General features: G+C 41.8%; 1 protein-coding gene across 1 annotated transcript; it reads right to left on the bottom strand.

Annotated features, from left to right (window-relative positions):
* Window positions 1-35,605: 35,605 nt before the first annotated feature.
* On the bottom strand, window positions 35,606-65,740 carry GOLPH3 (golgi phosphoprotein 3). The gene is made up of 4 exons (XM_014875565.2): window positions 65,354-65,740; window positions 45,408-45,539; window positions 40,871-40,985; window positions 35,606-37,448 (listed from the first exon to the last, which is right to left on the bottom strand). The coding sequence occupies exons 1-4, from the start codon at window positions 65,567-65,569 to the stop codon at window positions 37,024-37,026; spliced, it is 888 nt and encodes a 295-aa protein (XP_014731051.1). The 5' UTR covers window positions 65,570-65,740; the 3' UTR covers window positions 35,606-37,023.
* Between the last annotated feature and the right edge of the window lie 6,349 nt (window positions 65,741-72,089).

Genomic DNA, 72,089 nt, shown 5'->3' with positions numbered 1-72,089 from the left:
GTAGCAGTTTTGCCAGCACTCTAAATGCAAGTGCCTTACTGTGGTACACAGATATGTGCAACCTCCACACAGCCACAACTGCACCGAAGATCTTAGGCACAATTGATAATATCTGGAACACATTAAAAAATTAGAATGTATAGTTCCCTCAGTAGCTGTACTACTTTTCTCAGAGTCTTTACTAATTAGCATACATTGAGGAGCTACCAACAATCACAGGCCCAAGGTCATGTTTAGCTTCCTTTCTAAACAAGGCACAGAAAAATACCTTCAGCATTGGCAACGCTGCAGTCTCTCATGTCATTGAACTTAAACTTCAAAGTCCCTTTGCCATAAGTCCCGCATTTTCTTTCTCTTTTTTTATTTTATTTTTTTAAATTTTAAATCACATAAATTAATCAAATATGGCATATTCATGGATTGGCCCACCACCTCTCTTTTTCCAACCTCAGTCATTAAAATCCTGCCTGACTTTGGGAGCAAAACTGGAGTAAATTCATCCCTGTGTACTTTATAATGCAAATTATCGCACTGAAAAATGCACATCAAGGAAGGCAGCCAACAAACAGCTCATTTTTGAGAAAGGGGTGGGAATGGAGGACAGGGAGGCAGACAGGGCAAGAAATTGCTCAGGTTTGCAGATCCCAAAGGCAAGCATTAAAACCTATTTTGAGGCACTCCCAACATTTCCACTGCCATCCTTTCTGCACTTTAAAAGCCATCTCCACTGTGCCACAAATTTTTATATCTTTTAGCAAATCACTTAAGATAGTTTTGTCTGCTCATTGCCATAAAGAGTTAAAAATTACGTGGTCTGTATTGTCTTAGGATGAGAAAAGGGACAGACAAGGCAAATGTTTTATTTATGCTTTAAAACTGGATATGGAAAGATTATAAATGGATTAATTTTAATTAGTGTCCTCATTTATTAAAAAAAAAGAGTGTGCCTTAAAATTAATGCATTGTTACCCTGAGTATTAACAAATATGTCAACTCTTTGCTTCTTTTAAAGCTCCTTTGTTGCTTTGAGTTTTTTTATTATATATCAAAAAGCAGCCTCTGATGAGGTTAATTTTCAAAAACCATGATGGAATGCAGCATGGCACATTTTTCTTCATTTTTAACCAAGTAGGCCCAATAAACATTATTCTCTGGGGTGAGTGCCTGCACTGAGGCCTTTGTGTCCCATCTCACAGCATGGTGGAGGCAGGTCCTCCCCCCAAACTCATCCTGAAAAGTCTCTTTGCTGTTTGGGAAGTTAAAACTGGGTACCCATCCCAGAGCAGAAGCATTTGAGCAATGGCTTTGACATTTGTGTCTCCCTGAACTGTTTCTCTAGTGGCTGCAGAAATTGGATTCCTCGCAGACAGAGCACAGGTGTGGTACCTGGGAAGATTTTTAAATTAGATGCCTTAGGACTTGTGCTGCATTTCATTAGGGCACCAAGCAAGATGGAGTCATAGCAAGGCCAAAAATAAAGATTTTGTTTTTCTGGGGTTCAATAATCCAAACCCTGCCTACCTGAGCTTCTCCTTCAGATGCCAGGACCAAAGACAGCAGAAATGCCAACCACCAGCCTTTGTCCCCACCTCCTCCACGCTGACTCTGACAAGAACAGAGAGGTGTCTGTCTTAGGGGTTCACTTGCAGACAAACCAGGTAAGGAAGTCTCAAGCCATTTGCTATCTCCAGGATACTAAGGCTCAACCACCTGATACACACAAGCTCACTTGCAATATTCACTTGTAGTATTTTTGACATTTTAGGACCGTCTCTGAAGGCAGCCCTCTCCTAAGCAGAGTCCCACGAGTAGGCTGTCTCATCTGAGCTGCTTCTTCCTGCACAAGCTCCACAAGGTTCAGCCTTCCCCCTCACCCACACCACCAGCACCCACCACTGAGGTTCTCTTCAAATCCCTTTGGTCACTGCAGCCTCTTCCCTCCATGCAGTTGATCTGACTTGCCTCCTCTACAGCCAGCACATCAACTGAATTAATTAATTTTTAAATTAATATCACTCTATTCCTGCTTTTTTTAAACTTCTTCAGCTCCTTGCTGCAAGTATCACATGTGCTTTGACTCTGCACATGCAGTCACATTTTTCACTCAAGCTGCTGAAATTACTTCCTGTGCTGGAAAGAGCTGGAGAGGAGCTCCCATCAAACATTCCTACAGCTCCAATGCCTCCATGGCCACCATGTGTTGACTGTTCTGGCAGTCCAAGAAGGCACGAAATGAAACCCCTGGCTGTTCTGGAGGGAGTGCTGCTGCTGTAATAGCCCAAGCACAACCCACCTGATCATTTTAGGGTATCACAGCTGTGAACGATTGGCTTGTGAAGGATGAAGTCTGGCACCTTCCTGTGCTCCAGCCAAACAAAAGGGAGAAGGAAGAGAGAGAAGTGACACTTTCCCCTCCACTTGATGAAAGCAAAATCTGATGGAGGCAGGGAGGGGGGAAGAAACAGTCTGGGCACTAAGCCCCTTATTAATTAATGCATGTTTTGAAAAAATAAATGCAACAGTGCACTCATTTCAGCTGGTTTCTAGGAGCTTTTGTGACCTTAATAATTCATGTTTATGCAAGCTGCTTATAATATTAAGCAGTTGGGTTTTGTAGATTTTGTCCATTGCATTTAACTGAGATGAATACATCTAGCTGTGAAACGAGGTTGGCCATAATACTCACAGGGAAGCTTTAAAAAAAATTAGTGGTTTTGGAAGGGCTAACAAAATTCACAGCTTTATCTGAAATAATTTTCCATCTATCAATAATACACACAATATAAGAAACAGAAAATATTTTTTTCCCCAGATTCATTATTTCCCTTAGCTTTCCATGTTTTGGCAGCATTTCCAACACCAGTTAATTGCTTCTCAAGCACATAATCATGGTCTCCTGCCTGTTTTGCTTTTCTTCATAGCAACATGAGCGTAAAGGGGGGATTACAAATGCCAAAGTGGTCAGGAAAACTAAGAGGCAGGTGGAACTCATATTTTGGATATCAGTTTGGGCTCCTGCAATGCAGAGCAGTAAGCAGCAAGAGCAGTGCCAGCACAGGGAGAAGATTTACTATTCCAGGCTTGTCACCTGTGGACACACAACTCCTCTGGGACACACCTTCAGACAGTGGCCTGAGCTGAGCAGCAGCTTATACCTGACCCACAAGGTAGCCAGAAGAAAGCATTCCAGCATTCAGAATAAGCAGCTGCTTATTGTCCTGAATATCTTTATAAGTCTTTCCCAACACACCAGATATAATTATTCCTACACACTCTTCACTGAAACAAACAGGTTTCTGAAAAAATCTGCATTCACTTTTTATCAACACAAGATTGGCCACTTTTCTCACTCTCTCTTCAAAATCCGGCAATATTTAAGGGAAACTGAGAACCTGCTCTCTGCTGAGCACCTTCCACAAGGAGACAGGGACGCTGCTGTAAAAGGTCACCTCTGAAATGCTGGCAAGCTCATGCACATCCCTGCCAGGCCATGTTTAAACTGGAAGCTCTTCCATAAAGACTCTTGGTTGGTTTTTAACCTGACTTTATTTAAACAAGTTCTTATTTAAGAGAAGCAGTGTTCATTTAAACTGAAATCACAGTTTGCTCCCCAATGCAAACTGCCAAGGGCACCTCCCAGCAAACAGAAAATTTCCAAGTGCAGTTGAGGAAGAGCAAACTGTCCCTGCAGTGCCAACAGCATCATGAAATAAAATTGAAGTGGGAGCTGAAAGACAACGATGACTGTGAAAGACATGGGGTTTGCTCTGGCTTTAATAGAAATGGGCCCCAATGGATCTTTTTTCCCCCCAAATAAGGGATGTTGACTCTTAACACAACCTACACACACATTGATACTCAGAGCCCACACAATGGCCTTGAAATACCAACCATTTTCAGCAGACATTGCAGCCAGGTGAACTCTAGGCAATTACAGACCAAAATGAAACCTGGTGATTTTAAGACAAATATTAGGTGTTCCATAGAAAACCTCAAGTTCCATTTTAACAACCTAACAGTTTGTTAAAAATTAAAAAAAATCGTAATGTAATCAGTTTTAGCATCTTACAGTAGTTCTTGGAACGACCACCTCCCTCCCATCCACAACAAAAAACAATGGATCCAGAGATCCCTATGAGTATGAGCCCATGGCAACATCATTGCCAGTAGATAATGTCATGTCCACTGTCCTGACTATCTAATAGTACATAAAGTTCAAAATACATCTCCTTGTGTACTTAGGTGACTCAGACTAATAGTTTTACTCATTACAGATTAGATACCTAAATCAGTTGGCACTTACCTAAGCTTCATCAAATTTAAGGCCATCCCTTACCCCAAGGTAGGATTATCCCCAATGAACACTGAAGGCAGACACTAAAGGTATCATATCATACCTTCCAAACAGCAGGACTTCCTGCCTCCCATCAGAGAGATTACTCCTAAGCTATCATCCCATCTATAGGAGGTATTAAAAGGCCACAGATAAAAACATTAATCTCAAAGCAGGCTGTCTCCAGTCAAGGCCTCCTACTCACAGGCACCATTTTTCCAGGGTTTGTACATACAGAAAAGCGATTCCATTAGAGGATCACTCTAAACAAGAAATAGCAATTCTAAACAGTTTCCCCATGTTTCTCAAGCTGAGCTACCATTTTTGATGCTTGCCCACATCAACAAAAGAGTCATGTAGAGCATAGTGGTCTTCAGACTGACAAACTTGAAAAAATAGTTCATTTAGGAAACTTGCAACTGTGATGCCTGAACTTCCCTCTGCCTCTCAATCCTAGATGCACATGAAAAGAGGGAAGCTGCCACCTCTTTGCCTGTGTACAACGAGTGATTTCACATCAATCAGATGGGAGCACTCAGGCTGCCTCCAGTGCTGGGAGTGCCACAGCCAGCCAAAAGACTCTGACAATGAAGGTTCTTTCATGCAGCTGTAACTACAGGCCATTACCTTTCACATAAAATTCATTTTAAAGTAAATAAATGTACAAAGTACCGAATGATTTAGTGGAATGTTCTGCAGACAAACAATTCTATCTACCCCCAAGAATCAAAATTAATTGAAGGAGGAAGAATCTTTTGATTGATACAACTCTATATTGTAAAATGGCACTTGAGTGACAGGCAATCACACTTCAAGCAATTTCTATTATATAGTGTCTAATAGAACAGATACAGAGGGAAGAAAAAAAAAGCAAGCCTAAATACTGCAAGAAATAAAATTTGTGTGCACTGTCTGTGTGATCAATGCAAACATAACCACAAACATTTGCATTACAATAGAGCAGTAAATAACAACCTCACAGCTGAGACATTTACAGGCATATTAGTAAATACACTTTCACATCTTACAGACAGGACAGCAATTTATTCAACCACCCTAATGAGACATTTTGCAATCACAAGTCATGCTTTAATTAGGAAGGATCCTCCTGAAAGTAAAACACAGGTGACCCAGCAGGTCCTTTCTGCCCCACACGTCCAGGAGCTGTGATTCACCACACTTCAGACTACTCACTGCACTGAGGTTTAAATCCTTTGATGAGCATGTGGACATGGCCTGAAAGACAAGGCTGCAGGCCAAGCCGAGCCCATCACACCCTGCTCCCCAGAGCAGGTGCACCAACCTGAATAACTGTGCATTTGGGGACGCCACCCATTTGTTTGCTGCATTTATTTATTTCCAGTTGAACTACGGGACAGATTTCCCATACAGAAATGCTCGTAGCTTTATTCAGAAGATTAAGAGGAGGATGTTTTCTACTCCATGAGAGGGGGGAGATGGATTCCTGCTGGAATAGGATGTGTCACATGTCATCTCACAGCCCAAGCCCCGTCATGGCAATGAAGACATTTCTCTGCTCAGCTCCTCACCCCAAGAAGCTGAGGATTGAAATACAACCCCTATGGAGGAATGTTCCTCTGTGGTGCAGAAGAATAAAGGGTGGGGAAGAAGATTAAGAGAAGGGCAATATAATCTATGCTGCTGAGAGCCTGGGAGGAAAACTGAAAGCTGGCTGGAATTCAGCATATTTATATTCCAAGATAAACATGGTGAGCATGTTCCCAGCAGAAACACCTGTGAGGAGGGCTTAAAAACTGGAAACTGACACTGCAGATCTGGGATGGCCATGAAATAGGTAGTCATCACTTGCAAAAGTCCTTCAAACCCAGGCACACTGGGAAAACAGGTAAGAGCATAAGAATAGAATTAATATTTTAAAGATGAACAGCTGGTTAAAGTTTAATACCTGTCCCACTTGTCATCTGAAATCCTTCATGAAAGGACCTGAGCTCAGATGAGACAGTGACTTTAGTCTTTAGCACCAGGTCAGTTGCCACTGAAGCTCCTGCCAGGCTTGATTAAAGCTGATGGGCTGACAGCCAGGCACTGCAGTGAGCAGAGGTGGTTGCCAGGGGTCTCATCCACCCTCCTCCCCAGCACAGGGGACACAAAGGAGCTGCTCCATGTTCATCAGAGCGTTTGGGTGGCATTAAGTAAGCAGAGCCTTTGGGGTTTGTGTTTTGATGCAGACACTGAACAGAAGCTTTCTTAAAACCCATGGATCCTAAGTCTCTTTTTGATCTTTGTATTGAGAAATAAATGCATAACCCAACAGATCATGGTCATCAGCTTTCACTGGCAACCTATCTTCCCACATCCCTCGAGTGGATGGACAGCAGGATGGAGACTGGGGAACCAAAGTACCTCCCACTCTAATTAGAGATCGGGTCTATGACCACATGAATACATAATGTAAATAATGTACCACCAGGTATGTAAGTCCATAGGACCCAGTGAGGTGCATCCCAGAGTCCTGAGGGAATTGGCTTTGCAAGACACTCTCCATATTTGAAAGTCATGGCAGTCAGGTGAAATCCCAGCTGACTGGAAAAGAGGAGACATTGTACCCATCTTTAAAAAGGGAAGAAAAGAGGACTCACTTGTCACCCTACCTGTTTGCTTGGGAAGATCATGGAACAGATTTTCCTAGAGACTGTGCTAAGGCACTTGGAGGACAAGGAGATGATTTGATTACCACAGCTGGTAAGTCCCACCTCATCAACCCAGTGATCTTCTATGATGGAATGACCACATCAGCAGACAAGGGAGGATAAATGTCATTTATCTGGACTTTTATAAAGCCTTCGACATGGTCACCTACAACATCCTTCTCTCTAGATTGGAGAGAGATGGATTTGATGGGTGGACTGTTAGATGGATAAGAAACTGGTTAACAAGTTTCATCCAGAGAGCAGTGGTCAATGGCTCAGAGTCCTGATGGACATCAGTAACAAATGGAATCTCTCAGGGGTCCGTACTAGGACCAGTGTGATTTATTATTGTTATTTATGATACGACAAAGAGATCAAGTGCACCCTCAACAGGTTTGCAGATGACACCAAGGTGAGGTGGTTTGACACACCTGAAGGACAGGATGCCACCCAGAGGGACCTGGACAAGCTCGAGGAGTGGCCCATGGGAACATCAGGAGGTTTAACCAGACCAAGTGCTGGTGCTGCACCTGGGCCAGATCAACCCCTGGTACCAGCACAGGCTGGGCATGAACAGCCCCAGAGCAGCCCTGCCCAGAAGGGCTTGGGGGTGCTGTGGGGGAGAGGCTGGACATGCCCTGGCCATGGCACTCCCAGCCCAGAGAGCCAAACGTGTCCTGGGCTGCATCCAGAGCCCCGTGGGCAGCAGGGCAGGGAGGGGATTCTGCCCCTCTGCTCTGCTCTGCTGAGACCCACCTGGAGCACTGCATCCAGAGCTGGGGTCCCTGCACAGGAGGGACAGGGACCTGCTGGAGTGAGCCCAGAGGAGAGACACCAAGTTGATTAGAGGGCTGCAGTACCCCTCCTATAAGGAAAGACAGAGATAGTTGGAATTGTTCAGTCTGGGAAAGAGAAGGCTTTGAGGTGGCCTAATTATGGCCTTCCAGTACCTGAAGGGAGCCTGCAAGGAAGATGGAGAGAGACTTTGTAGTGCTGACGTGACAGGATAAGGGGGAATTGCTTCAAACTGAAAGAGAACAGGTTTAGATTAGGTATTAGGAAAACATTCTTTGCTATGAGGTTGGCAAGGCACTAGAACAGTCTGCCCAAAGAAGCTGTGTTCAAGGCCAGATTGGATGGAGCTGGGAGCAACCTGAACTAGTGAAAGATGTCTCTGTCCATAGCAGAGGCAGGTTAGAATTCCATGACCTTTAAGGTTCCTTCCAATCCTGGCCATTCTATGATACTAAGACCAGCACACCCAGTAAAATACACAGCTCAGTACTAAAGCCAGACTTTCCCCACACCACTGGGCAACTGCCTTTGTCCTGTAAGCACAGAGAGAAGCAGGAGCAGGTTTCTTCAGTCAGATCACAGTTACTGATTTATACAAGTGTTGTATTTGCATACAGCTGGAGAAGTGGAAAACCCCTGCTCCAGCAGGAAACAAGCTGTCTTTTACCCATCTGGGAAGATGAGAGCATTGCTAAACTTGCAGACAACATGCAACAGGATGGTGGCACGGGTGAGGAGGATACCTAGTGAAGTCCAAAGTATTTACAGAACACCAAGCAGCTGGACTGCTGTCATGCAGACCTGCAATACCAGGAGGAAAAAGCAGGATGTTTTCCCTGGAAGGCAATAGTGAACACAGTGGGTTTGGCATCTGTTTCAGGAGGTCTTACCTCTGTCAAAATTCTGGACAAAGCCTATTTGTCTGAGGCGTTTCAAAGAGTGGAGCAAGCATCAAGGCTCTCCTTCGTTTTGTAGGTCAGGAAGGCTTTGGGTTTGGCAGGGTGTCAGCTCACATGTATTCTGTAAGTGCACTTTAATTTTTCATTGTAGCAGCACCTACAGACTTTGATTGAAATAAATAATGAACCAATTTGTATCATGAATCTAGGAATCACTCTCTTCTGGTCTCCATCACGGAGAGGATTTTCTTCCCAGTTACAAGTGTTAATGCATTTATGCCCTAGTTTCCCACAGTGGGTGTCACTATTGAAGTGTCAGGAAGGAAGGTTAGAGCTGCTTTTTCAGACTGTTCCTGTCAGCCTCAGCAGTCCGTTTTGGATGAAAACATCCCGGCAGAACACAGCCTGAAAGAAAGCTGGATTTTAAACAGCACAGCAAAAGTCTTTGTGTTGTATATGATTAAAATGTAACATTGAATAGGTCTTTTTCCCAGTCTGAGTCAGGGAGGACAGCTCCACTTGTGTAAAAATTACAGGGTTTTTTTGCAGAATGACAGAAGTTTCGCAAGTCTTTAATGCAGTTAAGAGACCATTTTCCATGGTTTTCTCATTTTTCAGTGCTGTTCTTTCTGACAAATTCTGGCAGATACTGTCCCATCACAAATCCTGGCAGGTAGTGTTCCACTTGTGAGAGCTGGAAGGGGTGAGCTGGCAATTCACCATGGTGAGACCCCAAAGCAGTGCCTACCTTCACTTCTCAGACAGCAAAAATGGCCAAAACCCAGTGGGATCCAGATACTCTGTTAGATTTGAACCATTCTGTGTGAGTCATGATAATTTTAATAAAAACAGTTAGTTGGGGGGGGAGTCAATTATCAAAAGTAGCCTTACTGTAATTTCAAAGTTTTACCAAATTACTTTAATACAATTCCATTTAGAGAGAAATTTAGATTAAGTGCATACAGTAAGTGCTGTAACCCACCCAGCTACTAACGCCCTTTGCAAACTGTCAGACACTGCAGAGAAAGTGAATAAAATGCTGGCCAAATCGAACAATAATGAAATTAAAGCACAACAGCATGGCTTAAGACAACGTTCTAGCAGCATCCTTGGGAGGCTGCACTGAAGAGGAGGTGCCATTAGGCAGGTATAACAGGAGAAGTATTAGATTGCAGCATTACAGCTGCTTCCACCTCCCTGGCAGAGCTTTACAATGTCACAGCAAGGCAGCACTATCAGTGTGCTGATACTAGATTAGGAGCCCTTTTTAGACAGAAAACAATAGTCATTTTCTCCTAGAGAGTACCCATAAATTAATTTTATTCACCCAGACCACCTCTGTCATTGCTAGAAGCTGCTGCTGAAGGACCACAGACTCTGCCCTAGATGACACCACATTGCATGCAAATATCCAGCTCAGAGCAGTGGTAACTGCACAAGATATAATGTCTTGTGACATGGTGAAGGTGATATTAGACTATTTGACCTTCAGGCTAAATTTATCAATTCAGTGAGATATATTAATAACACAGTTTTTAATTAAGACAACATCATAGAAAGAGCAATACTGCTTGGTCCATTGCAGATCTGTATTAACGTAAAATATTCATTTATTTAATCACTTTTGTACATGATCTAGTTAAAATTAGCCGGGAGAGCTGTTGCTGTAACACGTGGGTAATAGAAGCAGAAAGCTGAGGCTCACCAAAGCAAAGTCACTGCACTTCATTACAACCACAGCAGCCTCAGCAGGGCCAGACACGCCAGCGGGGAGAGGCAAGGAGGGAACGCTCAAGGATCATGCATGCTACAGCTCAGACCTTAAGGAACAAAATGCAGTTCATTACCCTGCTATTGTTTTGACAGAAACAGACCCCAGATTACTCATTTGCTGCTGCTATTTTCACTCCATCAGCAGTGGGGTGCGCCTGAGTGGGCGCTGGATGCGCTGCCCAGCGTGGAGCAAGGCAGTGCCAGGCTTCCCCAGGCTCTGTGCAAGACCCAGCTGCCGCAGGGACAAGGGGGGCAAACCCAGAAAAACACTCTTTTCTACTCCTTCTCCGCATACATTAATCTACGTGCTTATTCCTGTTTACATTATGAGGTGTATGTCATAAAAGAGCTTACAGGATGTGTACTGCAGCCAAGTTAATATTGCTGTTGGAGCCTCAGCCTCTGTATTTCCTGACTTAACATTGCTCAGTTAAAACTACTTTTTTTCTTTTCTCTTTTTTTTAAATTCTGCATTTGTCTAATGGATTTAATGAGTGGTTTGAACTCATTTCAGGTAAGAATGCTACAGAGAACATCCACAAACACCTGCAGGAAACCAGCAAGAGAACAAGCTCTATACTGGAGACAATAATAGCATTGAGAAATATCAGCTACTATAGAAATGTGTACAAATATAGTACAGAAGCTACTTTTAGCAACAACATTCAGAACACTTTAAAAATGTGCCTGCATTATAAGACTTTTCACATATTACTCTGGTGAAACCCAGACTTTTTCATTTAGGGCAACTCAGCTGTCCTTTCTGGAGACAAAGTGTGCTGTGTACAAGAACTATAATTTTCAAAAAGGGGGATTTTCCAACAGATGTCATGACTTGGATTTTATAGGTGGGAAGCATTTCCCAATGCTTGGGCAGATGAGCTAGGGCAGATGAACCTTACAGTAAAGCCATCCCTACCTCTCAACACAAGCATACACTCTTGCACCCAGCCAAAATCCTGCCCAGAGATGTTCCCTGTTACACAAAGCTACTGAAAAGCTAGTAAAACACTCATGGCAATATCATGAAGATATGCAATAGCTTTCAAGTTTGACCCTTACAACATCAAGGTTTGATGTCACCAGCATTGCCAAATAACCCCTGCAGTAGATACCTGCCACACGAGATAGCTGCAACTCTCTGCATTCCTAAGAAATCCTTTGCAATACCCCTTGGACTCTGACCTTCTCTCCCTACTTCAACTCATTTGAGACAATCAGTGTCTTGATTTCTGCCCCGGGAATCCTGGGCATCCCTGGCTGGACAAAGCTCTGCATTTGCCAGCTCAGGAGCTGGGAAACCAGACTAAACATCTACTCACAGATCAAGAGTTTTAAACTAGCATTCTCCTATCAACATTTCAAAGGAAACACAGAAAAGACCTCACGTAAAGAAAAAAAAAAAAAAAAAAGAAAAAAAAAGAAAAATAAATCCTTCCCACTTCTGTAAAATGTTCTTGAGTTTTATGAAAGTTTAAAAAAAATAGGTTTCCTCCAGGCTAAGCACTGAATAATTTTAAAGAAAAAAAAGACTTCAAAGACACATTTTCCATTCTATTTGCGTTCAGGCATTTTGTTTTTCAGAAAATTATTAACTCAGTAATATTGCAGGCTGTTCTTCCACGTGCCTTGAGCTTTGGCTACCCAGATAATTCATCGAGTGCAAAGACCCATGCAAGAGAGGGAGAAGGCGCTCTACAAAAGTTCGTGAGTCACCCCAAGGGATTAGCACGGTATTTGCAAGGACATACACCCTGCACACGAAAGGGAGAGCTGCAGGGGTGTACGGGGCATCACAGTTTGCGTCAAAATGAAGGCAGAGGAGGCTCCACGGAAGGGAGCTGAGCCCTCCGGTGACACCTGCTCACAGCCACTCCAGCTGCCCCTCTGCCGGGGGTTAAACGGAGCCCAAGCCCTGATGTCTGCACTGAAAACACGATGCTGATGCAGGGACAGTGCTCGAACCCAGTGCCACTGCACCGGCCAGAGCGCACCAGCATCTTGTGTCAATCCCCCACAAACTCCCGCAGCTCCAGGGACGAGGGCGTGAAGGCAGTTCTGGGACGATTCCTCTGCCAAGGCTTCACAGCGCTCTTTCCCAGCCAGAAGCAAAGAAGATGAGATAGCCCGTTGAGAGAAATTGACGAGTGTGGCCCTTCATTAAAAGGATGCCGAGGGAAAGCACCGAGGTTAACGGGACGGGCTATATTAAACCCATTTACAGCTTTATGGCACCTTCAAAGGGGCATCAGACAGCGTAGAATGGTCAGATAGTTACAGACTGAGACAGGTTTAAGAGACTACCCCAGGCCACCAGAAGGAAAGGCAGCACAGTTAACTTCAGAGTTTGAGGTCAGCTCTTGATGTTTTCCTCTTACATATCTCATCCACAACTGCTCCCTGGCTTACAACCCCGCATATATCACAGCCTGCTTTGTGCGAGCAGGAGTATTTAATGGCACAGAGAACTACCTTCTGATGATTAGGGGGGGGGAAATCGGCCACATGCTTCATGCTGTCTGATTTTATTAAACTGCTGCGTACATGGAAGTGGGGGGTGGTTGCTGTTTTTTCTGCAACGGCAACCCCTCTTCCTCGCATCCCCGGTCCTGCTGCACTGCAAGACAGTAACAGGCACTGTCACAACATGACCTAATCCACGCCGGGAGACAGGACGAAGCGTCACAGCAGGCGATTGAGCCGCCCCTCTCCCCCCAGGCAGGCACGCCGAGATTAGCAGAGCCAGGGCTGGTCAGAGACCCTACAAGCACCCCCAGATCAGGGGATATGGCCCGCTGACCCCCAGAGGAATGAAACCCCACCAAACCCGGCAGGACGGACCCTTATCAACACCTGCCCCATTGACCTACACAGCGATGGACCCCACTGGCCCTTGGGCAAGGACTCCTCCAACTCACCAGCCTCCGGGGGATGGAGCCCCCAACACGATGGGGTACGCATCCTCCTGAGCCTGTCCAGAGGAGATGCGACCCTCAGCCCCCCATGGGAATGGACCCCCAGGGATCACGGGGGAGTGATTCCCACTGACACATGGAGAAGGGACTGCTACCCCGCACAAACAACTCTGGACAAGATGAAGAGCCTCAGCCCGGGGGTGGAGAGGTGCACCCTGCCCTCCCGCAGGAGACGGAGCCCCCAGGCAAAGGGGGAGGCACCCACGACCCCCGGCAGATGTAGCCCTGGTGGCAGCGGCGAGGGGGCTGCACCTCACCTTCCTCCGGGGCCCGGAGCCCCCGGTGGCGATGGCGGGATGACCACAGCGACCCACCGGGCGATGCAGCCCCCGCGTCCCGCTGCGGCAGAGCAGGGGGAGCTCAGCGCCCAGCGCAGTCCAGGGCAGCCCAGCCCAGCCCTGCCCAGCCCTGCCCAGCCCCGCGGGAGCGAAGCCGCCGGAGGGGCAGCCCCAGCCCCGGCCCCGCCGCCCCCGCCCGCAGCCGCGCTCCCCACTCACCTCGGCGGGACGGGGCCCCGCGCCGACACCAGCCCGGCGTGCCCGGGGCAGGCGCTCCCTCCCGGCGCCGCTGCCTCCCTCCCTCCCTGCCTGCCTCGCTCCCTCCGTCCGTCCCTCCCGCCTGGTGCGCCCGGCCCGGCCCGCGGAGCGGCGGGGGCGGCCCCGGCGGGGCGGGGGCGCGGGGATGCCGCGAGGGGCGGCCCGACGGGGCGGGCGGGGCCCCCTCCGTGCCCCCTCCGTGCCCCCTCCGTGCCCCCTCCGTGTGCCCTCCGTGCCCCCTCCGTGCCCCCTCTGTGCCTCGGACACCCGGGGCCGGGCACGGGTGGGGGCACGGACCGCGCTGCGGGGCTGCCTGTGATCGGACCTGCTGCCCCCGCCGAGCAGGCGCTGCTCTCTGCCAGGGTTTTACTGTTTTCGGGCACATCGGGATTTTTTCAAGTCCTTTAAACGTTTTGCTTGTATCGCTTTTATCTTCGGTTCTCGCTCAGCGGGCAGTGCTAGTTCCAAGGATGATTTAAATGAACAGTGAATTTCTTTTTTTTTTTTTTCTGAACTGTTCCTTTCTAATATTTTAATAAAGTGGGTTTTTTCCTTTAATAGAAACATCAAGATTATCAAAATGAAACTGCATTCTAAAGTGTTTGGTTGCTTTTTCAGATTCACTTTCCTTAAGCACTACAAAAGGGAATGGTCAGTGTCTCTGTTTTCTTTCAAGCTAGAATCTTCTCCTGACTCATGCCCCTGTACAAGGCTCAGGGAGTGTGTTTCCAGCACTGCTGTTCTAAAATTAAATCTTTAAAAAAAAAAAAGAGAGAGAGAGAGAGAGAATTCAGATCAACCAAAGTGTCTCTAAAGTATTGTCTTTATTAAAGACTCTGTCAGGTAATCACGTTACAATTTGGCCCAGATGCTCTGCCTATCACTTCTTTGAAGATGATTGCTCGTGATGGCAATGTCTGGGCTGATAACTAAATCAAGCTCAGCGTTTAGAGCAGAGGGCTGTCTACAGGCACTTGTTGCAGTGACAGGCTCACCACGAGATACCAGGCAGTGCCTCAGGACTCCTCAGCACGGGAAGGACGCTGTGAGCTGAACTGAATTGTTCTGTGAATGCATAATGGTTCCATGCAAACAGAACAGTACTGCACAGCACACCCCTGTGCACAGCACCGAGGTTTGCCTGGTGTCGGCCAGGCCATGAGAAAAGATTCCCAACCCTCTTCACACTGATGAACTCCAGGATGAGGAGCAAAGAACCAGGTGTGTGATTCCTGTTGGTGACCTTGTTTCTGCCAGGGAATTCCAGGCACACGGAGCTAGCCATGACTGCTGGGAGAGCAGCTCCCAGTGATTGGAGTTTTTTACACCAGCACTCCTGACACCTGACCAGACCCCATTAACCTAGAGCACTCAGGAGAACCTCATCCCACCCTGGTTTCCCCTGCATCTTCACTCCAAAGTGAGCCTGTTACATGGTTCCCTGCGGGGCCAGGGCTAACCCAGCACACAATTCAATTAAATGTCAGTGGCAACGTATGTGGAGGTTCAACAAGTTCTGCCACCTCTCAAGACACCGTGTGGCTGATGCTGCCCTGTGTCCCTGCCAGTGAAAAGTCACGGGGTAGCAAGGCCTTTCTAAAAGCACTGCAATATGAAACTAATTCAGCCCCCATTCGTAACTTTCCCTCCCTGTTTCTGGGAACCTGCCTTTGAATGATGCTCAGTTCATTATCATGAGAACAGACATGCTTGCAAATCACTCCTCTGTGCTGCCAGGTAGCTCTCTGGAAATGGTGCTGGCTCACAACAGCGAGATGGATGATGGGGTGAAGCAGGATAACTCTGAGAATTATATCCTTGGACTCCCCAGTTCAAAACTCTGATTATATCTCAGTGGGACATGAAAAATTCCCAGAGGGCCCATGGCACCCAGAGTGCTGACCCCTTCTTTTAGAGCACAACTCTCCCTTGTGATCAGTTCTGCTGGGAAATAATATCCAATAGCTGTGCAAACATTACGATTAACTTTAGCAGCAGTGTATGGAGCAGAATCACCAGTGTATACCTGCACTAACTTCTGATGACTCATTATCTCTAATTTTTTTTAAAATCCACAAGTCCAGCCTATTTGTACAGCTCACTAAGGCAAAAGAGCAGATTATGCCTGAATCACCTCTTATTCAAATCAAAGCAGTTCTGCTCATATCAGGGAAGTGGCATGGAAAGGGACTGTTTTATCTTATTTTCCTCCCATACAACAGTATAATTCAAATCTCTCTAAAGTCAGTCGTGTCCATTTTCCCCATTTTCTGCATCAATTGCAAGATAACAATATACAGCACTGAAGGCTGGGTGCTCCTGCTGCAGAGCATTTGGCCTCTGGAAGGATTACAAGCTGGAGTCAAAGCTGATGCTCATAAACAATGTCTTTTACTAAGCTTTCATAGACAGCTGTTGGCATTTGGCTTTGTAACGTAAATCAGTCACTGTTTATATCTTCTGATTTCGGGCCAAAAGGTGGAAAAGATACTTTGCTATATATGTTGGGTTTAGTCTGCAGATCTCTATGGAATGGTCACCTTTATCTACAACCAGAATCAGACATTCTGGGGGCTGATGGCAATATTTTACATTTTCCTGTACACATCCGAGAAACACTGCTTTTCCTACTGCTCTTCCTGAAGGTTATGCACCTTTTACCCATTCTAATTAAATGGAATATCAGGAGTATGGATCTCCCAACACAGATATATAGGAATTGCAGTAATGTATTTTGCAGCCTGGTCAGATGTTGATAGCATCAGTAGCATTCTGTGGTTTCCTCAGACACCAGCTGAGTAGAGATTAAATATATCCCTCAATGTCTTTCATACTTCACCTCCCAGAGAGTGCCCAAAGTCTTGTTTTTTATTGCTTCAGATGAGGGAAGAATGCTGAAACTAAAACAGTCATCTGGAACCCAGAGGAACCTTAAATAGGTTCTGGAGCTCAAGGAAAAGAGAGAACCCAGAAAGCAGAGAGAAATATCAGATTAGGCCAATGGAATAATATTCAGCTTTGAGATCCTAATGCTCCTGCGATCATATAACATTGTGTGGCTATATTAGAAGGACTGAACTTCAGTAGCAAATCTTCAGAAACATGGAGTACTTTCGGAGTTGATGCACAGCACAGAATTTTGTCATCCTAACAAGGTTTTATCTCAATGCCATCTTCAGCAATCTGTAATTTTGTCACATTTTCCAAGAGCAAGCAGAATTTTCTGCCCTGACCCATGCCACCCTGGCAGTGTCCATCTTCTTCTGAGATCTGGGGATGGCTGAATAACATCCAGCAATTCAGGCAGATCTGCTGAGCTGTGACCTGCCCTCGGCTCTCCCTGAAATCCCCAGATGTGGGGGTGTTTACATTATTGTGAAGTTTTCCTGTAGTTGACTTGACGGGTTGTTTTTAGTGTCCTGGGGACAGACAGTCTGGTAGTAGGTACAGAATAAAGTGTAAATGAAAAAACACAGCATCATCATATCCAGGTAGGGTGCACATAATGCTGCCACCACTGACAGCAAAAAGTGGGGCAATAAGTATCTGGGACTGATTAACCTGAATTATGACTTTTCCCCAGCAGCTTCCAAATTTCAGGCTGTGATTTAAAAACCGCAGCGTGAGTCCTGACACATTGTGAGCTCCACTGGCAAAACTTGTGCTTTGCTGTGTTTATGGAACAAAACTGGTACCCTTCATTTTTATTATGATATAATAATCTTCTCTCTCATCTAATATCTGCCCTTTACACAGACTCCCCCATGGACATTGCTAGTATAAAATAGACCAAGGACAAGACACCACTGGCTGTGCTATTATAAATTCCATTCACAAGGAGGCTAAACTGAACTATTCTATGTGGAAAAATTAACCAGCATGATTACAGTAATAACCCAGAGTTATCACGGTCCTCAGGTGGGCCCACTGTTCCAATTTTATTTGGAAATAATTACTTCAAAAGCAGAGCAATTTTTCCAGGACGCTGTCTTACTTTGAAGGAATGTATCTGTGCTGCTTCCACTGCAGCATCAGTGACAGTGATTTTCTTTGCATAAGCAAAGCCCAGGAGAGGGAACACATTACATATGTCTCCTCCATAATGTGCTGCAGTAAATATGAGACTAAAAGGGCTGAAAAAGAGAAATCTTGGAAGTTGGATAGGGCCTTGCACAGAAAATGAAGAGTAACGCCAGGCTTGGAGTCACAGTCACAATTTGGCTCTGTGCAGCCTCGTGTCATTTGTAGCAGTGACACTCCACTTTGTTCCAGCTTTAATTTGGATCACCAACCATAAACGGGAGCAGAATAATGAAAAAACAATGATTGTGATCCAATATTTTTTCACTCCTTTCTGAAACCCTACATCTTTACAGCAAGGGGGAAAAACAAGCTACGAGCTGTGAATCCATCAGCAGGGATTTCTCTCCATTTGTGCCTTGGATTTTCATAGACTAACCACAAGCATAACTAGGGTGTAAAGTTCCCCAGATGCAATGGATTTCCTTCAGTGCACAAAAGTGGTTAACCTCTAAGAAGTATTTAGTTTGTAATAGTGTGAAACAAAAGCATAACTGCCTCGAACATACAGAGTGGAGGGCTAAAGGCACGAAGCAAAAGGACCATTTTTAACTAGATTTAAAATTTAATATGAGAAAATATACACTTAGATACATTTTCTATATGTTGTATGTGGATATCACACATTAAATTTTCATTTTCTGCAAAAGTCTAAGATATGTACTCTATATGAGTACTTTAAGAGACCAAAGTCAATATTATGAGTCAAAGAGTCTCAGATTCAAACACAAAGCTACTACTCTTCATAGAAATATTAATATTCCAAGCCCCTGAGGGTAAAAGCCTTAGATTGTTTTAGTATACATAAGACACAGTTCTCTAAAGACTCTCTTCCATGGAATTCCAAGAACAACACTTGTTTCAATGTCAGTGATCTAAGATACCAGAGGACACTCACTGGATGATCTTGACTGCAGACTAGAGAACAAATAAATAGATAGATAAATCCTAAGGTCAAAATAAACCAGGCAGTAGAGATCTTAAAGCTTCTCATCAAGGTAAGATTTTTTGCCAGTTTCTTCAGCAAATTAGTCATCCCCCTCTTTATATTGTTCAGTGTTTATCAAGTCTGCTCTGACACTCTATTTGCTTTTCTTTGATTTCTGTTATTAAGTAATCAATTCCTCCCTTTGCCTACAGCAGTGCCTCTGTGTGTCTTAGAATTCATTAGATTTCATTGTTAAATATGTGGTCACATGCATAGAGACATTCACCCTTTCAAAAGCACCTTCTTCAATTTGAACTTCATCTTTGCACAAAAAAAATCTTTATCTGCTCATACCTATAGGAGAAACCAGAATGTTTTATTTACAATAGTTGAGTGTGTGCTGTCTCGACAGGATGATAAGAAAAACACTGATGGAACGCTTTCTGCAGAGAACTGGCACCAAGGAGTTATCAAATAACTGTGCAATAGATACCAAGCCTTGCTTAAACATTGCCAAAGCAATCTGTCAGCAGGGAATGTCCACAGCCTTAATGCACAAATAGCAGAGGCAGCGCCTAGTCAGTATCACATTAATCAGGGGCTGTGCAAAGAGAAGTGTTTTAAGAGATTAGGGAGCTCTGGAGAAGCACTGCCCCAGGGCTACCCAGCTGCCAGCACTCCCCTGTTCCTGGGTGCTGGCACTGCTCCTGCTTTCCCTCTGCTTTATCCAACACGGGCTACAGTCCACCAGAACCAAAGGGATCAGCCTGATTTCATAACACATCCAGCCTGATGTCTTCTCCTTGCAGGAAGCTCTTGCCACAGACAAATCCCTTAAACAGTCTACTCGTTGTTCAATAAAATGCTTGTCACACATGTTCATCATTATAATCCTTTGCAGTCAGATAGTACCATTCTTCTGATGAGCTCAGCCTACAAATTTAGCTTGAATCTGGTCTGACATCTGCCTCCAAGTATGCTTTGATTTGAAAAATCACGTTAAAACCCAGCCTAGAATTGTCTCTGCTTGTGCATGTGGGTCTTTGTGTGCCTGGACACATGGATAGAAATTCCTAATATTTCAGTGCCTTTTGAATGAGTGCTGAGCACTGCAGGCCATCTGCCAGTAACTATTTTTCTAAACTTGGAAAAAAATAAGAAAGGAAGAGATATTTTAAAGCTTTTGCTCATAACAGCAGTGATTTTTCTGGAAATTCAAGCAGCTCTGAAAGGGATGTACCATTTCCAAAGGCAGCTCTCACTCAACAGGTTTTTTTTGAGTTCTCCATATCTGTACGTCTTCATATTCTACCATGTCAAATAAGGACAAAAAATTACATCTTCATCCCCAGGGTCCATATGGCAGATGCCTGTCCAAGGCATTTGGAATCTCAGATGTAAAGTGCTGAAGAAAGAAAAAAATCATCTTGTTAAATGAGGGCATAGCAGAAATTAGGTGCACTGTCAGAATGTCTTAGTGGATCATGAAGGTCCCTGTAATACTGCATACAGACATTCAATAAAAAGGAGGGACTTTTTAGTTTAATCTGTCAGTTTTTAACAATATAGTATATGCAGCATCCTTTTTTATTATTATTTTTTCTTCCTACAGGTTTTTGCCCAAATTTCTTTTGTTACAGTTAGAAATCCTTAATCACAAAACTTTTCTGGGAAAAAAAATAAGAAACACCCAGAAGAACAAGAATATCACTAACTGCTTGGGCTGCAGTTAGTATTTATCAGACTCCTATTGCACAGCCACAGCAACATTTCTGAATATCTTTTCTTTGAGGCATTTGCACTGTAACATTTGCTTTTGTATTTCTTCTACATCATTGTCACAAATTTGTCACAAAGTAAACAAACAAACAAACAAAATCCTTAAAAATAAACATGGGGGAAAAAAGAGAGATCCAAGGCTAGCAAAATACTAACTGGCTAATGAACAAAGCTACATGCTCGAATTCTGTAGTCCTCAGAGCATGTGACATGGAGACCTGTGAAGCAGCAAAAATGTTTCATAAGAGCTCCCAGATCTTCCCTTTGTGGTCATTTCTAGTAGCCAATATTTGGTTTCCTTCTTTTTTGGTAAAAGTGTTGTTATTCAGCTTGAACTACCTGGGGTCTAGAATTCCGAAAAATTTAATAAAAGGTGTTTTATACACAGTTCTATTTTTGTATCATATCCAAAGCACTGCTAGCCAGAGCTGTTACCTCAAATAAATGTTTTTCTGTGCCATTGAGACACAGGTGCATTGTAACAAGCAGAAGAAATCCAAAGGACCTGTGAATCAAATAAATCACCAGAAATCCTGATAGAGAGGAAGAAACAAAGAGACAGACCCAGAAAATTAAACTGCTACACTGCCCCTGAAGGAGTGCAATTTACAGCGATGAAAAATGTCCTTGCAAATAACATCATCAAAAAACTTCCAAGAGATGAAATGTCAGATACTAATGCAATACTGCTAAATATCCCCCATACAAATCCCATTTCAGTGACATTAAAGAGTCAGACGGCAGAGAATTACCATCCAGAGAAGGGAGGAGTGAAGATATGCCTGAAGAGGGATGGGTGCAGCTGTGGGTCAGAATCAGCAGCACATTAGGCTCTCCAGCCTGCTGAATTCCCACATGGAAGTGAATCAGCACAAAAGATGTTTATATGCCTATTTCTTTCTGAGAGTGAGAAATGAATGAGCCTTCTCCTTATCATGAATCTGTCCGGTTTAATTGAAGGCTTAGTCTGATTTTGAGTTAATTTGCTTGGAGTGAAGGACCCTAAGTGCCATAAACACCACGAGTATCAAAGGGGTCTAAGTGACACTCGTGTGATCCAAGTGGCATTTATGCAGGCAGCGACAGGCTTTTGCATCAGCTTCTTCTTTGTTTTTTTTTCTTAAGACTTCCTTGCCAATGTCAGTCTGAGCAAGTACCTGGTGCCAAAGGGATCCAGGGACACCCAGGTGCAAACCCATCACTCCCCACCTGCACAAAGCAGCTCAGCCAGCAGCTGCTCCCATTCCACTCCTTTAGGGAGCTGCAGCACCACAGGAGAGAAAAAGGCAGCACAGCAATGAGTTGGTAACTCCCAGGTTATGTCCCATGTACCCAGTTTGCAAGCTGGGAATGGGGCAGAGGCACGGGAGCCTCCTGCCTCTGTCTGGGTCTCCAGTTGGAGGCCAGCAGAGAAATATTCCCCATCAGGGCTTTATTTCAAGGGGCCAGGACTGCTTGGGAGCACCTACAGGCTGTGAAAGCCTTGGCCCTGGGGTCTTGTGTGACAGCCTGGGCTCTGCCAGACAGATTCCTGCCTGCATGAAGGCCACTGGACTGTGGACCATGTCTGGGTACAGATACAACTTCTGAAAATATTGATTGCAGTCTTTGTGAGGTTGTAATTACAGGGCTGGTAGAAGGCCGTTGAGCAAATGCCATTTCTGATGGTGCCAGATTACACACTGGTAGACCTAATTCTGACAACTTCCATCAGTCACTCTTATATTTCTCCCCAGCCCAAGATGTAGAGTGCCACAGTCCTTCACATCCCCTCCTGGCCTGGCATCCTGTCTGCTATGGGACACCTGTGTGAGTGGGGGGGCTGAACACACATCTCTGCCCAGCCTCATCTCATCCTTTTGCTGTATCCTGCCTGCACCCATCTGGATGGTGTTGGAGAAAGCACACATGGCCCCAGGACCATGGTTCACCAGCTCAGGTCAACACAGGCACTGTGATGAGGACAGCTGGCATTTATTCATGGAATCATTAGGGTTGGAAAGACCCTGTCATCAAAGCCAGCCTTTGACAAACATCTCCATGCCAACCAGACTCCAGCACCCAGTGCCACATCCAGTCATTAAATATTGTACCTGTGAACATAAACTTCCAAAGTTACTGAGTTACAAACCACATCTGTCTAGGAGATCAGGAAGGGTTTTCCACTCTCTATTTCTGCATGGTGGCCAGGCCTGGAGGATGCCAGTCCAAGGCAAGGAGCCTGCAGTGGCCCACCACCCTGACTGAAATACCAACCCAACTGTGATTCAGAGCTCTTGTTCAGCTGTGATGAAAAAATGAGATTTTTGCTGAGAAAAATCTCATTGAGAGCAACACCAAAGCTATTGCTATGGCCAGAACCCTGCTGTGGCAGGCACAAGGCTTCCCAGAGCAGCTGAAGTGGAGGAGCCCACATCTGCTTCACTTTTCTCTGCAGCTGAGCTCCCTGTAATGCAAAAAGGAAGAATATGCCGGGTTGCTTCTTAGACAGAGAACATCAAGAGGAATTCACTGCTCAACAGCCAAGCTCTGCCCATCCTCTGTTTCTCCTGGCATCTCTTTGAGCTGCTGCAGCTCTGTGTAGACTAAGTGGGGACTGTGAAGCCCTTACAAAGGAGAGGGAACCAGTGGGATATTTCTATTTCTGGAATTGCCCATTAGAGAAGCTATTCTGTGGTACGCAGCACGCCAGCACACTTTAAAAAAATAAATAGGAAGAAGGATATTAGCAGAGGAAGCATATGTGGTCCCAAGACCATGACTCATCGGGTTAAATCAACCAGCTGAGGTCAGTGCTTCTATTTATCAGCTTTTAGTTGCAAGAATGGCAATGGGGACAGTGATTCTATTACTTAAATTTTACATGCTGTGAAAAATACGGCAGTGATTAATGTCTGTAACAGGCAGCTAGGTGTGCTACTTTTAGAATCTAGAAGCTATTTCAAGGTCAAGAGTTTTAGTTTTCTTCCTAAAGTGGATTTTCAACTGGTAAAGGGAACTTCCCACAGATTTCAGGGTCTGTATTTATGGGCAATAATAGTATTTTCTCATCATCATCCAAAACCAGCTGAACCGCAGCTGATTAGAAAAACCCCACTAATTGCACTTCCAGAGTCACCCATCCTTCATGAACTGTGGGACCATGAAAGCAAGCTGATTGATAAACATCAGGTTATTTTGACGAAAACAGAAAACATTTTTGTGATGTACTGTTGATTTCTCTCTGGTACCCCAGAACCTGGCTACCAAGCATCCTCACTTTAGCCAGTGTTACACCATCAGTGTGGGGGATTTGGATTTGATGCTGCAAGGACAGGGGCCCTTGCCCTCGGTTTGCTCATGGGCTGCTGCATCAGGGCACATTGAAACTCAGGCTTGAATGGGTGGGGGGAAACCACCTGTCTGAGGAAGGTCCACTTCTGCTGCCAGGACACTGCATTGAGAATATTATGATAAGTGCAAGCAGCCTTACATTCCTGCTGTCTTATACGTGAACTGTTGCCATTTTTGCTGTGAAATTATCCCATTCTGGTCCCTAGTGTCAATTTAAAAAAATAAATAAACCAGAGGTATTGCTGATGGGAGGACAGAACACCCAGGAGTCTGTAGGCACCTCCAGGTACCATGTAATTGTGCAGGAGGAGAGATGCCCTGCTCTCTTCCCTTTCACCATGAAAGCAGAGGACGATGACAGGGCAAGCCCAGAGCTGGAGAGTAACTGCATTATCTGCAGTTATCTCCGATTCCCAGCAGAGAAGCAGAGGTAAGTTAAAACCGAGTGACTCATGGCTGTGATTCACGTCCCGCTGCCTCTGCCCTTCATCCATCCCGCTGCCGCACGGGCAAACGGGGCTCGGCAGATCTGCCCGGGCCGGGGAGCCCACCCCGGGCACAGCCTGGTCCTGTAGGTCAGAACTCAGAGCAGTAACCCAGGGAAGCCCCAGCCCAGCAGCTGGAGGCAGGCAACCCTCCCCGCCCTGGGCAGCGTGGCTACGGAAAACACCGGTGGGCGACCGCAAGCACCTGTGGGCCCGCCCCGGGAGGGACAGCTCCAGTATGGGGCGAAAGGCTGGGCCACACACGTTAGAGCTCCCCAGCTGCCAGCCCCAGCAAGGAGAAGGCTGTAGCTCTGTTAGCTCATTAGCCAGCCCCTCCAGGCATGTGGGATGATGCTCCCGTGTCTCCCTTCCCAGGCAGCCCCTGCACCAGGGACAAAGGCTGTCCCTGCAGCGCTGGCCAGACCCTGCAGCCCCGGCCGTGTCTGCCTGCAGCCTCCCAGCGCCAGACACAGCCAGGAACGCCTCGAACCTCCGCGGTAATTACAGGAATCCGTGGTGCCGGTAGAGCCTGGGCTGCAATTGCCGGCAGCAAAGAGAAAACCTCCGTGCAGGCTCGGTGTGGATGATAACCCTGCTCGGCTCAACATCCGTCTGCCAGCAGTGTCCGTGCAGGGATTCACGCACTACCTGCTCACACATTCTTCAGGTTGTTTGTTTGTTTGTTTATTTAATTTTTCGTTTTGTTTTCTCTCCCGAGGCCAACTTACAAATAAGATACTTTGGTAAGATTTTCTCCAATAAAGCTCTCACCTCTTCCAAGGTTCGCACTCATGAGTTTCATCATTTCTGATGGAAACTGCATGCATCCCAGGTCCCTGGTGCATTGAGAGGAGGTGATTTAACTACTAATGTCAGTATGATAATTTCGTACCTGGATTTGGAGGCATACTCTGTGGCTGGTTCTCCAGTAAGTGCTTGGTGTGTTGAATTTTTCATGGGTAAGACATCTATGACTAAGGCATCCAGAAAGATTATTCTTTTTAAATACAGGTTAGCTTCTCTTTTATTTGATTTGTGTGGGTGTTATTTCACTCAGCGCTTGTGTCTTGTGACCCACTTACAGGCTGAAACAGGCTCCAGTGAACTTTCATGCCTTTATAATCCTGTTGCTCTTAACTTACAAAAAATCAGAAAAAACCAACCTAAACCAACCTCTGAGGCAGCTATCCTTGAGGTTTAAATCAGAAGTGGCTCTTCTGCATAAGTGATTGTAAAAGTCTTCAACTGGTGTGTCTCATGGGCTGCAAGGGTGAAGGGGGGTCCCAGCAGGTCTTGAGGTGCTGGGCTTTTCTAGAAGGATAAGTAGTGGCAGGGACTGTCATGAACCCTTGTTAGCCCTTGTAAAAACTCATGTCCCACATCCAAAAGGATCACAGACCCAGGGCATCTCCAGATTTACACGTGGTATTTGGGGTGAAGCCACTGCAAAGGCTCAGGTGTTCCTCACCTACATCCAAATCCTCCTCCAGGCAGGAGAGAGCACTGGGAGAGCTTCCAAGATTCCTTTGGAAGGAGTTTAAAAGAAAAGGAAAAGAAAGCCCATTTCTACCCCAAAACAACAGTGCCCTTGTGGGGAGCTGTGTTGGTGCCTAGCACTTTGTTTTACTGGCATAGTTGTGCCAGGAGAATGTGCATGCTCTTCTGTACAGACATGTTCTCAAGGAATTTAAGCAGTTCAGTCTGTCTTTGAAGAAGTTGTGAATTGACTTAATTACAATGTCAGTGCATCTTCAGAGGGAAAGTATCTCAGTAGAATGGCTGGAAGTTACAGTCAGGATACTTGCCTTGGGAATGTAGAGCCCTTGCACAATATCAGCACCACAATAATCTCATCCAAATGAAGTTAGTGAAGCATGAAAAAGAAGTGTAAGGTTTTCAGTCTCCTGACATCTCCTTACATTAGGGCAGGATGTCTTACCAGAAAACCTGATTTAGCCAAGACCCATGGTACACAGTGAGAAACAGAGGGTTTGGTCAGGAAATGGGACTTGATTTATTGGCAGTCTCTCTTCACCTTCAAAGTAACCTTAACAGCCACAGCACAAGCTCCTGCAGCTTCAAGGAGAAGCTTATCCATCTCAGAGCATGCCAAGTGATGATGTAGATATGTAGTGACTCTTTACAACTTGGAATACCTGACTTGTGTGGAATACTGTGCGTTTTACTTTGGTTCGGGTTGGGTTTTTAGGAACCGTGCAACACAGCAGATCATGAAGGAAAGCTAAGAAGAAAGCAAAGTCACTCATTTAGAGAAAACACAGAGGGGAGACTAAGGATTGTCCCTTCAGTCCTAGAAGTAAGAGACACCTAAGTAAGGTTTACATTTCATGTAAAAACCTGAGAAATTCAGCTCATGCGTTAGAGAACTTAGCAACTTAAATGTTAGGTGCTTCCTGAAACACCCACGTAGTCTGTCCTGTGATGAAAGCTGGAGACCTCACATCCACATAAACAGAGGCAACAAGGAAAGACTTGAACCAATATAACATTTTTACAATCACTCATAAACAGAGGCAACAAGAACAAGAATTGTCATAATGTAACATTTTTGCAGTCGCTCAGAACAAACTGTCTTCCAAAGGCAACAAATGCTTTCAGATCCACTGATTTCCCTGAGCACTGGGGTCAGTCTGTGCTTTCAGTGAGCTCAGTTCAGAGCTCTATCCCTTCCTTTCTGCTCCATCCTGACTCTGGCTTATCCCACTGTGTACCCAGAAATCCAGTTTCCAGTGGCTGCTATAAATCACTCTTTCTGATAACTTGGAGCACCTGTTTTAAAACTTCCCCTTCCTCTTCCCTAAGATTCAGAAAGGCTGGTTCACATGCCCTGTGGCTCAAAGCAGACGGCAAGACTGAAAGTGGTGGGTAGTTTCTAAAGAAATCTGGAACGCCTACATGCTTTTTAATTATATAGCTATGTGCGCACTTAATTTAATTAAAAAACAATTACCACAATTTATTATATGAGTACAACTCTTTAGCAAACCAGAATTGCAGCTGAGTTTGCTTTTTTGACTCTTCTTTTTTGTTAATGTTTTTGATTGTGTGTAAGTGATCCTGGCTGATGTTTCTCCTTACGAAGTAATAAGAGTTTGTTAGGGTGGGTACTCTGGCTGCTAATTTTTGAAGTGGCATTCTTCCTGGGGCAGGTTGGACAGAGGTGGCAATTTGTTTATTGGACTTAAATGATGTTGAATTGAAAAAGAGGAGACTACAAGAACCTATGCTGAACTATGCTGCAAATGAGAGAGTCTCTTACTGTGCAGAGTAGTCGAGCAGGAGAGATCCCTCCAGGGAATACAAACTCATGCTACACCACTAAATTCCTTGATATTCATTCATAGAAATGAATGTGCATTAATTAGGAAAGGCAAGTGTTTCACCAGTGTAGATATGCTATCCTGTCTTTGAAGAAAGAGACAGGTGTATGTATTTGCTGAAAATATCCCATAAATGCATGTTTTGCAAAATAGTTTCATACCTCCTTTTCTTTAACAGAAGTACCCACAACAAGGGTCTTCTTCATGAAGAAGTGAAAATAACTATAAATAACACCCATGGACTTGAAGGAGACGTTGCAAAAGCTAAAAAACCTTCTCAGCTTACGCTATTCTGACAGTAGTGGGCAGAGGTGCAGGGTTTCTGCCTTTCCCCACACACCTCATGCCCAAACTTGGGATTTGCTGCCTGGATGAGACCCCTTGGTGCATTATCTGCCTGATGTTGTCACCATTTTTCAAGAGAAGTATCTATTCTGGCAGTTTGGCTGGCAATAACTCCAGTTTATCTGTCAAATTAGACATGAAAATCTGCATCTAAATCTAGTCCCATGAAAGAACTGAGCAAAGCTTCTGGCACATGTAAAAATTTGGGGCATTCAGGACAAAGCTGAATAATTTTGTGAGGGCTGAATTTCTGCTGCTCAAAGAAAATGAGCAGACCACCCTCTGTTTCCCTGCTATTTGACCAACCTTTTGAGCAGGAAGTCTGTTGGGGTATCCAACTTAGCAGCCACAGTCCAAGCAATGAAGCTGATCACAGGATTACAGAAATATTAGCTGAGAAGGACCTTTGGAAGTCATCCAGCTCAACCTCCCACTTGGAGAAGAGTTTTTGCCAGCACTGGATCCGGTCAGCTGTGGCTTTGTCTAGACCAGTGCACGAGACCTCCAAGGATGGAGCTACCACAGCGCCTCTGGTTAGTCTATTTCAGGGCTGTAGCACCCTCCCAGGGAAGAAATTTCCCTGAAGTTAAATTTGAAACTCCAGAAGTGCAGTTTGATGTTGTCACCCACTGGCTGCTACTGAGATTAGTTGATCTCTGCTGGTTTTGTAATTCCCCCACCAAGTATTTGTGGACCCCTAGGCCTTTTCTTCCCTAGATTAAAATATCCCAGCTCTTTCTATCTCTCCTTGTAATCATGCCCCTCAGGTCCAGGATCATCCTGACTGCCCTTTGCTGGACCTCATTTCCTCAACATTCTTTCTGAACCAGGGACCTCAAGCCACACCTCACATGGTATAGCTAATGTTGATAAGCTCTTCTGCAGCTTCTTTCCCAAAAATGATGAGATGGTGTTGAAAGCCTCCCTGAACTGTTCCTCCCCTCCCAGTCCTCACAGGAGGTATTTCATCACAGAAGGCAATTTTGTCCGTCAGCCGAAGTTAGATTTCACAAGTTTTTGATCATTCCCTACTGCCTTCCTGCCCTATTACATGTTTGGAATGGCCTCAAGAGGTTGCATTTCCTGCACCTCCACAGGATTTGAGACAAGGCTGACTGTACCCTGTTCTGCACCTCAAAGACAGGCGCAGCACTGGCCCAGTCCCCAAGGCCTTCTGTGTGAGTCACTGTAGTTATTCCCAGCTGAATTTGTCCATCACTGTCAGCTCCTTGAGGTGAATCCCATCCAGCTGTTTGAATCCATACATCCAACCTCCCTGAGCAGTCCCTGATGCTGGCTGCCCACCTCCATCCCAAGCTGTTGGGGCACACTCTGAGCTCTGGGGCAGGCAGAGAAGAGTACACATCAGTGTTTTCCTCATCTCTCATGCCACTTGTTTGTCTCCCTCACTTTCAGACCCAAAGTGCTCACTACGTGAGGCTGCCTCATGAGCCTGATAGATCCCCAGGGCTGAGAGAGGGAAGCCCAGGGACATGAGGCTCCTAGTCCTGGAGAGGGGAAGAGCCTGGGAGCAGAGCAGCTCCCACGGCAGCCTTGACAGTTGGCTGCAGATCTGAAACAGGCAAGTGGCAAATCTGCAGAGCCCTGGGCAGCTCGGAGACATTGACGTGGGAGAGCTGGGACTGATTTGACTGTATAAGCAAAGAGCTGAGGACCAAGCAGAACTAAACCTCATTCATTACTGCAATCCCGCAGGGCTTCTGAATTCCTTTCTGTGCCGCTGATGAACAGAGCCTGCAAGACACACTAGGAGCAGCATAGCCACCAAACTGCTTGTACCTCTAGTTATCTCTGAAGCAATTACCTTCAGAAGACATACTTCAATTAAGGCTGCTGCTTCTCTCTATTGCTGTGCAGGGAAATTGAAAATGTGCCAGACATATCTGCTGTTTGTGGCTCACAAATCCTTAACCCTTGTGCTGACTGTCAGCCATATGTGATCTTAGCAGCAGGTCTTGTCCATTCCATCCAGAAGAAAGAACTTAAAATTTTTAAAAAGGATACTTCAATAGAATCAAAAGACAACTTGCACTGCTACATGTCTCCTCTTAAAGGATAATGTTAGAAGCTGGTTCAAAAGTCTATAAATGCTGTTTGCAAATTTCTTTGCATACCAGTACTGCTTGTACATTCTGATGTTTTTGGCTGAGCGTCTCAGATTTGGGTATATTAAAATGTGTGCAAATCTTCAGCTGGATCTCAGAAGGAAGCTCTCAATAGCTAGAGCCTAACATCAGTCAATATCCTTGCAGCAAGGCATCTACTAATGCAACAAATTTAGCTCCATTTCCTGTTTGCAACATATCCAACAAACAGGCCCCAGTTGTTATTATGTGTTTATAATTGCATTTTATTTCAGGCCTGTTTTATTTGTACACATTCCAGCTTGAGGAAGGTCACAGGCACCCCCTGGTTTTGAGCAGAGCGCCTTCCGTGCCGAGCAGCGGCGTCTCCCTCCCACGCAGACGCATCTGCAGCGTGTTCAGGGTGGGCACGGGACAGACTCCCACTGCACGGCTCCTCCACCTCCTCTGCTGTGCTCCAGGGATAAATCCACAGCCCCAGAGGTCTCCCTGGCACACAGAGTGGGACTGCTGGGAGAGCAGGCTCCAGGGGAGGACGCTCAGGTGTGCCATGGATATGAAGCCCATGGAGGCTCGCTTCCCACATCACCTGAGAGGCACCGAGTGTTCCCGGCCTCCAGCACACAGCCAATGCCAACTGCACTGGGTGTGAAGAGAAATGAAGCATGCATCTATATCCATGAGAGGTCTTCATTAGGAACACTGGGAAAGGGTAATGACCAGAGGAATCCCAAATCTTTCCAGGACAGGAAGCTTCCTTGGACCAGTTTTTGTTCAGGCACCAGTGTGACTCCTCTGCAAAGGACTCTGCTTATGGCCACTGCTGGGTGGGTTACCATAAGATTCCTGCTTGGAAAAACGATCTGGCCTTGATAAATTTCTTCTGCAAGTTCTCTGAAAACACAAGGTCTGAGGCTTTTAGTGGTGTGTAGAAGTTTCTCTGTTTAGCACTGCAAAACCGAGTCATGGTTTTTATGTTTTGGCTTTTTGTTGTTGTTGGGTTTTTTTGTTTTGTTTTTTTGTGGGTTTTTTTTCAGAAGTGTCTGAGGTCCTGAGGAGCTTAAGGTGTCAAAGCAGGATTTTAAAATCTGGTTGAGACATGATTTGGTTTCATTTAACAGTCAGGAAACAAAGAAGGACCTATAAAGACGCCTTGGCAATAACAAGGAAAGCCTATAAAAACTGCCTGTCATTGCACTTTACAGCCACCAAAGTCTTCTCTAAGATCTACCTTCAAGATCAATCTCATGTCAAAGGCAGAAAAAAGGCCAAGATTTGAATAAATGTAAAAAAGAAAGGGGCAACAATACAAATTTTGAAGGACTAGTGCATTAGATGATGCAAACCCTCTCTGAGCAGACATCAGATGCACTAGATGAATATGAACTGAATGATGAATTGGTAATCAAGAAAACAAATGAAAAACCAAAACATTTTAGTACATTGTGCCATGAAAATTGCTTATTTGATCATACTGTAAGCATAACTATACCACTATACCTTTTTTTCTCCCACTCGTCCCTTTTAATCACATAATATAGACATAAAGAAACCTCGTAAATAATGTGTGTCTACACCTTTGGAAAAATAAATAGCTAAACAGAGCTGCTTCTTTGAGCTGCAACACAAACTCAACTCTTTTAACAAGCAGAAGAAGCCCAAAAGAGAAAATTACTCTCATATAGAATACTCTCACTGTAGGAAAATCTTGAGTCAAAAATAGCAAGTCCTTGAAGCACTGGCTTACAAGATCTACTTACATTAAAGAACTAGTAAAATCATCACCTTCAGCTGCAAATTCTCCCTGCTGCATGGACAATAACCTGCTTTAGAAGCTAGCAAAGAGAAGTTTCAAGGCAAATTAGCACCAGGTTTTGTTCACCTAAACAAACCAGGCATTATGAGTTGCAGCAGGCCACAGCTGCTTCAGTCCAGCCATCAAAGCAGGTGCTTTTGACAAACCCATTTGCTGAACAAGAGGAGGCTCCCCGAGGCTTTAATGGGGAATCACATCAGAGGGGAAAGCACTTTAATTAAACACCACCTATAATACAGGACTAAGTGCCACATTCAGTTGTTTCCCCGAACACTTCCAGGAACAGTGACTCCACCACCTCCCTGGGCAGCCCATTCCAGTGCTTAACCACCCTTTCCATGAAAAATTCTTCCTGATGTCCACTCCAAACGTCCCATAGCGCAACTTGAGGCCATTTCCCCTTGTCCTGCTACTTGCTCCCTAGGCTCTTGCCTGACCCCCACCTGGCTACAGTCTCCTTTCAGGGAGTTACAGTGATAAAGTGCCCCCTGAGCCTCCTTTACTCCAGGATAAACATTTCCAGCTCCCTCAGCTGCTCCTCACAGAATTTATGTTCCAGACTCTTCCCCAGCTGTGTTCCCCTTCTCTAGACTTTCTCCAGCATCTCAAATGTCCCCACTGAATTAGGGGCCCAGAACTGGACACAGAACCCCAGGTGTGGCCTCATCAGTGCTTATTACAGACTGGCCTGGTCCTTCTGGCCACACTATTGCAGAAGTCACCATACAACAAGATAAGAAACAGAGAAGACCAGAGCCCAAAGTCAGGGGAGAAAAAAGTTGAAACAGCAAATTATTTGGAAGTACAGAAAGGTGGAGGTTAGGGGAACAGCCGAAAGCTACTATTTATCAGGAGTTCTTTCCCTTTTTTTGTCTGCTGTCCAAGGACCCAAGTTTTCCTGTGTCTTTACAGCAGCTTTCTCCCAGGTCAGAAGGCATTTGTTACCATCAGCTTTCCACAGGCTTCATGCTGATGCTCTGTGGGCAGGAGAAAGCAAGACCCACTGCAAGGAAAGTCCAGATCTTATTCAGAGATTAACAAGGACAGCAGCTTTGACCAGGCTTCTTCCCCATCTATTGCCCCAAGTTAGCCACTCTATACACATACCTGAGATCCCACTTTATATTTAACACTTACAAAACACAATACTTAACCTTACTTACTTTTTCAAAATTTATTCTCAAAAATAAATTACTTTCAAAAATTCATACTTCTCTGAAGCTGGAAACACCCCTCCACAGAAAAAGACAGATGGACAATAGGGGTAACTGGGACAGAACAGATTTTGGCTGCCTGAAGCCCAGCTGAAGCAGTACTAAGGCTTAGATGAAAACCTTAAAAAAAAAGTTGTTTCTCAAACTGGTGATTAAGGCAGCCTGAGGAAAAAACTGGAAATTACTAAGCAAATGAAATAAAAAGATCCTTTAGGTATTGCATGCATGTGATACACAGTAACCACCTGCAGCTGATAGCATGAAAGAGTGCTTTATTTTATTACAGTACAGATTCAGTCCAGTTCACAGAACACATCAGTTAATATGTATCTTCACTTTGTAGGAGAAATGGGCATGAACACACGAGCACACAGTCAGCAGCCTTTTACTGCCACTTATGCAAATTTTGCCTCAAAAGCATCATTTATGGTACACACATTTCACTACCGTCCATGTAACAGCACTGTAACACCAGCTCTAGAAACACAGGAGAGGAGGATGTCAATCTCAAGGGCTGTGAAAATGTGTGTGTGTGTGCATGTGTGTATATATATATATACTGCTTGGTGATTTAACTTTCAAAATCCTGGTTTAGACTTGAAAGTTTGTTTTAAAAGAACGTGTCCCTGAATAATACATGCTGTTCCTTGAGGCACATGTTCAAGTTCAGGCTTTGGATAAGAGTCTTCACTTGAAGCAGCCACTGAGAGCTGAGGGTTTGGGGCAGACAACTGCCTGGAAACCAGCTGCAGTAGCAGCCCACAGGTAGAAGGGTACCTGAATCTCATCAACGCAGTCTCCGACGTTTAACCATTTTTTAAAAACCTGAAATAGCAACTAAGGCAACTATATCAGCCAAATCAGTTCCTGTTAACCTACCAAACTTACCTTCCTGGAGGCTTTGGGCTTTTTGAAGCACAATTTTAGGACTCAAGATTCCAAAAGCTCATCTATTTCCCCTGCACATCCAGGTTTACACTAGGTGGTCCAGCAAAATACACCATTGCTCTTTCCGAACCCTTCCTCACTCACATCCAACTCCTTTGACATGTCCACCATAGACTTGCCTCATCATAGTCAGAGGTCCTATCTAAGCAAAATAAAGCTGATAAATACTGTGTACAGTTATTCTGTGTGGAAAAAAAAAATCAAAGAACCCCAATCATCTTTCAAGGGGGGGCGGATTAAAAAAGAATGACTTCTTCTAAACCACGAAGGCTGTAAGGGTGATAAAACTCCAATATCCCCCACAAACAAACAGGAAACCAGCAAGAAAATGGAAAATACTCACGAAATGGAGAGGCCAGAAAAAGGACTGTGATACTGTATACTTTCAGTCTGAAGCATGCTTCAAGTAGCTTAGATTTTCAAAGCCATTTTAGGTTTTGTGCACACAACTTGCTCCTGCATACTCCACCACTTTTCTGACCTTTCTGCCTAATTACTTTTTGCTCCTCTCAAAGAGCAGCAGAAAATGAGAAAACAGATCACGAGACAATGAAAGCTGTGAGCTGCATCTACTACCAAGTATACAGGAAGAATTCCATAAGCTGTCAAATTTAAGAGCAACACAGCAATTTTCATTTTTCTTCCACTTAAAAGCAATCACAGCTTGAAATGTTTAAAAGACAATGTCCCGAGTTCATGCCCAAGCCTCTCAAAGTTTTCAACACAGCATCTTACAAGTGAGAGAACACTGTCTTTTTATTTGTAATCCAGAGTTTGAAATACTTTACAATATACTATTAATTTAATTTGTCTAAAGAAATAGCATTAAGAACTTAAAGAACAGTGTGCCATTAAATGTTAAGGACTGTATTTTTAAAAACCTTTCTTAAAAAAGGTTATAGAGGTACGATGAATTTAAGTTGTATTTTAAAGTCAACTACTTAAGCATCTCAATGATTGAAAATGAAGTGCAAAATCGGAAGTCCAGTCACAGATGAGGCTGTAGAGCTGTGCTCAGGACTGAAGAGGTCTAGAAGGGCAGGCACTGCTGCACACTCCCCAAATTAACTCAGCCTTGTCCCAGCCATGAATCCTGCAGATCCGAGCAATGCCACTGATTAAGTCAGTATGAACAACTTAACACAAATTCTCCCTTTCTAATAAGAAGGATATTAAGTAAAGCTTTCAGTTAGGCAATAAAACCTTTCTAATTAGCAACAAAAAAGTAAAAGTGACATGCTTACTCTGTTTCAGGCACTTTCAAGATCATAGTTTATTTACTGTAGGTAAAAAGCTAGTATACAGATTAAGGGATCTCCTAAATTTCAACTCTACAGTTATACACCATCTAGTATTCTTGCTCTGAATATTAACCAAAAGGTTTCTAAACACCTGTAAGCCCCACTATAAATCTGCATCGTTATGATGAAAAAAATATAGAAATCAACGCTCAATCTTTTCAATGCATAATATTTACACTGTGAAACCAATGGGAAATAACAAGCAGTGGAAAAGAAGCAATCAATTTTAAAAAGCTAGAGTTTTATATAGGTTTTGGGTTTCTTTACAATTGTGTGCTAATCAGCATAATTGTATATATAAAAATTAATATATAGCAGAGCATCCCATTACAGAAATCTGAATTGTCTGAACTGCTGCCATTACTTGCTAACAATTTACATGCAACACCTGCTAGAATTGACTTTTTGTTTTTAAAGTGTAAAATAGTTCAAGGTTTAAGAGACAAACATTAATTTGTGTACAAAACCGAAAATTGCACTCAAGAATAGTACTGGTCATGAGTCTCTGCCATACAGAAGTGGAGGGAAAGAAAAACGTACCAATGATAGAAAGCAGTCTCTTTCCATTCACTAATTTTCAAAGGCAATGCATAGACTGAGAATACCTGGATGGCAAACTCCAGAGACTCTGGAAACAAACAGCTTTCACACACACAAGACCTCTGCAGGAGGCCTTTCTTTGCATCAGATGGCAATGGCTGACAGCAAATAAGGGGCACCAGGTGTACAAGTAAGTAGATCTTGAAAAATACTAAGATGGGGCAGTTGTTAATATACAATTCAAACTATATATACAATATAATGGAATGTATCCCCTCCCAAACTGTTTTATGAAACAATTGGACCTTTCTATACTAGCCTTATGACTCAGCTATCGTTCTAATGAAACTATAAGTACACAAGAGACTTGCATGAAAATTAAAGTTTATGGGGCATTTTACAGGAACTATTGACAAAGCTGCTTAACGGCATTTCTGCTTTTTAAGTAATTTTGTTAGATAGAGTTGAAAACATCTGTGTATAAAATGTCCTGACAGACACTTCAACACGGAGCTTTGGTGACAAACCACTTCAATAACAATGAGGTGAAAAATTAAACAAAGTCTTTAACTCAAACTGAATAGGAAATGGAATGCCAATATGGCAGTTAACCCTTTTTCTGTTGTTTAAAACAGGAAAGTCTCTTGTACCAGCAGTATCCTGTATACAGATAGAGGAGAAGGGAATACACCACTTATAATCCCCATTAAACAAAAGCCGATTCATCATGTGAGAAGGTACAAATTACAGAAAACATGAATAGTCAATAAAAGAGAAACAACTGGTTTACATGAAAGAAGAGAGAACACTTCAGTCTGAATGCAGTTACTTTGTGAAAGCTGCTACAACAGCCCACAGAACCTCATTCGTGTTGGTTTTCATACATTCAACCTCAGGGTCTAAATCCAGGAGCTGCCGCACTCTCTTTGTGGCTAGATCATACTGCTCATCCAGGAGGGGGGCAAAAGCGTTCTCCAGGACATCCGAGGCGTGGGCTAAATACACGAGCGCCAGCAAGCGCTTGTCCATGCGGTGGGGGTCGTTCACCCACTTGTCAAGAACCGCCTCCTGAACCTTCTTGATGAGGCGCTGCTTGATGTTGTTGTTGGTGAGAGGGTGTGTAGTCATGTCAAAAAGAAGGAAGTTTTGTTTCTCTGTTGTCAGTACACCTTTTTCCACTAGATTTTTAGCTAACCGCTCGCGGACATTTCGTAGTTGGTAGTGCAACTTCAGTGGGTTCCATGTTTCACCTAGAACAACAAGAAAACCACACAACACTCAGACAGAGTTTAAGCTGTACTGCTGCAGTGATGTTTTTTTTCTCTCCTCTGTGGTGCAGAATAAGTTGTCAAAATCATACAGCGGGCTACAAGATACTGTGCTCCTGTCAGCATTTCTCTGATGCCTGGCATGGAGGCAGAGACCAGGAGAACCTCCTTGGAGGAGCTCTGGAGTACACTGAAAGTTTGGAATAAATGATAGTTAAGCCATGTCTTGATTACAGACATGAAAAATAAACAAAAACCTTGTATTGTAAAACAAAAAATGAATCAGTTATGCAGAATGAATTTACTTCTAGCAACAATAAAAATAAGGTAAAATCCACCACTTTCTACAGCCTTTGTGCATTTTTATGAGTCCAGCTTTTTATGACGTCAGAGACTGGAAGAAGTGTTCCTGCCTTTCTTCTGCCACAGAGACAAGCTAATGCACACCTACCCGGTGGGTTTCTTTATTTCTTTAGGTTTCCACGCTTCATCCCCTTCCTGCTTCCACCAGATGAAACATGACCTTGCACTGTGAGAGTGTGTGTGGGACCGGTGTGCCCACATGAAACACATATTGAGCAGAGTCTTTAATGCTTGTATATAAATTATTTCTAAAGCCTCTAATGCCAGAAGAACTGGGCCCTTCAGAGTGTGTGACTGTGTGCATAGAAGAAATTGACAAAGCACAAAATCAGCATCAACAGCTCCAACTAAAACTCTTTAGCAGTGAGAATTCTACCTTTGCTTAAGAGCTTACTTAACAGGCTAAAAAATTTAATTCCAGCTTACTTAAGAATTTATCATAATCCCCTCCTGATGTAAAAGACTATGCATTTTAAGGGGCAAGAAAAGGAACAGCATAAAGTATTTCTTACACAGATGGAGGTTTTCCATAAATGATATGAGAATTTCTGTACCAAACTTCTGAAAAATTTATTGGTTAGCATAAAATAATAGCAACAACAACAGTAAGCCACAGGTTTCTCCCACTGTGATGGAGGGTGACACACACTGTATCCAAGGAACAGCCAAGAGAAGTAAACAAATGAGGTGACTCCCACTGCAGAGTGAAAGGCAGAGAACCCAACTACACATCACCGAATGCAATTCCCCAGTTTGATCACGAATGGAACTATCACACAAACACAAGAGAGCGGTTTTCCTTATTACCTTTCATAGGGCAAAGGCTATTTCCTAGATTTTTGTACAGTTGCCATGTGGCTGAAAGTCAGTGCTGTGGTGACACCTTGTGACCAAGCTCATCAATTACACAGACACTTGCAGACACAGAGATATTTGCTACATCTACAGGAAACCTGGCATTTCAATCTCAGCTTCTATATTCCCTGCCTTTGCTTTCCTTAGAGGCCACCTGATAAACATCATCCTGGAAAACATAAGGTGTTACGTGTCCATATACTTATTTACATGATGGCTTTGAACTCACATGTACTGCAACTTCGAGCAGCATCCTACATCACTGATAATCATGGCTAGAGTAGATTTTTTCTAGGATCAACCTGGTCATCAAAACAAAATTCTGACAGAGTTTATGAAATTATTAAATGAAATAAAACAAAACCAACCAATCAATAAAAATAAACCCCCCCCTCCCAGAACCACTGAAATACTTTTCTTCGTAAGGACAGATCTCCAAATCATAGGAAATACAAAGAACACTGATGCCATCTAAAAATTAGTAATTGATAAGCATACATTAGTAAAAATTATTGACTGAAGCCTTAGCCAAAGCACTGATGATAACTATCTTCCCAGAGCCTAAGCTCAGCAGGGTCAGGAAAGCCTTAGCTTAGCTCAAAGAAAACCTACAACACTAGTTCATTCATTAGCTGACCTTTTTTGAGCCAGACCTAACTTGATGTGCATTGCACTGGGAGAGGAGGTGAAATGTCAGCACAAATTATGTATTTGGGACAAGAAAAATGAATTGTTTTTGCTGGCTGTAAGAGGGAAGGGGAGCTGAGTGAGAACTGAGCTCTGCAGCAGCCATGCCCCTCCTGACATGGGCTGCTTTGTAGTCCAGTCTCCCCCCTGCCTGACAGCCAAGGAGCAGGAGAGGAGGGATGACAAGGACCTGAGAATGAACTGGTGTGCAAGGAAGGCTGTTTAAGGTGGTGCAGAATGAATGGGCAGAACAAAGAAAACAGGAAAGCAGAGAAAGGCAAAGAGATTTTTCTCATTTCTGCAGCTCATTGATTTTAAGTAGCAGATTTTACACAGTCAACTTCCAAATCTCATTACCCCCAACCTCCCAGTCACATTGCTGACAAAAGAGGGTTCTTTTCCTATGCTGTTTGCACAACTGAAGTACAGCTCTGATCTACACCAAGGAAGCTGCATTTACATGCTTTGTGAAAGCAGATGAACGCTGGTGATCAATTCTGTCTGCAGCTCAGCCTGGAGAGGAGAAGGCTCCAAGGAAACCTTCCTGCAGCCTTTCACTACTTAACGGGGGACTGCAAGAAAGATGGGGTCAGACATTTTAGCAGGGCGTGGGACATGAAGTAATGGTTTCAAAGTGAAGGAGACTTGGTTGAGATTAAATACAAGGATGAAGTTCTTCACAATGAGACACCAGAATGGATTGCCCAGAGAGGTGGTGGATTCCCCACCCCTGGAAACATCCAGTGTCAGGTTGGATGTTCCTCTGAGTAACCTGGTCTAGTGGAAGGTGTCCCTGCTGACTGCAGAGGGGCTGGACCAGATGGCCTGTAGAAGTCCCTTCCAACCAAATCTATTCATAATTCTGATAATTGGCATTTCATTTTTTCTCAGCTATTTACCAGCTTTACAGAGAGACCTGTGTGCAGAGTACTCATCTTGAAGACTTTGTTTTGACCAACAAGAAATATCTAACATTTAAAAATATTTATTACATTTCTTCAGTTAATGAAAAAATAAAACTCCTAACACTTTATTTTTTCTTCATGATTAATGGCCAAATCCTCAAAACCCTCAAGTTTTATGCGTGAGCTATGAACACTTCACCTCCTTTCTTTAATGAAAGATCTGAATACTCAGTGCACACACTCAGGCTCCAAACTTCGACCAACTCTCATTTCCAAACGCAGAGAAAGGCAGTTACATCTCCAGGGTGCAGTCCTGATTTACTTCAGAGTCAGTGGAAGGCACCTCTTCCACCAAGTTGAGATGTCCTCTGACATTTCCATACAGATCCTTTCTGTACCAAGTTAAGTCAAAAGCAACAGTTATTTATATTTAATTAAAGGCTACAATCAACAAGAGACTACCCTAGAGGACAGACTAATTAACATTTTTGCATATTTTCTCTCAAAAAACCTTGCAATATAATCTCTAGTGATGCCAGATAATTAGCTTTATTTGGATAAAAAAAGCAAATATACGTTATGTGCAAGGCTTACCACTAAGCAGTTCAATCCAATTTTGTACTGTTTCAGGAGGCTGGGTCTCTTTAATGTGTTTCAGAGCTTCATCAAGCAGAACATCCCCTGTAGGAGCATCTGATTTGCAAATCACCTAAGAATGAATAAAACACAATCAGTATTTTGACATAATTCATATATGACAAACACACCCATCAATAAAAAAACCTACCTGTTACAAAAACCAAAAGAATTTTAAAAAACCCCCAAACTCTCCCTTAAGAATATGCAACTTCAAAAAACCCAAACCTTTGTTGTTAAAAAACCCAAAACTATCAGTCCTTTTATTCAAAATACGTTAAGTCTGAGGTTATCTGTAACTTAAATTAACCTTAATGTGCTTAAATTATCGTGTTAATAACAAACTTAAAACCTTTTTTCTTTTTAAGGAAGATAATACGCTTATTTAGCCAGGTCCTTTGCTATCTCCCCAAAACAAAGTACACTACACTAAATTAGTCTCCAAATACAGTCTATTTTACTGCTTCAAGTCAATTTATTCAAAATACTGAGTTAAAAAATCAGGTTGCATGAAAATAACAGAAAAAACAATGAAAAAGTACAAAACTTAGCTTTCTTCAACATACTAATGGATAAAAATACGTTCAATATTTCAAGTTTTCCAGCTCTGAAGAACACACTGCCAGGTAATAAAGTTTCATTTAATAACAGTTAAACCACGTGTATTAGGAAAAATACACATGTACTAATAAACCCCTTAACATGCAACAATAAATGCAATACTATTTAAGTCTCATATTTAATAACTTCTAAGATTATTTGAGTTCTTAACTCAGGGAAGCACAACAAAAAAAATTGATACAGAGTAACATAATAAAATTCAAAAATATGAGTAACTTCTTGTTTACCAGTCTAAGTAGTTACAGAAACCATGCACAAATACAATGGTTTTTCTGGACGGAAAATCAAGAGCACCAAATGAAAACTTACAGATTAAACTAGCATGTTTAAATAAAATCTTTATTTATAGAAGAATTACTACTGTTGTTAACAATAATAATAGTAGCAGTTGTTGTTTTAGTTGTTGTTATTTTCATTGTTATTATTATATCTAGCAATTTAAATAGTTTACAAGTTAGCACTTTACAAGCATCAGGTAAAAGGTACCACACAATTGACAGAAAAATTAATATATCAGCACAATTCCATATATATATATACACACACATAGGAAAAGCAGGAAGCGAAAGCTCTTATTTTTCCTAACACTTCAGAGAAGTCAGAAAGGTGTTCTGGAAATGTCTAACTGAAATATATCCCAAGTTTATTTCTGTTTCATAGTTCTAATAATCCTTACTACAAACAATAGAGTGCAATACATTTTCATAGGGTCTGTTGATGACACTGAAATGAGCTGCAATGATAAGGCAACTTCAACTCCAGCAAGATGATCCCTAGCTGGTGTGCAAAAGTGTAGAGTATCTATGACATTAAAATTGCTCAGGAGATCTTTATGAGTACCTAACAGGTCATAGCTGGAATGATATTTCCAATTCAGATGGTCTATATAAAGCACAGAAACTAAGATTTTCAATAAAAATCAGCATGAAAGAATTACCACTGTTCTTCCACTTCTCTGCTACCCTGAATATCCACAGCACTGTTTCCTCAGTCAAGATTATCTTTTTCCCTCAAATGAGCGTACATTGGTTCACATTTCCATATTATTTCTCTCCCATCCACTTCCCAGCACATGGAGAGTGGACCAACAGAAGCCCAGCCACCTCTGAATCTTTAGAGATCTGCTTTTTCTTGATGGACTTAGTGGTGAATGCCTCTTGGCTAACTCTCTTCAGAGTGGGAAATTGGCTGGGTTTGGGATCTCATGAGTTGACTCATCACAGAAGATTAAGCATTCAGAAGGGGGACCTTTTTCCTCTCTAACAGAGGGACTAAAGCAGAAAAAAAGGAGGGAACATCCTGGTTCTTCAGAGATGCTGGTCCTTAGCCTGATTGCAAAAAAATATTCTTTGTTCCAATTCAAATTTTTCAGTGATTAATCAGGTACTAGATTTGCCTGGTACTTATTAATTAAGGAAATTTCAATTATATAGAATATTTAACTTGCATTTTTCACAATGCAGCTCTACAATTAAGCAAAGCTAAAGATTAAGCACAGATTTTTAAGTAAACTTAATTTTCTAGTTTTAATACAAAAATTCATTCTTGCATGAATTGCTCAGAATTGTTAGCAACAAAATACTGAAGTAAATCTGCCAAGGATTTACTGGGATTCCTTTTGCTTTTAATAACTCTATCTAATTTGGTTTGCTCTCTGAGCCTGTAAGACAATGTAGAGTTAACATCTTCTATTCTCAATAACCACTTGCAAATCTCAACATTCATTTATTTGTCTCTAATATTGATTCCAGTAGACAGAACTCCAAAATGGTGCAACAATTACTTAGTCTTAAGCCAAATTTACAAGGATGTTGCAATGTGTAACACACCATATCCACTTACAAAGTTTCACTAAGGCCCATCAAGTCATTGTCCACTTTTCTCAGTCTCATTTGACTCTCTATGGCATTTAATCATAGATTTAATGCATCTTGATCCATTCTGAAGTACAAAATATTATCAGCAGAGATCAACCTGATTTAAGGCTTTAAGTGGAAAACATATTATTCTTTCAAGTTAATTATATGATCAAACCCACAGTTAGCTGGTTGCAAATCTGTGCTACTGCTCAAAAATCTTGTTCTCCCCTCTTCTCGTGCTCACCTTACCACTTGTGCCCTACCTGATGACAAGATCAAGAGAGTGGTACCAGCAGAAACAAGAAACAAAAGTGATCAAAGTAAACTAGTTTTCACCCCTGAATCACAACCTTGGATGTATTATTAGAAAGCTCTTTCTACTTATGAGGCACAGTATCTATTTCAGAGCCAAAGCTAAGGGCATGGGAAGCAAAGCCTGCAGAAGCAGGACAAGTAGTAGTAGTACTTGACAGACTAGAGACACTTAAATCTGGCCAATACAGAAACACGACTGAAATTAAGTGTTAATGGAAAACTTCAAATAAAGTGCAAAACAACACAAGTCATTCACAAGAATTATTTCTAAATTGATGAATTGATGGAAGTGGTGCAGTTAGGGATTTTATTTGCATGAAAGTATTTAAGCAGAAAACAACCTTCATTTAAATTTTAAATTAATGCCTATTTTTATAGAACCCTCCTGCCTGAAAACTGGAAAGTATCTCAAATACCTTACAACTGCAGAAAAAGAAAACCTTTAAATTGTGTAGATTTTAGAGATCACCTTAAACAAACACATCTACCCAATCCCAAAACTACATGATAAAATTTAACAAAAACCACCCAACCACAATCAAACAAAAACCAATCCCAACCCAGACCAATAATTTTGCTTGTATTCTTTAGTGAATATACATACAGGTTACTTTCCCTAAAAAACCCAGCAACCTCACAGTTAATATTCGAGTAGCTAGAACTGACAAGGTTTTCACAGAATGAAAATAACTCCTGATTGAATGCCTAAGAAGATTACTGAATGCCTAAGAAGCCAAAAGCTCTAGAGGAAAAAAAAATGTGCGAACTAATCAATGCTGAATATGCTTAAATGAGGCTAAAAGAAGTAGGGACTGTTTGTCGGAACAGAGGTTAGATTTTTCTGAAGTGAAGGGAGCTGGGAGAAGGTTGGGGAATTCACAAGCTTGCCTTAAAATGTAGCAAAAGATAATATTGACAGGGAAATGTGCCATAAGAGAATTTATTTGTGGTGGACAGACAACATTTGACCAGGTTTTCAATAGGCTTATTTTACAAGTATCCTCTAATGCTGAAGTAAAAATTCTTCCAAGAGTGTGACTTAGCACATTTTGCAAAAAGGGAAAATTCAGTGGTAAAAGTAAAAAAATAAGGGCTTCAAATCTTCAGCCTAATTCTACAAAGGACCATAGAGATGTGGCCATCTTGAAGGTTAGAGAGCACAACCAATATAACACACTAGCCTCATGCTTGAAACTAAATAGTTTGTATTCTCAGGGGCCACAAGAACAAGAATGGTTTCCTTCCCATGCAATGCCAGCACAAACTGCAGCATTGTGTACACCAGATGTAAGCTGGTGGCCTGCAGGACACATCTGGCATCTGGCAGTTACCCACTCGTTTCAGCCTCAGCCCACATCCCACCAGCATTGCAAAAGCCAGTTCCTTTGGCAGATTACAGCTGGTGCCCCTGCCAGTAACTGCTGCCACAGCCACTGCCAACGGCTGGTTGGCAACAGTACCAGCAACACATCCAGAGAACAAACATGGGCACAGAGCAGGTACCAGAGATGCTCCATGGCACTTCATTCCAGCACTGAAACACTTTTTAACTTTGCACATCTACCTTAGGTCATTACTCAGAATCATCATCCTTCACACAAAGAAAAAACCCCATCCTTTTTCTTAGAATCAGTTGCAATTTATAGCCCCTGTATTGTGTGGAGCATGACAAGTAAACGAGATCATTTTCCTGCACTTACCTTTCTTGTTAGCAGACTTTTGCGCCTCATTCCACAGGCCTCCAGCTGGAGACGCCCCCGCAATGCCAACTCAATTAACATACAGCCACGCAATCCCGAGGAGATGCAATCGTTCCAGAACGATGTGTAACCCTGTGGAGAACGAAAGACAGTAAGATATCTCCATCTCCACCTGAAAGTGAACACAAAAAGGGCCTTGCTGTGTTCTCTGAGCAGTTCTCCTGCTTTCACACTTTTGAAGTGACATCACTAGTCACTATCATTCCTGCCCTGAAAACGTGAAAGAGAAACAGTCTCATCCTCTTCAGTTTTGACACTCAGTCTCTCTGTTGTGAAGAACCAGGAATCCTCAGGAAAATGATACAGAATGAAAGAGGGCGATACCAGGAACTGTGAGGTATAAAGTGTAGTTTTATACACAGTCAAAATAAACTTAGGACAGTTGTAAGACATCAAGCATTTGGCATTACTGACATCACATGGCTTTATGAGTGACCAAGAAACATTAACATGACTTTACGTGCATAAACAACATGGCACTGAGAAAGCAATAATAAACTAAAAACTTATATTAAGTTAACTATAGAGTATACTGAAAAACACAAATGTGACAATCAGCACAAATCATGGAACAGATTCATCTGGCTTGAGCACAGTAACGTAAAAGACAAATACTTTCAAAGAAATATTTATAACAGCTACTATTTTGTCATTTAAATCCTTTGAAAACATGTGCTTTTACAGCTTGAAGCATAGTTCTTTACAAACTACAAAACTGCATACCACATTTATTCTGCAAAGCACACCACACCTACTGTGATTTATCTGTTTCTCCATTGACTGCTGTTTGCTTAAATGGCAGAACAGACCACTTGACCCAATACATTTACTCATCAGTATCTAGAAACACAACTGTTTGACTTTTGTACTCCACTGTTCAACAGTTATGACAAAAAAAAAATCTTACAAAAAGAATTCTCTTTTATATGGAGTAGCCAACAACATTCTTGCATATTTTTTAATATTTGAGTATCTAAGACAAAGCAAAATCGTTCAGAAATGTTCTGAGAAACGTTTGATATGATTCATAAAGATCTTTCCAAAGTCCTCTAGTGAAGCACTTCTGAAAACGGCAGCTTTGGGATATTTTAGAGAAAGGTGCTGTACACAAGACAAGGTGGGGGAAAAGCAGAAGACAGCTCTGCTTTTCATAGATTTGTCTTAACCAATAGCTTAAATCAAGAGCAAGTCAATTTTATTATTTTTGCAGACGAAAGTTGCCAATGTATAAAGATATAAGATAAACATACCCTAAGTCCACTAAATTTACAAACCAGTCTAACTAATGCCATAAATTACAGATTCCCAAGGATGTAAAAATACTTGTTTCAATTTTGCACATAGCTATTTTCAAGATATAATATTTTGTATTATAAATACGACTAATACTTTACAAAAAGTCTACAAAATCTCTAAGGTAATTATGGAATCTCTAATGTAATTACGGAAATAGGTCCCATATATTTATTTAAAACACCATAAATATGAGTTTGGAAAGGCATTTGAGAAGATATCTAATCAGCCTTCTACTCTAGAGCTGTTACACTGCTAGTATCAGCTACTCCTATAATGCCATTCTGCAGTTAAGACTTTGGTTGGCACCAGACATTTTTGCCAAACGACACACACGATAAAGTGCAGTATTTGCTTGAGTGGGAAGAGATACTACTCCCACATTTTATTTCCAATCAGTCTCTTTACATAATAATTTCTGAAGTCAGGCAATACCTACACAATCAAAAGGTCTACTCCACAAACTCACAGGCATAATAAATTTACACTTATTTGAATTAATAGAAAATTTCATATTATTATGCAAACAATTAAAGCTGATGCTTTTCCCCTTTTTTTAGCAATGAAACCTGAATTTTTTTAAAAAAATAATATTTTTCAATGAAGTGACATTAACTACACCTCTCCCAGCACCAATTACCAGATGTAAACTCCTCTGTTGCAGTAGTTAACATGGGTGGCCACAGGCTGAGGGCTGCAGAGAAATACAGGCTCATAAGGTAATTTAGGTCACAGGAGTCTCTAGTCCTACCTCCTGCTGCAAGCAGGTTCAGTAATGAAGTCAGGTCGCTCAGGGTTCTATTTAAGCATGTCTTAAAAACTTCCAAGATGGAGACCGCACAACAATCCAACAGTTTTTAACCAACTAATCCTGAAAAACAGCTCAAAAAGACTACATCCTTCATAAACGGAGCTGCTTGTTTTGGTGGGTTAGATGACAGTGAAGTCATGAGAATGTATCCTGTAGCCATCATCTTCTTATTTTTCTTCTGCCCCCAGGCACAAAGCTCACAGCTAATCCTCTAGAGAAGGAATATTATATTTCCACACACAGAAATTGCACAGTTACCAACAGAGTCAGGAAAGAGATTCTTTTCAATCCATTAACCTGATCTTTCCAGATTGTTCTGGTAGATGAACTGGTCAGTTTTACCTACTGCGAAGATACCAGACAATCGAAGGAACCTTCACAGAATATCAGTTTAGCACACAACAGTCTAACTAAATCATCCTTTAAATTAACACGATCTTCCTGAAGTAACTAGAACTGAATGGAAGACACTTATCTTTGACACTCCAAACACCCTCTTGACACCTACTTTAAATGGCATACAGCATAACTAGAAAAGGTGCACAAAAGAGAAACAAAGGGGTGGAGATTAATAATTCATGGGGAGGTGGAATTGCAATACAGAATAATGTAGTATTTTTAAAGGAAACAAGGGCTAAAAGACAATTTAAAAAGCTAGCTCACAGGTTAGGAGTCAGTAGCCAATTTCTTTTCTGTTTTTCCATTCAATTGTTTTAACAGGAAGGCAGAAGGGTTTTTTAAAATCTTTTAAAAGACAAAATCAATAATGAAGTTTGACAGACAGCAATGGATCTGTAAACCACACGTGGACCAAGATGAAGTCAATGTTCACTGAGGGAATTGTCATCCTGGCCCCACCCCCTCCTGAATGTGACCTGGCCACTTCTCATTACAGCACGTGTAACAAGACAGGGATGCAGTTTTTAAAACTGCTCATTTATTCCAAATTCTTAGCAGTCTCAAAACACTTGATTGAAGATCAAACACCACTACTCAGAAATGCAACTCATTCTACTATTTAATGCTCTTAAACAGCACTAGTTTTCTCACAAATACAATACCAAGTATTTTTACTTTATCCATCTTCCTTCAAGTCTTATAGCTTTATAAACTTTTTAACTCAAAGAAATACTTACTTCATAAAAGTTGCTAAGCAGCAGGGGGTAAGACTTACAAAGCAGATTATTTTTATCTGACAGCAATCACATTAGAATAGCACTGTAAGCTATGAATAGCTTGCAAGACAAAATTTTAAATCTACAATGACTCAAAGATCAAAAGACTGTTTACAACTGTCATGTTTATTTACACAAACACAGCACAAAAGCATTTTTCATCAGACCTGACCTAGAAACTTTCAGCTAAAAACTAGTTTTGCTAGGTAAGCATAAAGGGAAATAAGAATAAAGTTTACACCAAATACTTGTTACCACATTAACTTTGAAAGCTCAGACTTTCCACCCAGGTATGGCAAAGCACAAAGCTGAGACTAAGATCTTCTTTCCAGTTTAAGAATAAGTTATTTGATATCCATATTCATTAGGCCATTTCTTTCCCACCAGCTCCTATGGCATTTATCCACTTCCTCCTATTCCCTTTTACCCACTTCCAGCTCACACAGGTATTCCTGTTCAGCTATTCCTTAATCACTTGAAACTCCCATCTATTAAACAGTCCACTGTATAACAACGGCCAATTACCAAAACTACCTTACTTTCCACTTCCTGCTTCTACTTAGTCTCTTTAGAGCCATTAAGTTATTTGACAGATTTTAAAATTCAAAAGGTTGTTCCAATTTTTTCTTCTTTAAAAAAGATTGTTAACACACTATCTCTGATCCAACAGGGCACTGCAGCCACGACCTAATTTCATAAGTACAGTAAAAAAATCAGAGAAGAGAAACATGATGAGATGTAACTGAAGATACTTGGTGCTAAATATGTTAGTGATTTCTACACAATTAAGGCTACTTTAAGATTTGTAAAAAACTTCACAATCATTTCACTTAGGCATAAAACAGCCAACCTTCACAGAGCAATGACTCTCACACCTTCCAGGCTACTGTCACACTAACTCCATTTGAAACAAAAAATAACTTAAAAAAAACCACAAAAAACAACTAACAGAAAGATCCCATTGAATAAACATCACTATATTCTGTTTCCCAAGTGCAATTTAAAGTTACCCAGCAGTAACAGTGCAGAAAATGCAATTAAGTTGTAGATGTCATTTTATGTTTATGTGGACAGAAATAATCCCTAATGGATTACAAAGTTAAAAAAAAAAAGAAAAAAAACCCCTTTCTTAATAAAACATAGAACAAAAGACTCAGAAAAGACTGGGTAAACTTTTACTCAAGAACACTATTTTTTATATGTCAGAGTTGCTAAAAATTTATTCCCACTACAGAAATATATATTGTCTCTCCACTTCTTCAGTTAACTCAGAATAGGTGAACAGCAGTTCTACTACACCTGGCACAGACAAGAAAGGAGAAGGACAGAGAAAAAAATCCATGAAAACACTTCAGATTCAAGAGAAAAGAAAGAAAAACGCTTGCAGCGTTACAAATCTGAGGCTTCAAAATACACACATGGCAATATAAATAAATACGATGTGTTTAACTCACGTGGTTAAGGGCAGCTGTTTACAGAACACAGAACTGTAGCTGCTAATGCATTCTAAACTAAGGAGTCTCAAGCCATGCAGATTACTTTGCAGATCACAGGGCCATTGCAATTGAAAACCAGCTTCTTTTAAAAATGCACCATAAAGTCACGTAATGATATGTGAAGATAACTTGTGGATTACTAACATCTACTCACCATAACAATTAAGTATTTCTTTATTTCAGCATGACAGGCCTTGCAGACCCATCCTCAGAACCACACAGCCTCACATTTAGTATCACACATCAGTATTAGGTTGAAGTTTTGGACCTGATTCAGACTCAATTTACATTTATGAAGAACCACAACAGAAGTTTCCCTGGGATAATGCACATAACACTGCTCAGTCTATGCTTCTCTTACTAAAATCCTTTTCGTTTTACATTCGAATTTAATATTACTCCTTAGACCTTCACCTAGCACCCTCTACCAAAACACAAAACTAAAACAGCTATAGTAAACAACTGAAACAAACCAAACAAGTGCAGGGAACTTCTAAAGGAGAAACATCACTACAGCTACCCAAACCCCTGAATTCCTGTTCTCAGGAAATTCCAAATTTTTCTTTTATGAAAGACACAAAAGGACTTTGAAATTTGGTAAATAATGTAATTTCTGAAACTTCATGTACAGACAAAATAAATAAAACTCTTTATTTATTGGTTAAACTCTTTCCAGCCAGGTCAGCTCAAGGGAAGCTGGCCAACTAACAAAAAGAAGTGAACAATTACAACTCCTGAGGGGTTTGGGAGTCCCAGCTCCCAAAGCAATACATCTTAATCTTGTCAGAAGACATCAAATCCTTGGTTTCTGGGTTTCTCATCTAGGAAACACAATCCAGGTTAAAGAAAGCTTTCACATTAGCAAACAGTAAATTCTGAATTTATAGGTACCCTGGTCTCTATTAGAATAGCATTTTAGAAAAAAAATTGCAACAAACTCTACCTAGATGATGAAAGATACTGGGAATGTTACTTTCATTACTTCTGCATAGACACACTCACAAGCTTTTTTGGGGGTAGCAACATAAAACCTCTAAGACACAAAACTATTGGTTTGTTTATATACAAACAGTTGTTGAGCTTTCCAAAACAGGCGTTTCTTCCTTGCTATCTATTCTTTCCAATGTGTGGCAGACTATTTTTATGTTCTCACAAATCACAGATGACAAACATATTGGAATATACCTCATGCTTGCTGGCATCAGGGAAAGTTACAGAGGACAATTATCTGCAGGTCCAATTAGGAGCCCTTGCCAAATACACATGCCAGAATAATAAATATACAGTTTAGAGACATATAAAACACACAACGTTCAGTTCTACTGTTCAGATGATCATAAGAGGAACCAGTTGTCAAGAGATGTAAGCCTGACATGGACTAACTGAAATGAATGTGGAACTTGGGAAAAAAACTTTCCAAGTCAGTTCAGATCACTTGTAGGACTGGACAAAGTAAATTGAGTCATCTGCTGGTATAAATTTTATATGAGCTGGTTTTCATTTTGAATAGCACAATTACCAAGGAATCTACTTATATCTAGCATTTACACAGCAGTGTCATGGAGGAAAAATGCACCTGCATGCTGACTGTGTGTAGTTAATTCTGAGGAAGACTCATGCTCTATACATACAAAAATTCAGATTTATTTTATTAGAGATACTAAGAGTGGCAGAGAGAAACACCAGGGGAAAAACAGCAGGGAAAAAGCAGGACAAAATGGTACCCCAGTGTTCAATTACTTTCCCAGCACAAGCAATTCCTGTGAATCACTACTTTTTACCTTGGACAAATTCACTGCAGTTTAACTGACCTTCCAAATCAATATCACCACATCTCATTTTAGCCTTGCACAAAACCTTGCATGTAACTGGAGAAGGTTCGTCCCTCCTCATGTCTTCATTTTTAGCCATGTGAGGACTAAACCCAAGCAAGCAGTCCAAAACCTGAACTGCTGCTGAAGACAAAGTATTTCTTCACTCCATGTAAGCACATTGCTGTTCTCTCTCCTGAGCCCACAGCAGCATTTTTGTAGTCAGCCAGATGAGCAAGTGGTCTTTCTGAGACTAATAGCCAGCTCCCTCACCTGATTCACCATGAAGGTGAACCAATTTCAGAGACAGCGTGGAAAAGGGAAGGAATGTGGCTGGGACAGACAGGAAAATGTAACATCATCCCATTCCGTGACAATTCACACTTCAATAGATAAACTGCATCCAAACCCTGAATAATTTTTATAACCTGCATACTTTCAGCTAGAACTTAGTCTTTGGGACAAAAAATAGGGGGAAAAATTTGTACATTATTGGGATACCTGTTCTGAAGCCATTCATGACCAAAATATGCTCAGAAAAGACAAAATCATAAAGCTTAAGGTATCATGCACTTTTTGTCATTACCTTCAGCTCCCCATTTTGGACTTCAGCAATGACTACCCTGATGATCATAAATTGGAAGTGATATTATTTAAATCTGACAAGGCATATGACAATAGCATCCCTTTCTGATTCTCTGAAGCAAGTTCTTTCAGAGGCGAGTACTAGTCTATCATTAGCCAGCACAAAGCACAGAAGGAACATAATATAAAATCATCTGTCACCCATTTGAAACCTACTGCAAAAGACAAGAAGAGACAATTTATCCTGAAATAGAGGTTGTGGCAAGTTGTATTTCGTAATGGACTTAATCGCAATTGTGACAGAACTGTCAGTTTTTCAGTCAACGAGCTCCTCCCTGAAGTAGTAGTTTTGGGACGACAGAAAGACAGCTGGGGAGAACAGAAGGGAAAGGATTAACAGCATACAGTGTCCAGGTGCTCTGCAGCAGGTGAAGAGTTATTAGGAACTGGCCTGCCACAATTTTCTTGTCAGATGTCTGCTTCCTTCTCCCTGCATCCCTTCTCCAATGTAAGAATCGGTCACAAGCAACTTTACAACTTTAAATGCTTTACAGCTATGATTGCTCATGAAACAAACACTGCATAAAAGTATTTTGATTTTAATGAAGAGTATGAGTGGAGTAAAAGGCACTGGACTATCAAATTCCCAAAAGAGACAACCATCATCCTAATACACTTCTGCCCTTACGTAGTCTCTCTACAACTACCAACATTACTTTGAAGTTTTGAAAGCACTTTTATCACCTGAAGAACTTCTGCAACACATCTCCTTAAAGCTGCTCCAAACAGGCAAAGTACAAAACATAAGCAGAACATACAGAGAAAGGATAACAACAGTATTTGGTTTATTACAAATGTTTTAGCATAGAATTGCAATTCATTCAAAACTGAGCAAAAGCCTAATTTTAAGCATTCCAAATGCATCTATCACCAGCATTCTTCTATAACAGAAACACTATGTTCTGTTGGATTAAATGGAGATACCAGCTGACAGCCCTAGGAGAGGGCAAGCAACAGTATGGAGCATTGTCTTCTAACACCAATACATGATTTTGTTCCTACCCTTTCTAGCTGAAGGTGGAACTGCTGATTGCAGAAAGATAAATGGTCTGACACCACTGCAGGTAAGTAAATCTCTTATTCGTGATAACACAACTACAAGCAGAAATCTCAGGCAAATCAAGGTCAGTAAATGAGTTACTGGGCAATAAAAGAAATAAATTTACTGATCTTTTAGATATGAAAAGCTGCTAAAAGTTAGTCACTTATTTAGGAACATCACTATAATGAACTAATATGCTTCTGCATCTCTTGAATGGGTCTGGAGTCAGCAAGACTGATGCTATACATGCTTAATTTAATACTGAGCATGTTTTAAAATGTATTCGTCCAACAAATCTGACACCCGACTTTTTCAGTCAAAAACTTAAATTACAAAATTTTTAGATTAGCCCTTAGAAATAAGGAATCCTTAAAAAAAAAAAAAAAAAAAAAAAGTCTTTCCTTCCAGCACACTTGTTACAAGAAGCTTCACAGCATAACAGCAGGCAAACTGGTCTGGTAACACAAGAACACAAAATTCAAAAAAGTCCAAAAACTTTTCCAAGTTTTCAATTACAAACAGAAATGCTGGTCAATACTAGAACTCCTCTTCTGCAGGCAGCCACCATTTGTTCCACCTCAGCTAGATCCTTATACAGACTTCTGTGAACCTCTGATTCAGCTCCAGCAGCCTTAGACGGACTAAACATATAAAGCAGCTTGAAGCCCAGTGAGAACCAATGAAAAGTCTTTCTGCCAGCCTAAATAAAAATATTTATAAGAATGTGGGGAAAATGCAAACAACAGAAAACAATTACAGAAGACAAGAAAAAGGAAAAACTATTGCAACATTCATTGAAGACAGGCTGGAATGTCCAAAATTACTTGAATTCTCAAGACAAAAGTAGACTGCTCTCACCATAGGTATCTTATACAATCTGATCCATTTTCATTTTCAGGAAACCAAAAAGATCTGTTCTTTTCTTTCCAGTGCAGGTTACTGTAACTTATATCAACCTGAATGGAATCACAGCACAGAAGCTGCTGCAGGCAGTAAGTCTCAAGACAAGCTGACATAGTCAAATTATGCATATGCTTTAATGACCCATTAATGCTTACTTTCTAATATACATTCAATACATATATTTCAGTTTATTAACTCTTAATAGCTATCAACTTATTACCCCTAAGAAAATCTCATACTCCATAACACTACAGTACTGCACAATGCCAGACAGATTTAAACAAAAAACCAAGCCCAGCTTCTCTGGCAGCATTTTTTGGCAAATCTCAAATAAATTTCCTCTAGAAAGGAACTGTGTGGCCTTAGCCCAAACTGCAAATAAAATGTTTAGGGTTAGGATGTCTTGCTTGACTAACTCTTCAATAATAGTTTCGATCTTTTCTCCCGTCAATGGACTCATCAAACAAGAGAGACAAAAAATCTCCACAATTCTGGAATACAAGAATGATAGTTAAGCTGAGAACATATTCAATGTCTTTCCTCATGCTTAGATTCCAAGCAATCCTGAAACACAAAACTGAATTTTGGTTCAGATGACAACATGATTCAATAAAATTCTTAATTATTAGCAATTTCCTAAAAGTCAAACCCTCCATTTTCCTTACTAAATAGTTTTCACACCTGTCTGTCATATATTGATTTTCACTGCTTCTACAGACTAACCCGTTTTAAAACATTTGGTTAAAGACAGGACCCAGCTTCACTTGACATGAGTGCATTAAAAGAAGGCTATTTCCTATGTATTATATAGACAAAAAATAGATTTAATAACCAAAAGAGGGAGTTTCATTTTTCAGGTATCTCTAAAATGGGTAACAAAGGAATTTCAGATACAGGAAAAGAAATAGCTGTAAAAAAACATTTTGAAGACATTCTGAAAACAAAATAATTTTAGGAGGCATTCTTCCCTTTTACCAGTCATCTCTCAGAAATAATAACATCATAACCTATCATATCCTGTATCCACAACCTCAGGTGGAATGGAACCACAAGGATCATCAAGCCCAACTCCTGGCCCTGCACAGGACAGCCCAAATAATCCTGCTATATGCCTGAGGCATCTCCAGAATCTCGCTCCGCCCCACATCCAGGGTTGCCTCCTCCAAACTGCAGAATCTGGCACTTGCCCTCATTAAACTTCATGTGGCTGGTGATATCCAACCCTCTGATTTGTCAAGGTCTCTCTGCTAGGCCTCTATGATTTCCAGGGTAAACGACTCCTCTCAAGTTGGTGTTATCAGGAAACACAGTAATACTACTAAAAAGATAAAAACAAGATGCCCAAAACTTGTAAATGCTAAAAAACCATTAAAGTAAAACACTGCTATAGGACTACTCTGGATTTTTTCATGAGTCAAAGGAAAACAAATTCAAACTTCAATTATGTGCAGTTTAAACAAACTGGACTCCTCTTCACATTAGATTAGGTCTTTTTTCACCTATACCTATAGACAGCTCTTTCCTGCAAATATGACCTTTCAAGTAAGCCACCACCTTCTCAACCCAGAAACTTGCAGGAAACATCTAATGATATATCCTAACCTAGGAAAATTTTGAAAATTAAGAAGAAAAAGTCAAGCCAGAATGGAGGAGTGTTTATTATTGGAATACTACAAGGCAAGGACTTTGATGTTTGACTCCAGTCCCTCCTGATTTCCTCTTTTCATGCAAATGAAATCATTAGCCATTTACTGGAACATAAATTGCACTCTAGTTATAAATAGAAGATAAGTTAGTGAGGGAAATCTCTGAAATGTTCTGACAGTCAAACACAGAAATACTTCAGGAAAGCACGCTTACATATTCTACAAAGCACAGTATTCTTGACAAGGAACTTGGCAGGTATTTGACTAACCTGCCACAGCATTTAGGAATAAATAACACACAGTAACTGCTGTCAGGCCCTGAAAGCACTGAAGCCAAATGTTACTGCCTGTTGCAAGCATGTACACACGTATATGTTACACAGGCACATCTCTCATTAAAATGAAGGTAATAAAAACGCCTAAATTTGCTAAAGAGGAGGCAACTATGGCACACACACTGCTGAACCCTTATGAGACCTCTGATTAAATCAACATTTAACAGTCTGACTGCTCATTTAGAAACGAAAAGACAAACTTAGAAGCCTAACTTTCTTCATGATTAACTGTATACACAAGCAGATAATGATTTCAAATATTTGCATGACTCTTGTAAAGCCACCTTCCATCAGTGCACAATCTCTATTCTCCATATTGGTGCAAAATTAAGAAGTAATTCGTTTGATCAATAACCTTTGATTTCAACAAACTGATTTCTACTCCACCTCCTATTGCCACTGAACATAAAATCTGACATTTATGTGAAAGAAATGTTTAATTAGAATTTAGTGTCCTCTAGTGCTGGCCTGAGCCAGGATGGCAGCTAAGTCCCACATAACTGTTCCCTCAGTCATTTTGGCACGGGTGGAAGAGAAAAGGAAGACCTTAAGTGAAAAAACAAAAGTAAGTGATGCCAAACACTTGCTTGCCACCTCCCACAAGCAGACTGATGACCAAGTGGGCCCCTGGCCATGACCACCTACCCTGCTCTCTCCACTCTCTTTTTATTGCTGACCCTGGCACTGCACATCCCAGGGTACCCCTCTGGTCAGCTGGGGTCTGCTGTCCTGGCTGTTCCCCCTCACAGCCTCTTCCACCCCCACTGAAGGGGTGGGCAGAGTGAGAAACAGAGACGGCCTTGATGCTGTGCAAACACTGCTCAGCAACAGAAAACACAGGTTGCCATGTTATCACCACTGTTTTGTGTTATCAGTATTGTTTTGGTCAAAAATAAAAAACATGGCACCATACTGGCTGCTATGACGAAAATTAACTCTACCCCAGTAGACACATCTACCTGGTACACATCTCTTAAAAAAAATAGGAAAAATCTGAATCTAGTATGTCTATCTAATACAGACAAAGTAGCATTATAGGCTTGTAGTAGCCTTATAGCCTAAAGCAGCCTTATAGACGGACTAAGAAAGAGGTGTAGGTTTCACTAACTTTGACTAACTAGCCCACATTGATTAAAATTATAATACCATCCTCCAGGCTTATAATTACAGTATATATGCACCCAAATAAAACATCTACCCATCCCCTCTCTACCTTTCCTTTTACAGCAGTCACAATTAAAAACAGTGTGTAAAACACTGTATTATTTCAAACTGGGGAGGTGCACAATGCTTAATTTTGAATAGTCTGTATCTGGTCCTTAATGTGGATGGAATTCTAGAGTCATGTTTTGGGTCTTTAAAAAACTGTGTACATAAGGGAGAGCGATTCCTCTGTTCTTAGTCTAAATCTCATCCATCTTCCTTTCTGTCCTTTTCAGAGCACCTTCTAGCTCCTCACTTTTTTCGCTTGTCCAGGTGCAAACAATTTTCAAGAAACAGAGTACCTCACAATAATGCCATGTCTATATCTTTGTTATGAGGTTAAATAAAAGGTCCACCCACTGCACTGTTCTCATGCTGAAAGGAACAATTCCTCCATTTAGCATTTAACATATATTAACTGTTAACTGAAAGTCTCAGCCATAGTTTGCAGAAGCTGCTAAAGCAGGAGCTCCATTGAAATATCCAGCTCAGGCAATGTAGTTGCAGTTAGCCCTTCCTGAGTGATCAGTACAGACAGAACATCCACCTGACATTTACCTCAAGCAACACAATGAGTGTCATATACCTGCCTTGGCCACTGTGCACTGCAAAAGACAGAATACTGAAATTACAATACAATACATACAGAATGCTTCTCTCGTCGTATAGACTGCCCACGGTAAAATCAAGTGTCTGTCGAAACAAAATAAAACAAAACAAAAACCCCAAAAAAAAAAAAAAGTTCAATGTGTTGTGCTGTACAAAAATAACAAGCTAAATACAAACCTCCTGGTAAAAACCACGTACAGAAGATGTCTGGCAGCTAAGGGCTCTAAATAACACAACTACATGGTGCTATCTAGTAAGACCATAAAGGCAGATGACTAGAAAGTATGTAGCAAAAAGCAGCTTACAAGTGCTTAAAAGAGTATCAGCCACAGAAAGATATGCAAAAAGCCTGACAACTAATTTCCCAGTGTGATGAATAAATCCTGTAACATCCACAAATAAAAAGAGAGCTTTGAATGTAACACCTCTCCCATTATAAAGACCTAGATTGTAGGGTGTATTATCTCAATGGTCCATCACAAACATGGGAAGAAAAAAAGAAGGAAAAAAGGGTGAAACACACAGGTTTGGCTAGAGGTTGTACAGGGGGAGGTGGGAAAGACTTGGCGTGCAGAGTTCTGGTTCATACTCTGACCAACAGTACAGTAATTTTGTCCTGCTACTCATTTGTGCTCCTACTCATCCAGGTTTATGTACTTGGAGGAAGAGAGCAGTTGAGAACTATTTTATGTGCAATCTCATAATTCTTATATCTGAAAAGTACATGTGAAATCATTCTGCATAACATTTTATCAATATTTCGGCGAGAAAGCAAGTCACTGAAATTTATCTAAGACCTGTTTGCAAGCCAGAAAAACAAAAACAGTTAAAAGTAGCCCATGGCTAGCTAACTAACTGTTTTCTTCTTTTACTAAAACTTATGAAAGGAGGAAAGAGTTGTGCAGAGGAAACCAAGCCACACATTTACTCCAGACTACCTTCCCTTCTTCCCAGTAATGCAATACAGAGATGAGTACGTGCTCTATTAATTATTTGATCTGTAAGAAAGTAATTTTTAAATACACTGCCTGCAATACTTAGTCTGGTCAATTTACCCTTTCAAAGAAGCCCATTACATGGACCTTGCCTAATTAAAGAAATGCCATCTATATAGCAATAAATGTTATCTACATTAGGGTCAAAGAACACCTGAAAAAATACATTACTTCTTTAATATAAAAAATTATTTTCAGTTTCATGGTTATTTCTCTTCTAACAGTAAAGCTCAAAACTTTCTTATATATATACTTATTTCAAAATGTTTAATAAAAGCAGCTTGCTAAAGGGAGAGGAAGAAGAGTTATGGTATGTTTTTAAGAGTGCTCAAGTTAAAGCTTTGTTTAAGAGCACTTAAAATACTGGAAAGCACTGCTGAAAAGGTTCTGACAATATTTTTGTCTTTGCCCTAAACCAGTTTGCCATAAAAAATAGACTTTGGCACACTCAAAATTATCCACAGAAAAACAATCTAGATTACAGATTAAGTACGCTATGAAAGCAGGGATAACCACCTGCAATGCAAATGACTCAAAATCAGCATATCCTCAAAAGAGCCCAAAAGCAGGATTTACCCAGCAGCACAGTAAAGAGGCACTTTACTCATCTTATAGCAAAGAGAACTGGGGTACTCCTCCTCCCACACCTATCTTCTCCTAGTCTGTAATTTATCTATAGACATGAAGTAAAAAATTTAAAAAGACCCAAAAGGTAAGCAACTATGAAAGAAAGAATTTTTCACCACAGACATTACACACTTTGTTGCTATTAGGCCCTGCTCATTTGAGAAAAAGCATGTCTTTGTCCAGGTTTCAACACACTCATACATCACTCTTCAACTGCAACGCGAATGAATTCCCAGTAGACATCTCTTCAAGTTACACTTGTTTGTCTCAGAAATTTTCCAGCAAAACTTGGGCGCTTCAACGTTGACATTCAGCCTCTTGTTGAAACTGTTTCCATGAGATGAAAAAAGACTAAAAGGATACAAAGAAGACATTTCAAAACCTGTTAATGTCTAACAAAGGCAAATCCCCTCTAGACCTCTGCATCACAGTATCCGGCCGGCTAAGTCAAATCTTAAGAGCAGGAAAAACACCACCCACATATTGAGTATTTTCAAAATTCGTATGTAACCTTCCACGCAAGTACTTTAGGATTAAAATATAAAATTCAGAAACCAATTGAGACACTCGTATTTGTAAGAATAATAAAGAAACTACATTTTAAGACTAATCAGATCAATATAAAATAGCCCATCCGAAGCAGGCACACTAGTTCCCTAATAGTTTATTTCAATACAATGAAAAGTATCATAAGTTGGAGACCTTCATGTGACCTATTTGGACACAAAGCCATGCTGCAAAAACAAATTTTCAGCAATAAATGAAATTTTGAAGGCCAAACATAATCAACAAAAATCCAGGATAATTTCTGTACGTAATGAAGTGATTTAACATTACTTCACTCCCACAAATGACATTTTAGTCTTCAGCTAAGGAAAGGTAAAAAAAACCAAAGAGATATTTAATGTTGCAGTAGACTACAGCAGCCAGGTATTTTTCAGCATACTTTACATGAGTATTCTTTCAGCAAGTGAGGAATTAGTTACAGATCAAATAAACATTTTATCTTGGTGGGTGCCAGGTCTCTCTAGCTGCTTCAATTTGTTTAGTTGAGGCAATTGTCTAGAGGGCTGAGTGCACTGCTATTATTTGAACAGATTCCCAACAAATACCAAAATAAAATTTTAAAAAGGAGGAAAAAAACCAAACAACCAACCAAACAAACCCACATCCAGAAGAAAACCTACAAGGATGAAACGCAGTGGAGCAAGATACATAGCAGGACCACCTCACATCCTCTCCACGTCTATGGGACGGAATTAAAAGATGCCAGGAGGATCTGTAATGAAACAGCTACCCTGTACTCTTCTCTTAGCTATAATTTTTAAGTTGTATTCTAACTTCCAGTATTTTATATTCTTTTGCTTCAGTGGTTCTACATCACAACTCCCTTTTGCTGTGGCTTTGACCTATCCTACTGATGCCTGGAAAGACTGACCTGGAACACAGACTAGACAAAGCAAAAGGAATAAAATAGGTATTTATTGAAAAGATACACTTTGGGCAGTGCAAGAGCCCAGCCGAGGCTACACCCAATCCAAATCCAATATAGATCCTGGACACAAGTTTTTACACTTTTAAAAGTTTTGGTTCATCTACATATTGGGGTCAATTATCCAACCATAGCCCCAGGTTATGAAGTATCAGCCCCCTTGCTTGCCTCCTTTCCCTTGCCATTGTTTATGCTCTTTGGGTACCAGTTGTCCTTGATTCTCTGGCTAGGAAAGGATTGTTTTGTCTATCTACCCTGTGAAGAGAACTTACTAACACCTAATATGAAGTTTTAGAGTTACACACTAGGCAGCTGAGATTCTGAAAATATAAAATTTGAACCCAAGGCATCACTATCACAATACCAGTGTTTCACCTAATACAGCACTGGTTTACTTCAGTGCATGCTTTTCATTCCTATAGCAACTGGCTATTGCTCTGCTTTAAATGGATGAACCTGGCTCTCTTTTCCAGACATGTTTCTGATGGATTTTCAAATACATGCAGGTATTGTGATGGCTCCTTGAAAAATTTTAGTAATGTATTTCCTTCTAGCTTATTACCTGCTCCTCCAAGGACACTGCATCTGTCACATTATGCAAACATGTACATATTTCAGCACATATCCTTATAACCTATCTTGACTTCGGGATACAGAAAGAGTTATGTACACACAGAACATACAGATTGAAGGAGAACTGTTGCTGGAAAAGAACAACCAGAACACATACATTAGGAACAACTTAATTAGGCCAAACTGGTGGGGGACCCAACATTAACAAACAAAAAGGCCATGTCCAAGAAGCCATTGTAAATGCAGTTAATTGTGTTCAGACATCAGGAATAGGATTGAGGGGTTGTGTGTTTGTTTTACAGCTGCCAGAAATTCCCATCACTGAATCCATATTGCAGGGACAACCAGACAATTCAAAAGTCCTGCTGTGGTTGCTTGTGACCACCACACCACTCTGAAAACAGGATTCACATGAGTATCTAACAATCTCCTGGAAACACGGAACTCATCAATGCATCACTAAATGGATCTTCCTTGGAACACTGTTTCCTAATAGAAAAGACTCTTCTATGTACACTTAGAAATTATAAAGGTAGCTCTGTACATGAGAGGCATTTCGCATACAATTTACATGAAGTTAAGCCACATCCACTAGTGTTTAAAATCACCTAAAATTCTGAAAGCTATCTTATCAGTATCATGTATCAGCGAGTGTTCTGAGAAAGCAGCTATTTGCAGCGAAACATGCTCTTAGGCCAAAATAGAGTCCTTGTTTTTATTTTTTCTTTATATGTTCTTTGGACAATCCAGTCTACTTTTTGTAATTTTTTTTCTTATTTTAAAGTAAAAATTAAATTGCTTTATCCTGTTGGAATAAACAGGAAGGATATTCTAAGCTTTAAATTTACAGACTTTCAATCAAACTTGTATCTCATAAACTTGCCTTTGCCTGTTCCTTAGACTTCATATAGTTTCACAATTACACTTTACAGACCTTATATTGCTCTTCTTTTCCTCTCTCGAGAAAGTCTCACTCAAATACTACAGTAAATCAGTTCTACTGGAAGTAAAGACTTTGTAAAAAACATTTCCAGATGTGTAAAGTAAGTTAGTTCTGCTTACTTATCATTAGAATAACAGAGAACAAAAGATATTCATATTGGAAAATGTGCCCATAGTTTTATTTAAGATTTTGGAAGGAAAACACATGACCAATGGTTTAAATCGTATACCCTGTACACAGGAGCACAAGCAGGCCCAAAATCAAAGTCCAAATCCCAATGCTTCATGTCTAACAATGCTCACAAAGAGGGAATGCTACAGCTCCTGCATTTAAGCCCCCTGCCCTAGAGATGACATTATAATTCTTTTTGTCTGATGTCTCCATGGCAAAATCCCAAGGGAGTTACAGATATCCATGCCACTGTAACCATTCAGTTCCCTTTTCTATACAAAGGAACATTAGATCGTCTGCAACATATGTCAGTGCTGTGCTTAGCAAAGTCAAATAATTTATAACTTTGATGCACACCATTGCAAAGGTAGACTTTCAGACCCAATGTTAACTATTGCCTTGTGATACACCACAAAGACTTGTGCTCATTATTCGCTGGGCAGACACAATGCTCCCCACCTTGAAATGTTTACAGCATAATGCCTACCAATGCAGCAGATTTAGCACACAATCCTGGTTAAAAAACAGGCTGAAAGATCAGCCAGCTTATACCACCTTCCTCAAGGTAAGGTAACCTCAGCCAATCCTGCCAGCAATCACTCTTGCCACTCCTAACTGTCTTTCCCCTAACTATTCAGGCTTGTAGAAAGAGAAATGCTCATATGCATTCAATTCAACAAGCCTTCAATTCCACACGTAGAAGCAGAGATCACTATCTACTGAGGTTATCAGGACGCCATGGCAAGGTCCACCTGAAGAAATGGGACTACAAGAATATGCTCTGAAACACAGTCTGAGACAGAAATAAAATGCTATTGTAGCAGGTATATACACAGATCATAGAGTCACAGAATAAGATACGTTGGAAGGGACCCACAAGGATCACTGAGTCCAACTCCAGGCCCTGCACAGCATCATCCCCAAGAGTCACACTATGTACCAGAGAGTACTGTTCAAAGGCTGCTTGAACTCAGTCAGGCTCGCTGATATGACGTGTTAAAAAGTAAACGTTAATCAAGAAAATCACTCTTTATTCACTATCAAGCAGTAAATTTTATTTAGATGCAATGCCCTGTCAAAGAACATACAACTTACCGGCTTCCCTCCCATATTATCTTGTTTTCCTGAACAGGCACAGTTTCAAGAGACTTCTATTCAAATCAATGAACTGGATTAAATAATTTACTTGTCACACAAATTAAAAAACAAAAGCAAGTTTACTCGACAAAGTAAAAGAAAAGCTGGTTGCTCAATCAAATCCATACTATATCTCATATCTAAAATAAGGGTGTATTACACTTTAATCCACATCAAATTAAACTGCTTCCCCGACACAACTCTCATTCTGCAGTGTGTGTGCTTTCTGTTATGACTGCCTTTTTCAAATGAAAAAAAAAATCCAACACACTGGTGGAAGTACACCTTCCTCAATGACTTACTCACAGTATCACGGCAAACTATTAAGCGACGAAATCAGTAAAAATACAGAATTATATAATAATACTATTTTTTTTCTCATTATTCACAGACCATTTTTGTTGTATAACCCTCCCTCTAATTTTAAGATATTTTTCACATGCATTACTCCTAAAAGTCTTAGTAGAAAAGGGCTGCTCAGCATCCTAGAGCACTTGAGGACCTCCTAAGTACCAGAGTTCTGTCTGATAAAACCCACAGGAGAAGATCCCGCATTAGAGCCATGGATAAGTTGAAGGAGGATAAATATGCCAGGTGCACCCAGGCCTTCAAGTCCAACGCTAGCCTGAAGACCTGGCGCCCATATCCAGGTCCCAATCTTGCCCCAGGCCCTCTATATTCCCTCTCATATGTATTCATACGACAGCCCCTCTACGAACCCCGCAACCAAAGGGCAGCACTACAAATTCTGCCGGGTTCCCCCTCCCCAAAATCCGTGCACCTTTTCCCCACCTCCTCTAGAACACCAAGCCTGTTCCAGCCACACCACGTCCCCCATCCCCTCTGCCCCCAAGCCCACAGCCACACTCACTCTGCAGCGCCCTGGACTCCATCCCACCACCAGGCTCCTCTTCCCCACGGCACCCCCCAAAAACCGGCGTCCCCTCGGGCACCCGCTGCCCAGCGCCCCCGGCCGCACCTCACGGTCCTTGAGGCCCAGCAGCAGCACCTCCTCCATGAGGGTGAGCCGCGTTTCCTTGGAATCGCCCTTCTCGTCGTCGCCGGACTCGTCCCGGCGCCCTTCATCCTCGGGGCCACCGCCGGCGCCCCGCTCCTTATCGGCGGCGGCGGCGCTGCGGGAGGCCTCGGTCCGGCGCTGCACCAGCCCGGAGCTGCGCTGGGTCAGGGAAGTCATGGTGGCGGGCAGACAGCGAGGCTCGGGCGGCGGCTCGGGGGGGGGACGGGCCGGGCTGGAGCCGCTCCGCCCTAGGCGGCCCGGCCGGGGGCAGTCATGGGGAGCGGGCCGGTCCCGGGGCGGCCGCGCTGGCGGCGGCGGCGGCGGCTCAATATGGCGGCGCGGGCTGATGTCAGCGGAGGATGTGGCAGCGGCGGGCGGGGCGGCGCCGGAAAGGACCCGCGGCTGAGGGAGCGCGGCCGCGACCCGGGGCGGGCACTGCGCTGCCTTCGGGTGTAGGGGTGCCCTTCCACAGGCGGCTCGTTTACATGGCCGCCAGCCCGCTTGGCTTAGTGCAATCATTAAAGTTAGAAGAGCCCTTCGGGACAACCCAGTACAACCGTCTGCCCTGAACTGCCCCTGTAACCCCTAAAAACCACATCACCCAGCGCCAGACAGCTCTTGACCTCCAGGGAGAGTGACTCCAGCACGTCCCTGGACAGCCTGTTCCAATGACTGACCACTGGAGTTTAGACACAGAACCGTGTGCGAGTGCTGGCGCAGCCCCCCAGCCCCCTTTCCCCCAGAAGGAGAGCGTTCGGGGCCGGGTGGATGTGGCGATGGGCGGCCCGGGCTGCTGGAAGGTCAAGGTGCGGCCCAGGACCAGGGCAGTGGCCCGGTGACCGGACCTGGGGCTGGGCACTGGTGAGGCCGCGTCTCGAGTGTCCGGCCAGCGGGGCTGGGCCCCTCACGGGACCCCTGAGGAGCGAGTCCAGAGAAGGGCAATGGAGCTGGGGAAGCCTCTGGAGCACAGGCCTGATGAGGAGCAGCTGGGGGAGCTTGGAGAAAAGGAGGCTCGGGGACCACCTTAGCACTCTACAACTCCCTGACAGGAGCCAGGTGTGGCCAGGTGGGAGTCGGCCTCTTATCTTATCTTGACAGGATAAGAGGACACAGCCTCAAGCTGTGCGAGAGTAGGTTCAGGGTGAACATTAGGAAGCATTTCTTCACAGAAAAGGTGATTAGACATTGGGCTGGACTGGCTAAGGTGGTAGTGGAGTGATCATCCCTGGAGGTGTTTAAGGAAAGACTCAGTGCCATGGTGCTGTTGATACGGTTCTGTCACAGGTTGGACTCAAAGATCTCAGAGTGGGCTTTTCCAGTCTCTTTGATCCTGTGATTCTCTGTCCCTGTCCATAGCAGAAGGTTGGAGCAAAATGATCTTTAAGGTCTCTTCCCACTCAAATTCTGTGATTCCATGATTCCGTGTTTATATACGTGTACCCGTCAGGTGAACTCAGGTGAGGTCTCAATAGTTTTCACTTCAGATTTTGGAGATGGAGTCCCTCAGCTCTGCTGTGGATGGGCACCTTTTCAAACCTTGAGCCCTTTTGTGTGTGCACACCAAAAACTCAAAAAAACGCCTATCAAGGCTAAATCCCATGTAAGTTTTCAGGCAGTGTAATTTGTTGCAGAATATAGGTGTTAATGGTGTAGGCAAGGATGGCTTACACTTTTTAGTTCACAGTTAGAATATTGCATTTAACCATATCAAGATACATAAATACAAATACTTGTAAAATAGGTATTTGCTATATAAATAAAATATGTGAATAAATAGAGGGTTGTTTTTAGTGAGTTGTTTGGTGTTTTAATTTGCTGTTGTTTTGGTTCGTTTTGTGTTTTTTTTTTAACTGGACCTACTGTTAAACTGAACTATTTAGCAAGAGCTCTGAGTCACTCTGGAAGTGACTTTAGCTTTCACTATTTTCCGCACTCCCAGTTCTTGCATCCCCTGCTATTGTGACTCGGTGACAATTTGGTGCAGAATAAGAAAGAATAGCAGATGGACAATCCTAATCCCAGAGGATCTGGATCATTCATGCAAGTCTTGGCTGATTGTTCCTCTTCTGGTTTTTGAGGCCTGCTGATTATTCACAGTCCACTTACTGTGCAATGTTCTTTTTTTTTTTAATCTTTCTGGGTTTATTTGTTAATTAAAATGTCCTATTGTACCAGCTCAAATGCCAAACCAAAGCTGAAGGGTATAGCATCACTGTTATTTTTATCAAATTAACGTTCGCTCAAAGAAGAGACATCACAATAGCACTACAAGATGTATTTCCTGGAAATGTCATTTCTGAGTTGTAACTAAACTCAAACAGTTATTAATTTAGTCCTCTCTGATAAATTCCTCAGGATATTTTCCTGAGGATTACAGTCCAGATGACAAGCACGTAATTAACCTGGGTCATTCCCTTTGCCTTCTTTTAACATAGTCACTGTATCAGCTTTCTTCCTGTTCTTTGGAGCTCCCAAGATTTCATGACGGTCATATTTAGGAATCAAAAAGAGGTTCCAAAAAGCTATTTCAAAAACCTGTGTGCACGCTATCCTCACATACTGATACAAATTACTTAGCTATAATGCTGCTGTTTAAAATTTTTTTTTAAAGTACTGTTACTGGAAAGAATTTATTCTTTGTCAAGTCTGATAATATTTACCTATTTTCCCAGAATGCAAAGCTGTTTGTTGAATGCATTTTCTGACAGGACTGTTAACATTTCTTACATCTCACTTTAGTAATATTATTCACTTTAGTAAAATTGGTATAAGTTGCCTTGTACGTACATTCAAGCACGACTTTTCTCTAATTCCTATCTTAAAGCAATTTTATTATCTCCATTTTTATCAGTAGAATGGATGGACTGTTTGGGCTGTTACAGTTATTTTCATTTTCCCACTAGATTACTCTGGCATTTCAGTACATTTTAATTTTGTCCTGATTGCATTTTAAAGGTTTGCTATTGGAATGTCCATTATCAGCTCATAATTTTTTGTTTCTTTGTTTGTTTTGTAGTTTTGGGGTTTTTTTGTTTTGTTTTTGTTTTGAGGGGGGATTTGGTGTTTTTATTGGTTTGTTTTGTTTGTTTGTTTTTATCCTTTCCTGAAGGGCCCCAAAGGACTTATTACTTTAAGGCTTGTAAAAATCACTCTTTAAAAATAGTTGCTAATTATATTATTGCTTTGCCCTCTTTTCGGTATTTTGTTACAAAAGCAAACAAATAAGGATCACTTATAGGTTAATAATTTTTTGTTGATTAAGTTCATTTTTATTATGATGAGGAATCCAGTGAAGTTCCTTATACTTAACAGTCACTTTTTTGACTTAGAAACTCGGGTGTTTGCACAAATTGAACGGTGTAATTTCAAACAAATATATTTCTTCATTATTAATTTCACTTATGACTCATTAACTGATGAATATAAATGGAGAAGTTCAGCATGAATCCAATTAAAAATGCATATACTTGAATTTTGAGCCAATTAATTAACTTTTTTTTTACGCCATTGCAACACTGATATACAAAACCAAAATCTGAATGAAAAGGACAGGAAACAAGAAATGTTTCAGCACATGATTTTGTAGTTGATCCTTTCTACACAGCAGAGAGCTGGTATGCCAGAGAGGAGCACTCTGGATACTCACCCAGGAGAGTCTTTGTCACAACCTTCATAACTGCAATTTATTTTACAGTGCCAAGCACTCTTAGAAAAATATTTCTGAATCCTGCATGGCTTTATCAGGAGTTTAGAAGATTGTAGCCCCCAGCACTGCAATGTGTGGTTGATGTTGTTTGGGTTGTCACTGGGCATCTTGCTGGGTACAGACTCCCCTTCCTCCTCCATCCCAATGCCAGAGGTATCCAGAGAGATGAGGCCCAAATCTTCAAAACATTCTGTTAAGATGTAATAATGCAAAAGGCTGCTGTATATAAATAATTTTGTTCATCTTGCAGTAAACTGACCTTGTAATGCATCCTTGTTTATCCTTAAGCCCATCTCTGGCAGAATACAGTCTTCTGAAGTAGCTAGGATATTTTTAATTGCTGCTAATCAAGTGGGAGGTTGAAATAAAAGGGAAAAGAGCAAAGGTGTGAATCTGAGAGTCTTACTCTCTGTTGTGCTAGTTGCAGTTGCCATGAGTTGCTTCTCCATGGGACCAGGCACTACCTCAGTGATGTCAGCAGGAAAAGTGAGTGCCAAACTGATTCCAAGTGTGTGTTGGGACATTAGGTCAGGAAAAGTGTAACTTTATTTTAAACTTGTAATTACAAACAAGTGTTTCACAACTTGAACATCAGGAGCATGACACAGAGCTGGTTGAAGTGAGAAATTGCAGACACCTCAGCTTAACTGATTTGCTAGGCTCTGGAACTTCAGACACAAAGGGTAAATCCTACTGCTCCTGTCACAGTGTAATTACAAGATATAGGCGGGCAGGTTTTCTCCTGAAGAACAGTTAGATTAATAGGATATTCATGTTTTGAAACAGGAATTGTTTTCCAGAAGAAGGCTGGCTCTGTCACCATTCAGCAGTTTCACCAGTCAAGCTTGTTTACATTCCTGCCTGTGTCTTCCATTCCCTCCCAGTGAAAGTTCGATGCTCCCAATCACTAAAAACAAGTGTCGGGTGGAACCATGGCCTGAATCCCTGTGAAGATCTGACTTAAAAACAACAGCCAAGGAAAAGGCCATGTTCCCCTGTAAGGTTTCAGGGATTTGTTGACAGGGCAGTCTCACATATAGGCACAAAATCACTGCTGAAGGAGTACTCTGATGGAATACAAAGTGGACCAAATGGTAACAGGAATTCCTGAAGGTCAGAAAGTTTTCAATACCATGTTGATTATTGACATGCTACTTGAATGCTAGACTAGATATTAATGCCAGCAAAGAATTGGAAACAAACTGTTGTGAGGTTTGTTCTATCCAATATTATCAGTGTGATCTCCAAGAACGGGATTTTTGCTGCCAAGAAGAATCAAGATGCTGAAAGGTACAGTGATGAAAGGAGGAGACGATCAGAGTTAAGAGGCAAATTGTTTAAATAGTCTATTTATAAAGCCAAAGTTTCCCAATGTACCTTTTCCAATAGCCACTTTTTAAGCTTCTTCCTTAGGATAATTCAAGGACAATGTTCTAGGCTTCTCAAAAAAGTTGTGTATTTAATTACTACTTTCAGCAGTATAAATGCCAGTGTTTAACACTGAGCTCATATTAAATCAAATGTAGACACTTAGTAATAAAATTTATCTTCAAAGGACTTCAAGCTAAAAAACAGCACAAGCTGCTTTTGAGTTTTGTGTCTACAAATACAATTAATTCTGGTTTATACGAAAAAGAATGACTGGCATTTTGGGAAGACCAAAGGCAGACATGAGAAAGGGCTGGGCTCATTTGCTCATTTAAGAAATGTTTTTTTTATTTTGCGTATTTCCAGATACCCTCATTTTCTTATCTCCAGGACAGTTCAAATGATTGCTAGGTCCTAAAATCTGTGTATTGTAATAGCATCTTCCACCGTGTATCTGAGTGAAAATCTTCAGCAGCAAGGATCTGTACTTGTTATTTTAATATTACAATTACAGCACTGAAATCATAAGGACAAAATTATCAGTCAAAGTGCATTTTATAATTGAGATGTCTTTTCATTTGTACAGAGGGATCCTGTTCAACCAACATTCCCAGGAAAAATGTGCAGTTTTTTTGACAGATGTTCATTTTGCAAAATGAGTCTTATGAAACCTTCATCAAAACTGTCTTTGGTATTTTGGCAAAACTTTAAATGTTTCATGCAGTGAATTTTTTACAAGTTCAGCTTTGAAAGACCTTTACTTCACGTCCTAATGTAACAAATGCTTTACTATCTGTTCCTTGTAATGTATAAAAATACTCATCAACTGATTAAAAAATACATCAAGCCAGATGGCGCAAAGAAAATGTTTCCACAGAGTTGTAATTTACAAGATAAATAGTGATTAGAGCAGCATTCATGTTGTCTAAATAGAGAGTACTTGTGTGCATTCGGAGTGTGTGTAAAGTAAATGTCGAATACTCTTGGTAGATTTACACCCTCTTGTTGTGACCAAAGACCCATGCATGGAGAATCAAATAATGAGTGGTAATTTTAGAACTGTAAATATGAGACAAACAGAGCCATGGGGTCAGTGAGGGAGGAAAGTACAGATTCCAGGAACTATTAGTCACATTAACTCAGAAAAGGTGTGTGAGCAGCTGGGAAATAAAGGAAAAATCTAGAAGCATTTGATAGAAGCCATCTCTGAGCCTATATAAAAATTGTTTTAAGGGAGATAAAGCTGCATTTCCAAGTTACGTTGCTCCTGAGAAATCAGCCAAGTGCATTACAGTTTCTGTGTGGCTCCTGGCAGAGGTGGCACACCCTGATTGTGCAGGGTAGTTTGTACTACTGATGGCAGACAAGAGGTTGTGATCATAGGGAATGCCAGAAGGTTTTTAAGTCTGGCACAGATGTCAATACCTTCCATAGTACCTTCTACCCAGGGAGCAAAAAACACTGATAAACATTTGTGGACCAATTGTACCAACATCTCTGAAAGCATTCCTGAAGTTAGCTTTGAAAACATGGAAGAATAAAATCCAAGTCAAGTCCTGGGGAGCACTGTCTCACCCTCTTGCTGTGAACTGGCTTGCAAGAGGTTGACTATGACAATGGGAG

This window comes from Sturnus vulgaris, chromosome Z (genome assembly GCF_052056855.1).
Source record: "Sturnus vulgaris isolate bStuVul1 chromosome Z, bStuVul1.hap1, whole genome shotgun sequence".
NCBI lineage: Eukaryota > Metazoa > Chordata > Aves > Passeriformes > Sturnidae > Sturnus > Sturnus vulgaris.
This window is presented reverse-complemented; position numbering and strand designations above follow the sequence as displayed.

What these genes read in the sequence shown, in the direction of transcription:
- GOLPH3 (XM_014875565.2), bottom strand. Translation starts at nt 65,569, where the DNA reads ATGACTTCCCTGACCCAGCGCAGCTCCGGGCTGGTGCAGCGCCGGACC. An exon ending in AAAGTCTGCTAACAAGAAAG is followed by an intron (nt 40,986 to 45,407) that starts GTAAGTGCAGGA and finishes ATTCATTCTTAG; the next exon opens with GTGATTTGCAAATCAGATGC. An exon ending in TTGGATTGAACTGCTTAGTG is followed by an intron (nt 37,449 to 40,870) that starts GTAAGCCTTGCA and finishes TTGTTGTTCTAG; the next exon opens with GTGAAACATGGAACCCACTG.